A 70016-nucleotide genomic window follows, 5' to 3' on the forward strand; every position below is an offset into this window, starting at 1 on the left:
CAACCGGTTAGAAATGCCATAATTGTAACTTATTATTGCTTGTACTGGTAACATGTCTTGTAAGGTTTTACTCCATTCAATTTCGAATTTTTAGTCATTTTGAGAATTTTTAAAATTTTTCCATTTTTATATTTTAATAATATAAAACTCATGCATTTTAATCTAATCTTTATCTATATAATTAGACAACAGAATTAGTAGGCGAATAGCCAAATTCCTACCAAGGAAACACAAACAAATAAAATACCTAGGGTGTTCCTGAATCATATTCGACTTTTATATTAGTTGTATTTATTCGAATTCGATCTAAAAATTATAAATATAGATTCAATTTGCACACTAATAAAATCGGATTGTTATAAAAAATTTTACTGTTTTGTTCCAACCAGATATTCCATACAATTACAAAAAAGCCTATCAGCCACTTCTTTTGCTGAGACTTACAACTTGGTACTCCAATCCAACTCTCAAAAAACTCTTTAACAGTCCCCGACATAGTCCAGTCTCTACCAGCACATGTTAGTCCAGTCTTGATATTTTTTTAATAAAAATAAATTTTTAAAAATATTTTTATGTTTTGCAGATATATCGATGTGTAAATTGGATCAAATCTAAATTTAAAAATTGTGGATATTAGATTCGATCCAATCCGATAATTTTAGTACGAATCGAATCGAAATTTTGCCCATATCAAATTTAATCCGATCCACGTCCACCCCTAAAATACCCTTAACTAATTTTTTGAGAAAGTTATTTCACTGTGTAATAACTTAGTGTGCCTACTATACATTGCTACCCCTGACTAGGCTTAATTAGTAGTAGTATTTGGTATGGTATATGGATGGATTGATGGATATATATGAAGGTGTGACAGAAGTATAGTGTTATTATAAGTCACCCAAAGTAAATAATTGATCATATATAATTCATAAGGGTATAACCAAGCACAAGAAATAGTAAAGAGATGGAGAAAAAAGAAACCGCAGCAGCATCTCCTATGGGAATGGGAGGAGTATCTAGCAGGGACGAAGAGGTAGCATGCAACTCCACCACCATGCGTGCTTCTGAGACCTGCCTCCGTCTTCTTTCCGTTCCTCTATGCATCTCTGCATTACTCCTTATGCTTAAAAACTCTCAACAAAATGAATATGGATCCGTCGCCTACACTGATATTGCAGCTTTCAGGTACACACTTACAGCATCACAAAAAAATAATAATACTAGAATTCGCGCGCCTAAAAAATATACGAAGAAAACACTTACATATATCATAATTGTTGAGATCTGAATGTGTTGTATTTTGCAGGTATTTGGTGAATGTGAATGGCATATGTGCAGGTTACTCACTGCTTTCAGCACTATTCATTGCTGCTATGCCTCGCCATTATTCCACTATATCTCGTGCTTGGACTTTCTTCTTCCTTGACCAGGTAGGTCCACTTTTTGCTTTTGTTCTTGTTCCTGTGATTATGTTATACAAATGAATTATGTTTTGAATTAAACAGGTGGTAACATACATGATTGTGGTGGGTGGAGCCATGTCAACAGAGGTGCTGTACCTGGCCGAGTATGGAGGCGCTGCAACAACATGGAGCTCTGCATGTGGCTCTTTTGGTAGATTCTGTCACAAGCTCACGGCATCCATAGCCATCACATATGCTTCTCTAGGGTGCTATGTGTTGCTGTCACTCATGTCTTCCTACAAGCTATTCACCAACTATGATGCACCACCTATAAGAAGCCCCATTACTGCCATTCACATTGTGGCTTTCCATGCCTCGCCCAATTAATTTAATTCATGTGTTCGTTATTTCATGTAGTATCGAGTATGTGCCAGTCAATAAGCAAATAACTTGTCACATATCCAACTCTTCCTAGGAATAAATAACAATAAAAAGTTATTATCAAATCTTATATAACTCTATTCTTGATTAATTCGATATGGTTCAAACATTCAATTTGTCCTAAAATTCATATTCATACCAATAGTAGTGCAAACTAAGGGAAGACTTTTTCACCTTATATTAAAAAAAAAAAACTATCAGAGAAGGAAATTGTCTGCACCTCATTTCAGACATCCATGCCAATACATTGACTGCTATCTGTGAGCACCATACCGAGTTGGATCAAGCTGAATGAGAAGATTTTCTGAATTTTTTTTATCTTTTTGGAGAAAAATAAAAATTTTATGGAAAAAAAAAGGAGTTGCGGGCTTATGGGCTTTGTTTCTGTTCCGTCCTGAATGCGCTGAGATCTGTAACTTTCAGTCGAGCACCTGGATCCTTGATCGAGCTATACGTCGTCCAGGTACAAATATGTGGTTTTAACCTCGACCTTCTGAAATACAGCGGCGAGAGCACCTGCACAAAGCACTCCGACGCTCAAGTAAGTATGTGAATTATAAGAGATGATAATAATAAAATCAGAGTGAGTTATGTGACCTGAGCCTTTATGAATTAGAGGGATTAATTTTATAGACGTCTTGCGTTAGTGGTGGACCTCGTAGGTTCCGATTTCTCTGGTGAGTGCAGTTATCAGTATCTTTGGCTTGTATAAAGTCGTGTTTGAGTAGTGTAGTCTGTTTGAGGATAACGGTTTTAGAAGATAACGTTTGCCTTATGATTAGTGACATGTGCTGTTTTGTTTGTTTCCGTTCTTTGAGGTCGGTTCGTGAATGAGTTTGTTTGCCGATTATTATGGGGTACACGTCATAGCCCCCAAGATCGTCTAGTGTTTTTGTATAGAACGGTAGGCGAGCTTTAATGATGTTTTTGACTTTCATACATGGCTAAATGTTGTTTTGTTGAAAAATTTTGAAAAAGTGTTAAATGGTTTTACCTTCGTGTCTTCGCAAGTTGTGTCGCCTTTATTGTATTTTATTGCCTCTTGGGGTTTTCGACGTTTTTTAGTGGGTGTGAATTAACTTACCCACTACAATAGTGGGCTTGCAATAATAGTTATCTTCTCTATTTTGGAAATTACGCTTCATTGCTTCCTCTTCTCACCGTTTTATTCTCGCCATGTCTCGAAAGGTTAGTGTTTCTTCTATTTTCTTTTACTGTTGCTGTTCGTTTCCTTTTCATGGCGGGAGAAAAGTTAAAAGAGAAATTGAAAGCTGTTGAGATTAGGAAAGATGATCCATATCACTGGGTCCATGATGACGTTAGAACCCGTTCTTCTTCTTTTATCAGTGTCGAGTCCCTTTCTGAGTTGAGGAGTTTGGACTTTGTTAGGGGTGGTTCTGGTGTTGTCGTTGAGTTTCAACCCTGTTCCAGTAGTGATAGGGTTTGTGAGAGAAGGGGTGATTGGGAGTATTTTTACATGTATACTCCGTGTATGATTGAGCTTGGTGTGAAGTTTCCCTTTTCTTCTTTTGAGTGTGACGTCCTTACTCAACTCAACTGTGCGTCGTCGCAGTTGCACCCAAATTCCTAGGCGTTCCTCCGTGCCTTCCAATGTTTGATGGATTTCCTTGTTTATTGTCGTTGTTCTTCTCGCTTTTTCAGGCGAAGGGTGTTCGTAAGGGTTTGTGGGTCTGTCTTAGCAGTTTTCCGGATCGGTCTCTTTTTCTTCTTTACAAGTCTTCTTTTAAGAATTTTAAGTCTCTCTTTGTTAAGGTTCGTTCAGCTGAGTCTGAGTATCCCTTTTATTTAGATGATGAGCTTAGTGAGAAATTTCTCCTATACTAGTGTTCTGAGCCGAGCCAAATCCTTGAGGCCTCCGAACGAAGTGAGGAGGAGGAGTTTGTGATGGACTTTCTTTTTGAGAGTGTTGCTGCTGGGGAGTGTATGTCTATTCCTGATATTTTGCGTTTATATGATTTGGGTGATAGTGAGGGTTTGAAGGTGTACATAGGTAATGTTTTTGGTTGTATGTTGTTTGTGTTGGTTTTTGTTGAGTTTTCTGATATTGATGGTTTCTTGTAGGTGGCCGAATTCTTTTGTTGGATCCCAACAAGTTGCAGTCTTTTTTAAATAAGAAGAAAGAAAAGGGGGTTGGTGGCTCTGGTGATCGAAAGGATGCTGGAGAGTAAGCTTTCTCTTCTGTTGCCCATCCCACGTCTTCGTTCAAGAGGAAAAGGGATGATGTGTCCTTGGAGGTTATCTCCGAGGGTGGTCAGGAGGCTGTGGGTGGTGGGGAGCTTGCTTTTGATCGGCAGAAGAAGCTTCATGGCTTTATTGCTGGATCTAGTTCTCATTCCTTTTGGAGCGAGCAATTCAACTTTGTCGAGCTCTCTGATAGGGCGTCGCAGTATCCTGGTGATATGCTTATGACTCGTCGAATTGGTATGGAGACGCTTGGGAAGTTCGTTTAGGTAGTTTTTGCTTTTGCTTTAGTCCCCTTTGCTTTTCTCAATCTTGTTTTTCACCTCGGGAGAGTGTTTGTAGGTTGTTGCTTCTCGTTTACTCTGCATTGGCCGTACTGTCGAGCTTATTGGCGCCGAGTAGCAGAGGCTAGTGGACAAAGTTGTTGATTTGGAGAAGTCGTATAAAGCAAGAATCGCCAAATTGGAGAAATCAGTGAAAGAGAAAGAGGATGTTGCTGTTAGTGCTGTTGCTAGGGCAAAGAAATCTGAGGAGGATGTGGTCCGCTTGAGGGATCAGATTCGTCTGTTGCAGGCCGAGGTGAAGGAAAATGATGTTGCTAAAGGTGAACTCACAGCCCGAGTCCATGAGTTGGAAGAAAATGGAATGGAGATGTTTTCTTACGGATTTGAGCGTGCTGTGAGCCGAATTGCTTTGCTGGCGCCGGAGTTTAATAAGGATCGGCTTGACATGACCAAGATAGTGGTCGGTGGTAAATTAGTTATAGATAGAACTGTAGAGGAATATGGCGAGAATGTCCCTCTCTCTTAGTTGTAATTTGATGCTTTTCTGTTTTGTGATTTGTTTTAAAACTTGTGTTTAGTTACTTGTAGTTGTTTGACTTGGCCGGTTTGACTTTGAACTTGTTGAATATTGCCGACCATTGCGTGGTCGGTTAGACTTTTATGTTAATATTGTTTGCTTTTGGAATTTGTATGTGAATTAAGATAGTAGTCGTAGCTTTCGTGTTTTGTTTATGTTGAGGAATTGTATGAGACAAAAAAAAATGATTGTTAAATATTTGAATTTTTGATATTGAGATTTGGTTTACTGTGCGTCCGGCCTCGTTAAAACCCACCTTAGGCAAAACCCTCTTTTTGGGAAAAAAGCTCTAAGGGAGGAAAAAGAGTGCCTTCATGCGCTAATTGTACAAGTTAAGATGTATACATCTTTAAAGAGGAAACGTTCCAATTTCCTGGGATTGGATTGCCTTGCAGTGTTTGAAGTTGGTAAGCCCCCATTCTGACTACTTTTGCTACTCAGAACGGTCCTTCCCAATTTGTGGCGAGCTTTCCGTGCGAAGGAGGTCGTCTAGCTTCCTCTGTTTGTCTGAGCACTAGGTCGCCTTCCATGAAGGTTCTCGGCACTACTCTCTTATTGTGCTTCCTTTCTGCCAGTTGTTTCTGGGCTCTTTGTCTGATGGCGGCAATTTCCCTATCTTCTTCGGCTAGGTCAAGCTCGGCTTTTCTGGCGCTTATGTTATGTTGTTCGCTGTATAGCTCGGCTCTTAATGTCGGCACCCCGATTTCCACGGGATTAATGCTTCTGAGCCATAGACTAACTTGAAGGGTGTTTCACCCGTGGTGTTATGTACTGTGGTGTTATAGCTCCACAATATTTCCGGGATTAGCTCGGCCCATTCTCCCTTTGCATTATCGAGCTTTCTCTTTATTGCCTGCAATATAACTCGGTTAGCAGCTTCGGCCTGCCTATTAGTTTGTGGGTGTTCAACCGAGCTAAAATGATGCTGTATATTAAAATTTTTTAGAAACGAACCAAGCTTATTGTCTGTGAATTGTCTACCATTGTCTGATATTATTTCCTTTGGTATTCCAAATCGGCATATTATGTTTTTCCATATAAAAGATCGTACCTTTTCGGCTATTATCCTTGCTAAGGGTTGTGCTTCTATCCATTTTGAGAAGTAGTCTATTGATACTAAAAGGAATTTTACCTGTCCTGGCGCTATTGGAAATGGGCCGAGGATATCGAGCCCCTATCTGTGGAAAGGCCAGGGACAAGACTTCCGTGCCATGTATTTATTGGACTTCACGTTGTTTCTGGCTTGTGTCCGATCTTTTTAGGCTTGCATTATAGCATTGCCAAGCTTGTTGGCTGTCAGAATATATTGTCGCTATTTTTCCACCTTGTGCCTGAAATTTAACACATAGATGATAAGTAGATATGACTGCTCTAAACATGTTCAGAGCAAGTCTTGCGAGAATAAAGTTATAAGGACTAGGGCAGTCAACTATTGGGTACTGTATGTCTAAGGTTCTTGATAACGGGTCATCTCCCATCGTGGTCCTTAGCCATATATAACCCTTGATCGGCATTCTTTCTCCAGAGAATCCTACTAATTCTCCGGATGAGGGTTGCATTAGTTTCTCAGATAGATTTATTTTTGAAAAAGTAGAGTAAAAGAGGACATCTGCACTACTACCTGGGTCCAAAAGGACTTTTCTTACCAAAAGGTCGCCTATTTGGATAGAGATTACCACCGGATCATTTGAGTGAGGGGCGGCCGAGCATATGTCAGTTTGGTTGAAAGTGATTTCTAGGTCCTGTGTATCTTTGTTGTTTGGTGGCGTTGTTCCTTCGATTGCTAGCATTGCGCGGTAGGTTCGCTTCCGTGAACAGGTATGATCGGCTTGATACTGCTGGCAAGAATCGAGAAAGTGCAACTACCCTTCCTGCTAATTGTTGTACCTCTTTCATCGTTTTAGGGCTTGCCATGTTGAGTATTGCTTCGCATTTTTCAGGGTTTGCTTCAATTCCTCGTGAAGTTAGCATAAATCCGAGGAATTTGCCTCCTTGAACTCTAAAGGCACATTTTTCCGGGTTGAGTCTCATATTGTATGATCGGATCTGTTCGAATATTTCCTTGAGGTCGTCGCAGTGTGACCGCTCTTGGGTGGTCTTGGCTACCATATCGTCAACATAAATTTCTACGTTCCGACCTATTTGGTGCCAGAATACTTTGTCCATCAGTCGTTGGTAGGTTGCACCTGCATTCTTTAGACCAAATGGCATAACTCTATAACAGAAATTACCATGCTCAGTTATAAATGCTGTCTTGCTTTGGTCTTCTGGATGCGTGAGGATCTGGTTGTAGCCAGAGTATGCATCCATGAAGCTCAAGCTTTTGAAACCTGACCCATTGTCTACGAGTTTATCGATGCATGGAAAAGGGTAAGCATCTTTAGGGCATGCTTTATTTAAATCTGTAAAGTCGACGCACATGTGCCATTTACCTGAATTTTTTCTTACCATTACCACGTTTGAGAGCCACGTGGTGAAGCGGATTTCTTTGATAAAGTTGGCTCTAAGGAGCTTCTCTGTCTCTTCTAAGGTTGCCCTTGATTTTTTCGCCCCGAGATTTCTCTTCTTCTGAGCTATAGGTCGGCTTGTCTTGTTAGTGGCCAGTTTGTGGCAGATTATGTCTGGGCTTATGCCGGGCATGTCTGCCGGGGTCCAAGCGAATAAATCAGCATTGGTTTGTGATAATCTTATCAGCTTCGACCTTTGTTGTCCCTGTAGTGCTTGACCGATGTATGTTACCTGTTCTGGTGTGTGGGTCAGTTGAATCTTCTGGAGCTCATCTGCTGGTTGAGGTCTTTCTTGGGTGTCCCCTCGAGGATCAAGCTCGGCCAGGGACAAGACTTCCGTGCCATGTATTTATTGGACTTCATGTTGTTTCTGGCTTGTGTCCGATCTTTTTAGGCTTGCATTATAGCATTGCCAAGCTTGTTGGCTGTCAGAATATATTGTCGCTATTTTTCCACCTTGTGCCTGAAATTTAACACATAGATGATAAGTAGATATGACTGCTCTAAACATGTTCAGAGCAGGTCTTCCGAGAATAAAGTTATAAGGACTAGGGCAGTCAACTATTGGGTACTGTATGTCTAAGGTTCTTGATAACGGGTCATCTCCCATCGTGGTCCTTAGCCATATATAACCCTTGATCGGCATTCTTTCTCCAGAGAATCCTACTAATTCTCCGGATGAGGGTTGCATTAGTTTCTCAGATAGATTTATTTTTGAAAAAGTAGAGTAAAAGAGGACATCTGCACTACTACCTGGGTCCAAAAGGACTTTTCTTACCAAAAGGTCGCCTATTTGGATAGAGATTACCACCGGATCGTTTGAGTGAGGGGCGGCCGAGCATATGTCAGTTTGGTTGAAAGTGATTTCTAGGTCCTGTGTATCTTTGTTGTTTGGTGGCGTTGTTCCTTCGATTGCTAGCATTGCGCGGTAGCTTCGCTTCCGTGCCGAGGTTGTTTCGCCTCCTCCCGCGAATCCCTCGGATATGCAGTTTATAACCCCTTTAGGTGGGTTGTTGTTTGACCATTTGTTGGTATCTTTGCTTGCCGAGGTTTGCTGGCGTTCCTCTTTGTTCCTGTCGCTCTCTTTGTACTTCCGTCCTTCGATGTACTTATCTAGGAGGCCCTGCCGAGCTAATCTTTCTAGGAGATCTTTGGCTATCACGCACTCGTCGGTTGTGTGACTATATTTTTGGTGGAAGGCACAGTGTTTGCTTTTGTCGACGAATCGCTGATCTTGGTAGCTCCCAGCTCTTGCTGGTGGTTTTATAATCCTGGCGTTGAGTATCTCTTTGATTATCTTTTCCCTATTCGTATTAAATCTGGTGTAGTTGTCGAATTTTGGGGTGAGCTTGAATAGTTTGCCGAGGTCTTTAGTGCTCCCCGATCTGGGTGTTCTGTCGTCTTCCCTTCTTGGTCTTCTTTCGGTTTTGTCGGCCTCACGAAGTTCTTTAATCTCCATTTGTCCTGCTGCTCTTTTCCAGAATTCTTCTTTGATTTTGTAACCGCGATTATTTCTCTGAACTTTCCGGGTCAGAGACCGGCTTTGAGGGCATGTAGGTGGACAGGGTTGAGATAAGGTATTTCCATGGTGGCATCTGTGAATCTAGTCATATAATCCTTCAAGCTTTCTTGTGGACCCTGACGGATGGTGCTGAGATAGTCTGATCCGTGTACATAGATTCGTGCCGCTGCAAAGTAGTCGATGAAAGACCTTGCTAGTTCCTCAAAAGAAGCGATTGATCCTACATGTAATTTTGAAAACCAAAGCAAAGCAGCTCCGTCAAGGTAAGTAGGGAAAGCTTTGTAAAGTGCAGGATCGTTATTAGGTCCGTTAAAAACATCATAGATTAAAATTTTTTAATGTGAGCGCGGGGGTCACCAATCCCCTTGTATAGTTCAAGAGAGGAAGGGAGTGTGAAATGCTTCGGCATTTGATAATTCGTGATCTCCTCAGAGAATGGGTTGTCCAAGGTCAGCTTCTCCTTGGGGGGGGGGGGTTGACACCTATTAGATCGGTGCCACCTTGGGTTGAGCCTTTGGAATTGCCCTCCTCTCGTTTGCTGTTCTGGGTTGATAGCTCTGCTAGCCTCTTGACTTCCGCTTGCAGCTCAGCCATCTGGGTCATGAACTCCATTGTCAGCCATGTCAGAGGGTTGACAAACCTTGCGTAAAAGAAGAAAATAAAGTGTAATGTGGAAATAGAGTGGGGTTAGATATCGGGCCTCACGGTGGGCGCCAAATGTTCCGTCCTGAATGCGCCGAGGTCTGTAGCTTTCAGTCGAGCACCTGGATCCTTGATCGAGCTATACGTCGTCCAGGTACAAATATGTGGTTTTAACCTCGTCCTTCTGAAACACGGCGACGGGAGCACCTGTACAAAGCACTCCGACGCTCAAGTAAGTATGTGAGTTATAAGAGATGATAATAATAAAATCAGAGTGAGTTATGTGACCTGAGCCTTTATGAATTAGAAGAATTAGTTTTATAGACGTCTTGCGTTAGTGGTAAATCTCGTAGGTTCCGATTCCTCTGGTGAGTACAGTTATCAGTATTTTTGTTTTGTATAGAGTCGTGTTTGAGTAGTGTAGTCTGTTTGAGGATAACAGTTTTATAAGATAACGTTGACCTTATGATTAGTGACATGTGCTGTTTTGTTTGTTTCCGTTTTTTGAGGTCGGTTCGTGAATGAGTTTGTTTGCTGATTATCATAGGGTACACGTCCGTTTCTATTATGTATAGATGTGAATTCAAGTGCGGAATGTTGCACTAGTTTGTGAGAAACCCTAGTAAGGGGAAGGCGATGAGAATGAGCGATAAGTGGGTGGAATTGGTAGGTTGTTCGAGCGCAAGGCTTCCGGGGGATTTGGTACTGGAAATCCTGTGGTGTGTTCCAGCGACGGGTCTGGTTCGTTTAAAGAGTGTGTGCAGATCATGGAGAACCCTAATCTCCAGCCCCGAATTCGCCAGAGAGCACCTTGAGCGCTCTACTGCGGCTCTGCTAGCCTCGGACGCACGAATAGCCTATGCAGGCCAGTTCTCCCACCTAAGAAGAATTGGATTTTTGCCCTTACACTCTCTGTTCCATAACCCATCATCGCCTGCTGCTAAAGTGGTTAGCAGCTACGATATTGTTGGTTCCTGCCATGGCTTGTTGTGTTTGTTCGATACGGTTTCCAAATCTCGTGTTATGTTGTGGAACCCCTGTACGGGGTCACATCGAAATGGCTGAAAACGAGTGCACCTATCATGTCGTGTGGCTTTGGCTATGATGACGTCAATGGCAAGTACAAGTTTCTTGCGGTTGTGAAGACTAAATACGGTCACCTTGTGAGCAATTGGAGATCGCTCATTAATTCACAGCGTCACTGAGCTGAAGGGGGTATTTGTGAGCGGCACTTTTAACTGGTTGGTTTCTCTGCCTTGGGCGTCCGTAATATTTTACCTTGATTTGCGCAGGGAAACTTATCGTGAGTTGTCTCTTCCAGAGAGGGATCCGGATGATAATATCACAATAATACCCGTCATTGGTGTCTTGAGGAACTGCCTCTCTCTTTGCTTCGACCACAAGAAAACTCATTGGGCTGTGTGGCTTAGGAATAACCAATCTTGGACTCAATTCGCCATGATCCCCCACCACCCCGAAATTACTAATCGTTTTGGAGTTGCATCTTTACGGATCCTCTACGTCTCCGACGATGATGTTCTTGTTCTCGAGAAAGGCCAAAACCCCGGGTTATTTCTGTATTACTTAAAAGATGGGAGGGTAGCTTTTCCTATGATTCATAGCTTCAGCGATGACTCCGTAGGAATGCCTATGTCTGAGCAAATAGGTCCAAGGACTTTACTTGTTTATTATCCAAGCTTGCTTTCACCCATTCATCTTTAGGCGACTAGGCTTTCTTCTTTATATTGTTGTTTTATTCAAATGTAAGCAAAGTAATAAATTCAAGCCGTATTCCCTTTTATCTCTTGCTTTCTCTTTTTATTCTTTGCTTTTTACCGCTTTCGACGTCTTTGTTTACTCACTCTAGTTGCGCTATGGGACTTGCCCTTTTTCTCAGTAATTTTTATGAGCATTATACTGCAAACAGTTCTGTAAAATCATCTTATAGAAAGTTATTCATTGGTCTATCTCACAACTGTTATTCATAGGGCTGGAACTCACTCAACCTACTCATTAATGGCTCGGTAAGCTGAGCTGGTGAGCCGAGCTTAAGCTTAGAATTAAGCTCATAAATTAAATGAGTCGAGCTTAAACATTAAATGAATCGAGCTTAAACTTGAATAAATTCAGCTCATTAGTTCGTGAGCTAGCTCAATTCAGCTCATTAGCTTGTGAGTTGGCTCAATTTTATATATATATATATATATATAATCTTAATTATTTATAATTTTATATTTATTTTTATATATAATTTTAATGAAGGACATAAATAAAAAATTTATAATTTATTGATAAATAGACTATATAAAATTGATATTTTTAAATGTTCTTTAAAATATATAAGTTATAATTTATTGATATAGAATTATAGATTATATTTCTATTATTTGAGCCAACTCGTGAGCTCGGATTTAAGAAATAGGCTCAATTGTTAATGAGTCGAGTTGTGAACCAAACTTAATTTTCGTAAGCCGATCTATCTCAACTCGCCTCATTTCCAGCCCTAATTATTCAATAGGAGGAGAAAATCACAGTAAGACAACTTAGAATTTTGAAAGTCTCTCACACACACAAATATCAAAACCAGGAAATCATCACTGCTTAATAAGGTAGCAATCATCTCGAAACTTCAGCACACCATAGCAATTATGTTTAAGACAATATATAAATGATAATTATATAAATGATGAATCACCAAAAATATACCGAAATAATTTTATTCTGACAAAAAGCACTCGAATTTTATTATCGGCAAAAATGCCCTCATATAATTTAAAAACGTGATAAAAGTGCCAACATTAAATATGTATTCTCAAAAGAAAATTTAGAGATTGAATTTTGATGCAGTTTTTTGTAAGTATGATCAGAAAAATGAGATATTTTTATTCTTAATATTTGGTGATTTTTTGCTAACTATATACTTATTTCAATTTTCTAATCATACTTGTAAAAAATCGCATCAAAATTCAAACTCAAAAACATTTTTTGAGAAATATATGTTTAATATGAAATATTTTTTATGTGTTTTAAAATTATTCAGGCGTATTTTTGAAAGTTTACCCTCGTATAAAAGCAATGAGAAGTACTGAAAGCACCAAGGTACCTCTGCGTTAGCAAGTCTTAGAAAATCTTCACACTCTGTTCAGGTTTGACGATCGAACTTAGCGAAGCATCTCGAACTTGAAATCATTAAGAAATTTATACAAATCCTATGTTTGATTATGTCATGGTGTTGGATGCTAAAAAGTCTTCACTTACATAAAAATATATACAATCAAAAGTACATGACTGCACATCAAGATTTCAAAACTGATAAATGTCTCTTTTTATTAGATATTCTCTTAAGGCAACTAATAAATCAACCTCAATCGTCATAAGCAACAGATATATCATGCCAAGAATTGGCATTATAAATTCTCAATTCATGATCCTAATAGAACTTTGAACTCTCAGGTAGAATCTAAACAAGATGTTATGCTCATGGTCAAAGGTAAAATAATTGAGCTACATACAAATTGATTCATCAATACAGCAAGTAAACAATATTTGATACACCATATGACCATATATTCTTCTTTTGAAAGCGGCAAAGTGTGTATCATACCAACTTGGTGCCAAGTTATGTGTTCTATTGACTGCCACTTACAGCATTTTCTTTCCTAAAAGCTCGAAGTTGCTCCTTAAACTTTTTGCTCTCTTCAAAGTTGGCCTTTCGCTTCAGAGCTTTCTGTTAGAACACATCCATAATCATCAGAAACCATGGGAAAACAAGATTTAAAAAAAGGGGTCAGCTTCTTTATATATATATATATATGAATGAAATGCTCACTTCTTGTCTAAAACAGCGATCCAACTTTATTTTCAAATCTGTACATTCACCAAAGAATTTTCCAACAGGGTGTTCCACATGACACTTCTGGAACAGCTCAATAATCTGCACAAAAATATGATTTCTAAAACAGTTAATTATCACAACAGAGCCTAAAATATGGTTCCTGGCAACACACAAAACATAAATTTTCTCTTGCTCTCCTAGCAGGTAAGAATTTACTACATTACATATTAAGCAACCGAAGTCTTGTGTTTAGGAACAAAAGTCCTACAACCAACTAGCTATTATCCATGTCATCGGAAAATTAACACAAATCAAATCATAGCAACAGCCATACTAGTAATACATACAACACAATATCTTAAACACACGACCAAAAATAACAACTGATTAGCAAATAAACTCACTTCAGCGCACATTGGGTGCTTGTGTAACGTTAAGGGAGGATGCATCTTCCCACAAACAAATCAATCAGAAGCACCAACCAACCCTGCAATGCAGAAACCCCACTGTTATATTCCGTCCTACTGAAGGAGTACTATAAACAGAAAATTGGCACCAACCCAAATAAAACCAATCGGAAAAGAGTAAAACTTTGAAATTTGTAACTACCAAAGATTAGAATATAACGAGAACCAACAAAGATGGAAATCTGGAATAGACCGAAGTGAAATTCAACATGTATATATATCTGGGAATTTCGAAACCTAAGTATAGCTGAAAACTATAATTTAAGGAGTGATGCGAAAAATTGGACTTACGAAATCCGAATCGGTGAGTTGGAAGACTCAAATCAGAGTTTGGAGGGGGGTGCCGTGTGTTTTTATGTGTTGATGAACGAAGATCATCTTGTGTTGATCACTTTTTATTATTTCTTTTTCACCGCGGCATTTGTAATATTTATATTGTAATCCAGTTACAGGTCATGGATTTGTTTAATCTAAAAGATGTTGTCTATTTACTAAAAAAATTAAAAAATAATATTTATTTTAAAAGATAGAATAATAAATAATTTTTAAAAAATTAAAATTTATTACAAAAGATAAGTTAGGCAAAATTTAGGTATTAATTCATAAGCATCATAAAATTAACCTTAATAGAATTAGGAGGAATGTCAGAAAACACAAGAATTTATTGTTTTTTATTATTATTTTTAGATATTAATTTTTTTTAATTTAGTAATATAATAATATATTTTAATTTATATTTTTTATAATTGATGGTAAAAAAATAAATTATAACAATTTTTTAGTATTTTTCTTATAGGAAGTTAAAAATTTATTTTTGAGTTAAATATTTTTATTTTCATTAATGTGATAATATATTTGTTATATTACGTTTTTTGTAAAATTTTATTATACGATAGAATAAAGAGTAATTATTTAAATCAGTGTCAAAAATTTTAAAAGTAAATATTTTAGTTTTCAAAAAAATTAATAAAGAGATGTTTTTAATGTTTGTCTCTGTCAGACATAATAATTTTTTGTCAATTTTTCGACCTTTTTTTTTTCTCTTCCTCCTCCTTTCTTTTTATTTTCCTTTCATAGTTAGACCCGGCCGCACCACAACTACCACCTCATTTTCTCTCACTATTCGCCTCTTCTACTGTAAAATCTCATATTTGGCACCGTCATCATCGCAACTCCTCCATAACACACAATAAAAACGCCTCTTCTGTCGCCCTCCTCTCTCATTCAATAACAACAGCTCCTTTGATATTCTATGTTCTATCTTTTGTCACCTTAATCACCAATCATGCCACAGCACATTCAGTCCAATGCCTTTTTCTTGCGATTCCGAGATAGCGCTTTGTGACAAGAATCTGTCCAGAATATAGAACCATAGCGTAGGCGAAGCTGTCGCATGGAGAGAACATGGGGTGTGTAAACGCCACGTGAAGTCGCGGAGGCTGAGGCGAAAGGTAGCAAAGGAAGGGGAATGGTGGTCGCTAGGAAAGAGCCAAGGTAGCAAAGGAAGGGAAATGGTGATCGCTAGGAAAGAGCCTATGCCAAAGAGGGATCCGCCAAAGACGTAGAGGTAGTGCCGGGAGGGGCTGTCGCAAAGTTACAGAGACGGTAAACCTAAGCGTTGTAGGACATGGGTGAAAGAGGGCACCATGTGTGGTTCTTTGGGTTTAAGAAAAAGAAGGTAGCGATGGATAGGTCTTGCAAGAAGATGCAAAGGAAGTGGTTGCGGCGGTAGTGGAAGAGAGTAGAGAAAAAGATATTGTGGAGAGGAAACGGCTCCAGCCTCCATGAGAGTTGAAGAAATGTTGCGTTTTGCTCCAACGTGTTTCACCACTGATCAATGATTGTTTTGTTCTTCTTACATGCGTGAACCTTTAATTGTCACGTGTGCGAGTTAACTTGCCAATTCAATAATTTCTGTTAGCGAGTCATGCTGAAAATTGGACTAGGGATTGATTTAGCTGATAACGACAACCGTTAGAGATCCATGTATGTATTAATATTTTTAGAGACTAAAATGTCCGTTTTTATCATTTATATTCATGAATGTTCAGAACACTAACAAATCCACTTACAAAAAATAAAACGGACTTTATATCCATAAAAAATAGATTTCGAGAGACAAAAACTACTCAAATCTTAAATATTTTTTCAAAATTCCTAAATTTTCCTTTCTAATTTAATTTATCACACTCCAAATCTCAACCCTTAACCCTTCACCATTATACTAATTTACAACTTTTTGCCACCACCATTCAAATCTTTTTTGTACGTCCAACACTCAACATCAGCTAACGTCGTCGTTGTTGCCATCGCTGCCGCCACCCTCCACTACCGCCATTGCTGCCACCACCCTCTACTACTGCCGCCGTGTTATTGATGTACTCTACACTCTCTAGATCCTTCCCTAGTAAACCAATTGCTCTTGTTGCGTTTTGTTATCCTTTTAGCGTTGTGTTGCTTAGGCATTTTCTAACCAAACGACAAAGAATAATGGAGGAGGACCTTAAATTCACTTTTTCTCTTTTTCTTGAGTTTTAAGTTTGAATTTTTAATATATGTTTCTAGTTCTCCTATAAATTTGCTCGTTAAACTAATAGTCCTTTTAACCAATTTGTAAAATGAACTTGAAGGAGTTTCCTCCATGGCAATGGATTACGAAGCAAATGTCGCAAACAACAAGAGTTATGTTTCATCATTTGGAAAAGTGCATCTCTCTTCTTTTGATTTACCAATGGAAGGTGGATATAAGCACAAAGAAGTGGGATAAAAAAAGAGAGCTGATGGTAGTGGTCATGGTGACGACCGGCGGTAGTGCACTAATATTAATGATAAAGGGTCAGAGAAGTGTTGGTTTAGGAATTAGAATGAGATAGAATAAGTTACAAAGATACTTACACACTGTTTGGATCAATAGAAAATGCAAGGAAGGAAAATAAATGGAAAACTTTATTTTTCATTGATTGGATAACAATGAAAATTGGAAGAAAAGAAAAAATAGTAGCGTGGGATCACCCCAAATTTTTCTCTCAAACTTATCATGAAAATTCTAAAATGAAAGTCAAATTACTAATTTATCCATAGTGTTAAAAAAGTAAAAGAAAAATGAAGAGTATTAATGTAATTTCACTTTGTTATGATTTTTTTATTTTTTTTCACTCATTTTCTCTTCATTCAAACAATATAAAAAAAGTCAATTTTTTTCTTATTTTCTTTCCTTTTATTTTCTTTCCTCCTATTTTCTTTTTTTTCATTTTCCATCTTTCATCTAAACAATGTGTTAAAAAATTTTGGATAATTTTATCAATTGAAGTGAAATTTTATGAATATAAAATTAATTTTGTTTTTCTATAGATAAATTTGTTAGATTTTGAATATTTATGATAAAAATGATAATTTACTCTCTATGATAATATAAACTTTTTAAAATTAGAATTCTTTCATAATATTATGAATTTTATTTATTTATTTAATTTAAAAGTTAATTTAGTAGCTATCAGTCTATTAATCTATTGAAGGTAGTATATTTTGGGATAAAAAATATTATTAGTTTATTAAAATTAGCTATTAAAATTAATTATTATGTATTTATAAATATATATAATTTATTTTTTATATATATTTTATATTAATAATTAATTTTAATAGTTAATTTAGATACTCTTAAACATGATTGTTCCTGGAATTGTGGTAAGATATGTTAAGGTTAGTAACTGTAGGCGAAACAAGTGATGTTCATTATCCATGCTAGTTGGAATTGGTTGCTGCTGCTGTTCTTACATTGTGATTGTCCAACTAGGTTTAGAGCAAGATGGATCATCTAACTATTTCATGTTGGTGTGATTCAATCTATTCTTAATATATAAAACTAGGTACATAGGTTTACTCACATTACTTCTAAGTTATTTCTCTTCTTCTACTAACGCTATGTCAGTACCAACGCTTACTTGGCAAAATTTTAGAATCCACCACTCAAATATTGCCAAATCAACTTTTATTTTTACATAAAAAAACACAAAAAAACAACTAAAAAATACAATAAAAACCAACAAATTAACTTTTTCTAAATCAATACTTATTTCTAAAACAACAAAAACATAAATTAACATTTACTCCAACAAAATGCTCTCAAAACCAAAGAGCTTATTACCTTTCTCAAATCCTCACCCTCTTAGCACCTCTCCCTACCAAGATCCTATTTCCTCCATCCTCTTCCAGTCCAATGAACCATTGTTTTTTCCTCAAAACAAATTGTACATCGCGATGTCCATCTCTGACGGAGCCGCATTGCATAAATTGCAGAAACCAGGGCTTGATTATGGGTCTCAGACCAACGTCACCATTCGACGCCGCCAACGTAAGAAATTTGTCTCAAGTATCTTCCTAAAGATTTTCAACTTTGCCGTTTATTCTTCTCATTGTTCAATATCATTTTCAATAACCATATTTATTTGTTATAAATAATAACATTTTAATTGTGAACTCATTGCAAGTACCACAAGTTTATGTATTCCTCTTTTGTAAACGGTTCTGTCTAATGCTCACAACCAAAATTAATGTGCATTTAAAATTATTACTCCTTATATACTATCGATTGCAATATTTCATCATCAAATTATAAATTGTTATTTTACATGTGGAGTACTTCTTCCCTAATTTACATTTACGTGTTCCTCTTTTTTAAATTTTTATTCCACATGTGCAGTATTGCTTCCACAATTTACTTAGAATGGATTATCATTCTTTGACCATGTCTTATTCTCTTTGTTGTAGAAGGATTTGCAGTGGTAATGACAGACCAAAAGAGTTAATACCCAAAATTGCTAGATGAAAATCAATCAATCACTATTTAGTAAAATTTTTAAAAAAATTAAAACAAAAAACTTTTATCTAATATTATTCAATTGAAATATCAAGTACTAATTAAATGCAATAAACATGCATTAAAAGTGTCATAATAATAATAATTATTATAAAAATTTCAGTTACAAATATTCAAATTCTACAACTTATACATATTAAGACTCTTACTATTTTTCATTTCTTAATCTCTTATACTAATTGTCAAAATTTTCTTAAATTTAATATAACATTTTTATATGTTTTTCATTCTCATTCATTTATTTTTTTCATTATTTACAAACAAAAAAACTGCAAAAAAGACAAAGGGTAGCCATTGATGCAAATCAAAAAATGAAAAAAAAAATGCAGTTTTGTATAACTCTAATATAAATAACATATATCTTTTTTTTTAAAAAAATTCAAAATCTATTTATAATATATTCTCTAAAATATTTTTAGTATAACATTTATTAAAATATATTATATAGTATAAATAATCTACCTTTCTGCGCATTGCGCGGGTCTCACTCTAGTTTATTTAAGAGCAAATGAATTCTTCTTCTCGTATTGAATCATGCGATATGTAAGCTATGAAGTTTAGTCATTGATAGATGAGGAAAATCCTAAGCACATTCTTGGAAGGACATCAATATTTACTAGTAGGGATTTATGCTCAAGCACTAAGACGGTTTCAGAAGCTCCAGTTTGTGAAATAACTTTAGTGTTTGTCACTTTCTCTAGTGAAAGTTGCAGTATTGATACATCAAATCTTGGTGCTGTCGTCCGCTCTTTTGATTTGAATAAGTCACAAGAGGGAGTTTTAAGTTGTCTAGTTGCAAGGGAATGTTTTTGTGTGCAAATACAAAAACAGTTGCTTCATTATTATTTTCCCTCCTCTTCAAACGGAAATGCAGAACGTTTACCTGTACCCCCACTAATGTAGTAGTACTGGAAGTCGGTTTCTCAGGCTATTAGTGGAGTCCCTTGATCATCATTTTTTTAGAGTTTGAGGATGACGAAGAAAGTTAGCATAGGAATCATATCACCATATAATCCTCAAGTGGAAGAAACCCAGTAGAAAAATAACCAGGACAGTTTGACTTCTGAACGTGATTTTTCTGTTAGTGTTCGTTCTATTGGTGGCTTTCAAGGTGGCGAATAAGATATAGTGATAATAATAATCTCCGCTGTGAGATCTAATGAAAATGGATAAGTAGATTTCCTTTCCAAAACACGAAAAGCAAATGTGGCACTAACCTGGGCTAGGTATATATGTTATTTATAATGTGATACTTATGCAGCTTCCAAGAGTTGAGAACATGCATAAATTGAATAAAAATTTAGATAATTGTAGAAATAATACGATAAAATTGTAAAATTACAATCTCTCAAAATACAGAGACATATTTAATACTCTTTTACATATTATAAAAATTACAACTTATTTTCAATGCATGATTAGGTAACAACTTTTGCAACTAAGTTGGCTTACCCAATTTTAATATGAATCTATGTATAGGCACTGTCTCTCGAGTCTAGATAATAGAGAATTCACCAACTTTAATGAGTAGTGGCTCCATATAGAGAAAACTAATCCTGAATGCTAAGGAAAGGGGGTGGTTTCGTGATGTTCAAGATCGTAGTATCAAAAATTCAAAATCGAACTGATAATTAAATCAGTCAAAAATTAATAATTATATAAAATTTAATTTAATTATCTTATTTTTATAATAAATATATTTTTTAGTTTTATTTTGTATTAAATTAATTATTATTTTTAAATTTTAACAATGTATCAATTTATGTTTATTATACTCTTTAAGTATTTATAGAAAAATAATAATAATCATAGAAATAGAAAATATATTATAATTAATAAATATAATTTACTTTTATTTATGTAATACATTTAATAAAAAAATATCATGTATAAAAAAATCTTTTTTTTTAGTTTAACCTAATTTTACTAGGCGTGATCAAATTGGTTTTAACCGGTTTTAGTTGAATTTAACTGAATTAATTACTTGATCAGTTCAAATAATAGCCCAACTCAAGTTGATGATCGAATTTTCGATTCGACCGATTGGGTCAGATCGATTTTGATAACTATGCTCAAGATGATAATAAATTGGCTCAGGCCATTGAGGATGCCTTGAGATTGAACTACTTGACCAACCTGAGTCACCATTCAGGAAACTCGGTCTATGGAACAAGCCAGAGACTGCGGCTACAACCTCCAGAGTAGGCGGGAGCCTAGCCATAAGTTTCAATTTGATCATTAATAAATCAAAAAACCAAAATTAAAAATGAAATATTAGTTAAACATGCACACGCTTGCAAAAGAATAATCATAGCATTCGGGAGCTATTTTATGTAATTGTATATCAGAGGTTCTTTCAGGGGTAGGCCATGGAAACCAAGGTGGTGATGAATGGAAATTCAGAGTTCACTTGTTCAGGTTGTGGTCTTGACTCTCCAAATTTTTAGGTTATGGAATGGAATACCTAAGCAGGTGCCGCATTGCCCACAGGTCAGCTAAGTAAGCTGCAACCAGTGACAGTGATAACTGATAACAGTATGGCTAAAGACCCTGTAAAACCCCCATTTATGCCAATTCCCCGGAAAGGCAATTCCTCAGAGGATAACTATTATATTTTCAATTTGTGCAGAAAAGGTTCAAATAAGAAAAAATAAATTAGTGGTTAGTATGGTAGAGGGTTAAATAATAAGAGAATGACACCATTCAAGATTAAAATCTATACCATTAGATTACCTTAATGCATGACAAACCAAGTTCAATCAAGTGCATCATAGCATTGTCCTCAATTATGTATGCCAATATACAAAATATGTAAGATTTTTTAAGTAGGTGAGAATCAAAGCATTCCCATTTTCAGGATGATATAGTCATATTAGTGTTTATACAAAATATAAATCTTTATGAAATTCAACATGTTTGATCATTAAGTAATGTATAATGTCACATGATAGAACATTTGAATTGATAGTATGAAGAATGTACACACTATACAGAAATCATTCTTCGAACAACTAAATCCCTTCCATCTATATATTAAAGCAGTTTTGCAAAAATGGTCCATTACTACGATCTCAACAGCATAACATGCAAATTAGTGCTCTTTCGGCCCTACTCTGCCTAGTCTATTCCTCTTGGTAGAAAAATAACAGATTCTATACGCATACAAGGTCACTCTGACAAGTCTTACACTTATTCTAATGCTGAAATGAACTTCTGAATTTTGGTTTGTGCTCGTTCCTTCTCTTCTGGTCCATCAAGATCACCAATATTATCATGATATTCCTGAACCATGCAATGGAATTTTCAATAGATTACAGCCTCAGCTATCTCATTTGAAGAATAATAGAGTTGTAGGGGTAATTTAAGGGATTATAGTATTCAAGCACATCATGAACAGAGATACTAAGCATGCTCACCTTTTTGGAAAAGGGAACATAACTAAATTGCCAAAAGAACAGTGAAACTATGACATCTTAAGTACACTACAAAGACTCTTGAATCAAAACTTATTCTTAAAGGGAACACAAAAATATCATTTGGTTTTTAAAGTCACTAAATAAGAGATGCCTCAAAACATAAAAAGACATAAATGACAAGATATTAAAAGCTGATTTTATGCTTGGGCATAGGAACCCATTAATGTATGGTCACTATAGAAACCAAAACTTTTTTCAATAATAATAATAATAATAATAATAATAATAATAATAGTAATAACATAAAACAACTTCAAAATCAACATTTTAAAACATTATCAATAGAGGATAAATACCTGAAGTATATCCTTGAGATGGTTCTTACTAAGTTTGTTTTGCTTCAGTAGTAGTTCAATTCTTCCTCTCATTTGTGGATGCCTGACCAGAAAGTATTTGATAGAGACAAGTCAGTTGAAAACATACATACCAGAGCACATTAATATCCACTAATAAATTTAGGTGAAAAGACTTACTCCGAGCACCAAATATGACCCAGAATGACAGCAATCAACTGCAGAATCACACAATCCTCTTGGTAAATTATTGCTACAGTTGTATGAGTACAAATAACAATCTCCAACCATGCTTGATATGAAGCCATAAGAAGACACTACTGCTTTATTAAGCAGTTGTGTAATGTGTATAAGTTGAAAAGACACCAAAATCTAGTGCTAAAATTCTACTGCTAAGTCTTTTATAAGGATATTAAGTGTATAAAAGTGAAACAAAATTTTACCTGAAGAGTATAAAGTCCAGCTTCCAGTTTACGATTGTATTTCTCGTCCTCGTCCATCTATGAAACATAGGAAATAGGAATATTAAACTTCTAACCGAAACGGTTTCTTCAATACAGTATCCAGAAGTAGAGTAAACCAGTAACTACCTCCAAGTCATCAAGCTCAACTTCATTCAACCGTTCAGATTCTGCTTTGACTCTATCTGAATATCTGATGGGAAAAATAAAGCCAGGATGCTCAAATGAAAATATAAATTATTAAGACGACCAGCACAACTGTTACAGCTGTATATTGAAAAGTTGTGTACTAACCAAGCCTGATTACTAGCAGCATAAAACAATGGGCATAAAGTTTGATAATCATGAAGTTGACAAACAGAAGAGGACATGTCCACCCTACCTCATGTATAGTTCCATTAGCCTGTCTATCTTCTCACACTCATTTTCAACAAATTTACTTAACAATCTTTCTCTCCTAGAACCCCTTAAGATCCCACCTAGCAAAAAATAGAGAGTATTGAAAGTTCAATATCACAAAAGGCAAAGTCCAGTATACATATAACATGCATGTATGAAATTAACTGTTCTACTAAAAATGTAAAAATTTAATGTCTATTTAATATGCAAAATTGCAAATAACATGGAACAGACTACAATACTAAGGCAACAATGCGGGAGTGGGACATTCAACAATTAACAACTAGGCCTTATCTCATTCGGTAAGACTGGGAACTTCTACACGAGTCAATCAATGCAATTGAGGAAGATTAAAAATTAAACTGTCGATTAAACAATTGATCTGATAACACTCTCCTTTTTGACATTGATCATGTCAAGGAAAAATGCATAATGCACAGGCATTGCAAAACAACAGGACAATGGTATAATTTGACCATTACAGATTTCAAAACCTCAGATAAATTACATGCAAAATGGAAAAGCTATTCACTCCTATATCAAACATCCTAAGTGAACTCCATAGAAATCTCACTTGCCTGCTTACCAAATAATGAAGAAATCAGTGACACAATGCGCTCCTCCAATTCCTCTTGGTACCTTTCTTTCTTGTTCTTTTTATTGACAGGAATCTGAACAACAAAGCACACAACCTGAATTTCAGTCCCATGGACCCCATATTTTACCCATAAGGTAAGCGCAAGAAAGTCAAGTACTAATAAAGTCACAAATTAAAAATGCTATGGTTCTGCAAACAATCAACAGTGGGGAAGGCAATGTAGCACTTGCCTTACCCATAAAAGCTGCAAACGCCGTTTTCAACCCCAAGACATCCACAAACCGTTCACAAGCTGGAGGGTACTTGGTCATTGCAAAATCAAGCGCCCTTATGGCCGACCCATAAGCCAGTTTCTTCTGTTTCATGATGATGATCATCAACTCCACTCCTTCAGCCTTAACAAAACGCTCCTTGTTCTCCAATGGCATCAACAGGCAGCACAAGCAGTCAAACAGATTCTCCAGCATCTCCTCTTCATCAGAGCTCTTGGGGTCCCTGCTCTTGTACATTGCCACCGCCTGCAGCACCACATCCACCCCATTCATTTGCCCCAGCCTCTTTTGGTTTGCCGTGCTGCTCTGCAGCAGAATCGCCAGAATCTCCGATGCATACTGCTTATTCCCATCGAATTCCCTAACCTTACAACATAAACAGCCGTTGGAGTTGGCTACAGAGTCGGTTACAGTGTCAATTACGGAGCTCGTATTAATTTAATTTCACTGTAATAATCATACCTTAATCTTCCCGAGCAGCCACTTCATCAGCTTCGTCTTCTCGCAAACTAACTCTGCCACTGCCGGCTTCACTTCGATCAGATTCTCTATCGTTGCGAGCGTCGCGTAAACTGCGGCAGAGTCGTCGGGATCAGAATCGTTGAGCCGGTGGAGATTCTGCACCAGGAGCTCGAGAACACTGTTCTCTATCAAAGCATCAACTAAAACCTTAGCCGGTTCATCGTTGTCGTCGAGGACATCCTCGTCAGTGAGGTCCTGGAGGAGCTGAACGACGTCGATGGCGATGTCAGTGTTGTCGTGGTTGAGGAGGTCGACGATGGAGGGGACGACGTTGAGTGCGACAAGGTCAGGGTAGAGCTCAGGGGCTCCGGCGAGGATCTTCAGTTTCTGGAGCTCCTCGTGGAGGTCCAGTTCCGAATCGGCGAATCGGTCTGGTTGATTCGAGTACTTGAGACGGGCCTCGATGTTCTCCTTGAGGCGGCGCTCGAAGGCGAGGACAAGCTTCTTTAGGGTTCGGAGGTCGAGGGCTTCCACGGCGTTCTGCGATTTCTCTATTGCTTCGAGAAGGGAGAGATCGACGTTGTTGTCAGCGACAGTGCCGTTGGACGTTAACGCGGGTGGTGGTTGTGGCGGTGAAATGGCGTCATCGTACTTGCGTTTGGAGGAGTGGTTGCGCGTGTTTGCTAGCTCCATTGTTGTTTACGGAGCTGAGGTATGGGACTGTGAACTGAAAAGGTGAAAAACTGAAAACCCTAACCTTATGCAAGTAATGGTCTAAGCTTGGTTTACAAACAATTCGGGGAGGAAAAAAATTAAAACGTGAACGGCAGGATTCGAACCTGCGCGGGCAGAGCCCACATGATTTCTAGTCATGCCCGATAACCACTCCGGCACGTCCACGTTGTTGTTTGATTGAAAGAAACATATTTATTATGTTATATTAGAAACTCTAATGATTTCTGATAATTAATTTTAATATGGCCAGAGACAAGAAGATGCGGGTGCAAATTCAGATAAGCCCAGAGATTTCGAATCAGTTTTACATGTGGGTGATATCCACACCGTTTACTCGATCTGTTGATATCCATTTGTCCCACACAATCTTATTAGATTAAGTTTACAGAAAAGAGTCCCTTCTTAATTTATAAACCTCAATTTGTTTACTTCACTTAATTAAACATAATATAAATTATTTTTATTTTTTGACATTTTTGAAATGATCCATTTGTCAATTTAATACTTTAAAAACATTTTTAACATTTTTAGTTTTGCTGCCACCGCTAGCTAAAAACGTGGACCCTTGAAATTATCGGCCAAATGGTGCGTTCTATCAGTTTCGAGTCGAGTTTCAACTCAAGCATATATAAAAGCAGCACATACAAAGCATGACACACTCCAAATTCCAAAGCTTGAAGCTTTACTCAAAATATTATATACTGTCTGGTCTGTAGCGCTTACCTGATTAGCAGGCATGGCTTCCAAACGGGTTCTGCTGCTTTGTGGTGACTACATGGAAGACTATGAAGTAAGCTTCTTATCATCGTCATCTTCCTTCACTCACTCGCTTGTCATTCTCAGTTCTTTATGAATGCAGGCCATGGTCCCCTTCCAAGCGCTGCAAGCCTATGGTCTAACCGTCGACGCCGTTTGCCCTGGCAAGAAAGCCGGAGATGTTTGCCGGACCGCAGTTCACCAGCTCTCCGGTCACCAGGTCTCTCTCTATCTCTCTTGCTATTTATGTTCTTGCGTCCTGTTTCACTTCAAAAATATGTGATTCGGGTTTCTGTTTGGATTTGATTTGGGATTCAACTCTTATGATTAGAATTTATTGCTGATGATTAAGGTTCTAGTTTTAATTGATTGCCTATTCAGCTGCCGTGTTTAGGAGAGGCGAAGAGATGAGTTTATAAGAATGAGATTGCAGCTTAGAATACCCGCAATGGAAAGGGGTTTTTTTGCATGTGAAGATTCTGTACAGTATTTTGAAAATGGATTTCATATTCTTTATGTTTAGATGCAAAGAGGTTTTGTTTATGAATCCAATTATTGAGCTTTGCATGTAGAGTTTTCATGTTGTTGAGGGTGTTACATATTGGCTGGTTTCAGACTTATTCTGAGACACGTGGTCACAATTTCGCCCTCAATGCAACATTTGCTGAAATTGATGCTGCAAACTATGACGGGCTGCTGTTACCGGGTGGAAGAGCGCCAGAGTATCTTGCTCATGATCCTCTTGTTGTGGCACTGGTGATCAAGTTTTTCAGTTCTGGAAAAGCACTTGCTTCCATTTGCCACGGACAGTTGATTCTGGCGGCTGCAGGTGTAGCTAAAGATCGCAAGTGCACCGCTTTCCCTCCTGTTAAACCGGCATTGGTTGCCTCTGGTGCTCATTGGGTTGAACCAGACACCATGGCAGCAACAGTGGTGGATGGTAATCTCATTACTGCTGCCACGTATGAAGGGCACCCTGAATTTATTCAGCACTTTGTGAAGGCACTAGGAGGCAACATAAGTGGCTCCAACAAAAAAATCCTCTTTCTTTGTGGGGTACGTTCAAATTATTTTCAGGCACACAACTGATAGGGACTTAGTACTAAGGGTTTTAGGTCTTCATGTTTCATAGAGTAAACATTTCATCTTTATTCGTAATATTGATGAAGATATGTTTTAACAATTCTAAATTTCTAATTGCAGGATTACATGGAGGATTATGAGGTGACTGTTCCTTTTCAGTCACTTCAGGCATTAGGGTGCCAAGTTGATGCAGTTTGCCCCAAAAAGAAGACCGGTGAAACTTGCCCAACAGCTATTCATGATTTTGAAGGTGATCAAACTTACAGTGAGAAGCCAGGACATGATTTTGCTTTGAATGCAACCTATGACGATGTGAATGCTTCAAGCTATGATGCTCTAGTCATTCCTGGAGGTCGTGCACCTGAGTATTTGGCACTGAATGAATCTGTCATTGCATTAGTGAAGCATTTTATGGAAAGCAAGAAGCCAGTTGCATCCATCTGCCATGGCCAACAGATTTTAGCTGCTGCAGATGTGCTCAAGGTACTTTTAGATCATGTTTGATATATTTCACATTTGTTTCTCAATGAGCACTGAAGTTGAGCTGTGTAGGCGAAACTTGTGCAGTGTCTACATTGATTTTATTTTCTCAAATTAGCATGATGTAAACTGTTCACATTAATTTGTTGACGCTTAAACACAATTAAATTTGGGAAGATATACTTTCTGCAACTTGTGTGAGTAGGTCTTTGTGAGTGCTTAATGGCATGTATATTGATTTTTAGCAATTCACAATCATGGCACAGCTTGGTTGCACTTCATTTCTGTGTGCTTTTCTCCTTTTTGTGAAAGTCACAACTACGGTTCTCTTTAGTGGATGAGCTACTTCTGAATTTGTTCTCATTGGAGGCAGGACTGGATACACTGATCAATCAGTCACTATGGTTGCGTTTGGAAGGGAGACTGAGACTAAGAGACTCAGACTGAATGAAGTCTCTGTATTCTGTTTGGTATAAAATGTACTGAGTCATCAGTATTATGTTTAAATTAAAATAAATATGGAGATTGGAGGATAGATTTAGAATTTGAAAGGTTAAATTAAGATATTTTTGAAAAAAAAATATTATTAAAGTTTCAGTCTTTGTCTCAAAAATTTCAGTCCCCGGTGTCTCCACTTTCTGAAGGTACTGAAGGGACTGAAATTTTGGAGATGGAGACTTTCAGTCTATGGCCACTAAACACAATACTGAGTCTCAGTCCTCAAGTCTCAACTCAGTCCCCCTAACCAAATGGTACCTAATGTACCATAAAGAAATTAGATGTTAAATAGTAAATACATAGGGCACTGAACAGATATGTTAACCCAAACAAAGTCTGAGGAAATTGCTTCTTTTGGCTAGTCTCTTGTGATCTACCAATTAACAAATTGACAAAATCTTTGCTCTCTAGATGCACAAGTAATGGCCTTCTTGGAATGTATTCTACTTCTGCAGAACTTCCACAAAAAAAAAGGAAGAAAAAATAACCATTGCTATTATTTTCAAATTTTGCTGGTTAATTTAACCCTGTCTTTATGTGATGCCATTGTATATATTGGGTGCATGCCACAAGTTAACAATGAGGGTTTCTGTTAATGCGACAGGGAAGGAGATGCACTGCATATCCGGCAGTGAAGCTGAATGTGGTGCTGGGAGGAGCAATATGGCTGGAGCCTAACCCCATAAGCCGCTGCTTCACCGATGGAAATCTGGTTACCGGGGCAGCATGGCCAGGCCACCCTGAGTTCATTGCTAAGTTGATGGCACTACTTGGTATTCATGTCACTTTCTAAAGTGATGTGATGGCCAGGCCACCCTGAGTTCATTGCTAAGTTGATGGCACTACTTGGTATTCATGTCACTTTCTAAAGTGATGTGATCTTTGAAGCTTTGCATATGCACTTCTTGTGTATTAAGGTATTGTATATGATGTGACTTATATGAGGGACTTGTACAAGGCTGGCTGAGAATGAGATCTCGTGTATCTGAATAAAAGTCTATCTTTTATTATGTGTAGATTTTATTAATATATCCTTGAGCAGGATATCTCCATTGACAACCATGCAACGATTTCCTGCTACATCTTTCAGTACCAACGTGTCTTGTTTTGCAACGATTGTTTCACATGTAAACTAACAGTTTTACCATTTTCTAAATGGGGGATGCTTCCATAAAGACGCAGAAAACGTCTTTTTTTAAAGATATTTTTTAATAATTAAAATTTAACACATATAATAATTTAAATTATGTTATTTTTATCAAAATTAGGTCAGAAAAATTAATTTGATAAATGAATAGTGAATCAAATTTTGAATATGTCTAAATTAATATTATTTTTTATAAAAAATTACTACAATACCCCTATTATATAAAATGATTAAAATACTCTTATTATATATATTAATTTTGAAAATCCTAAATTCTAGCCCTTTTTCTCTATTGTTATAAGGTTAGAATTTAAAGTTTTTAAAATTAATATATATATATATATATATATATATATATATATATAATAGAGATATTTTAGTTGTGTTTTATAATAGGGATATTATAGTAATTTTTTATAAAAAATATTAATTTACACCAATTCAAAATTTAATTTATTAATTTTTGTGCTAAACTGATTTGTCCACTCTAATTTTAATAAAAATAATATAATTTAACTGATTATATGTGTTAAATTTTAATTTTTAAAAAACATCTTTAGAAAAAGACGTTTTTAACATCTTTATTTAAGTGGCTCCCTTTCTAAATATGACAAATATTTCAATGTGGATAATGTGACCTCAACAATTAGATGGAAATTTTAACAATTTCCAACAATAATGAAATGTCATTTTACCCTACTCATTTTAAAAATGAGAAATACTCTATAGTGAATACATTTTTTTCTAGAGAAATGACATTTATATCATCATTCTTGGTGTATTTTTTCCCATCTATCACTTTAGAGAAAATAAAATAAAATTGTTATGAAATTCCAATTTTGCGAATGTCAGTTTTTCAAAAAGTGATATGCATAACAAAAATGTATAAAAAATTGTGTAAATATAATAAAATATAATATAATATTAAGAGAAAAAATTATAAACAGTCCTGACAATAACATCAAAAGACAAGAAGGCTTTTAGAAAAAAAAATAAAAGTCCCTCTGTTAATAATTTCTCTCTAAAGCTAACTGATCATGAATACATGGCATGTTAAGTTAATGATATGTCAGTTAAATGCCAACTTAGATGGGCGGATTAATGGACCATCCAACCCAACCCCTAACATATGTATTAAAAAGAGAAGATTCAACCCTAATGACACAAAAGTCATCTTTCACTCTCTGGAATTACAGAAAATCCTAATCCTCTCCCTCCAAAAATTCGTTGATGACGTTTTACTTGGAGGAAGAAGTTGGTTCCGACGGAGCTATTGACAGAGTTTTGATGGCCCCGTAACGGAAGAACTGTCTGTTGAGATAAGTTTCTTTACTCACTCTCTCTGCCATTGTATGTATATGATCAAGTTGAATATATTTTTATTCACATTTTCTGCCATTGAATATGCTTTGAAACCTATAATTTGGAATATAGTTTATATTTAAATTTTGCATGATGGACTAAATTTACTACTTGGAGGCTTGTCAATATATATATATATATATATATATATATATATATATATATATATATGCATTTTATTCTACTGCAATGCAATATTGCATTTTATCCATAAGTTTGCTTATTCTTTATTATTCATAAGTGTTCCTACCCTGACCCAACGTTATGGCCCAGGTCCAAATACGCCAAAAGGCCCAATCCAAAGATTGGCCTTCGTTATTCACCGACCTCTTCAAAAGAGGTCGGACTCAACACAGACTTCTTTCCAAAGAAGTCGGGCTCAAGAGATAGCTGGCAGATAACACTTATTCAAATAAGTAACTGCCCCTGAAATCTCTCAACCCACTTCTAGAAGGCATATCTCAACAATCCCTAGATAAAGGGACGGTTATCCACCTAAAAAGGTGGCACTACTCCAACGGTGGTTATTGGATCACCACTATAAATATCCTGACACTCCTCAGGTATCTCGAAGTTTCAATACATTCTAAACCTGCTTAACCCCATGCTGACTTAGGCATCGGAGTGTCTTTGCAGGTACCACCCCCATCTCTTGGAACACACAACTCGGAGGCGGCTCCCAGACGTAAACCAAGTCGGAGACCACACTCCTCCAGCGCTTGGGCCTCAAACAAGTCCAATCACCGTCCGGTTCTAGGTAAGCCCCGGAACATTGGCGCCGTTGCCGGGGACCTGGAGCTCAACTCTTGATAATGGCGGATGATCAATAACATAGTCAGACAACCACTCGACATGAATAAGATGCAAGCATGTTAAAAAGAAGCTGGAATACAATTTCTATGGATACCAGAAATCCCGTAAAAACTTCTCCCAATGGCAGAGGATATCAAATAGGGATGATGATTCTACTTCTACAGTTAAATTGGATTAAAAGAGAAGAAAGCACCATCCCAAGGCCATTGTAGAAAGCAAACCAAGAGGAACTCGAAAGCCAATTGAATAAAAGAATTTTCAATTCAGAAAATTCAATTGGCAAAAGAAGTTACTTGAAAAAAAAAATGAACTCGAAAGCCAATTGAATAAAAGAATTTTTAATTCAGAAAATTCAATTGGCAAAAGAAGTTACGTGAAGAAAAAAAAAAGAGGAAAGGGAACGTGACTAATCCCAACTTCTTCGTGAAATAGGATGGACAATGACATCTGTGCCAACTTACAATCTCGGAAAAATCCATGATACCCACTCATGAAATGGAACAGTTGCATGTTCCAAATACACAGCATCAGCCAATTTGAACGCAACCCAATCCGACAACGGAGTGATGAATCCAGTTTTTTCTTCAGTGGATTCACCTGTCAATTACAACAGTGAATAACACAAAGAATTCTCATGGTACACCTTTCGTTGGTTGCTCACAAATTACATCACTGCCAATGAATATGGAAAGAAATATTCCTGTGGTAGAATTTGATGTTGTTTGCACACCAATAGAGATGGATGTCTTCCAGGAAGAAAATTGGAATCCGATCCAAAGAAAAAAGAAAGTCGGGGTGACAAAGGCCCAGTCTTCATTGGAGGGAATGATGGTCAGACTTTTATTCAAAGGTCGGATGAGCCGGAAGCTCACAAAGAAAATCCGACCTCTTTTAGAGAGCTCATGAAGAAAAGTCCGACCTCTTTTAAAGGTTAGACTTTACAACAAGGTCGGATGAGCTGGGAGCTCACAAAGAAAATCCGACCTCTTTTAGATCCCACGAAGAAAGTCCGACCTCTTTTAAAGGTTAGACTTTACAACAAGGTCAGATGAGCTGGGAGCTCACAAAGAAAATCCGACCTCTTTTAGATCCCACGAAGAAAGTCCGACCTCTTTTAAAGGTTAGACTCTACAATGAGGTCTAAAACCTCATTGCTCAGAAGAATCCGACCTCTTTAGATCCGACAAGGAAAAAATCCGACCTCGTTTTGGAGTCTGTAAAAAATCCAACCTCTTTCACGATCAACTCTACAATGAGGTCAAAAACCTCGAAGAATATCAGAAAGAGATTCCGACTTCTTTTAAAGATCAGAGTCTACAATGAGGTCGAAAACCTCCAAGCTTAGAAAGAAAGTCCGACCTCTTTCCAAGCTTAGAAAGAAAAATCCGACCTCTTCTAAAGATCCAAGCTTATGAAGATAATTTGACCTCCTCTGAGGATTCAAGTCTACAAATAAAAATCCGACTTCCTTTAAGAGCTTACAAAGAAAAGTCCGACTTCTTTCTTGAGGTACAACTTCGAGAACCAGATCCCAAGCGTAAATGGCCATGAGAAGGTCATACGAAGAAATTTCTCAACTGACAACCTCGTCTTGATCCAAAATGACATCGGACCAAAAGCGGACGAAGAAAAGCCAACATCAAAATGAAAAGATCCAACAAAGTCACTTAAGACTTGAAAAAGAACTACTACAACATACTCGACTTACTCGAAAACAATCTACCTAGATTGTGCCATGTTTACAACAAAAGGGATACTACAGCTAGAAAGCGCACCTTACTCCTTAATGCACACTTTTTCTAACTTAAAGTGATGAGATCCAAAGTGGCGTAAGAAGTTATAAATGCAAATCGTGGTCCGACCTCATTAAGCCACTTGTACTAAATCAAACTGGCAAAGGGCAAAGCCTAAAACGAATTGCACAAATAACTTAAGGACAACGTGATCATAATCAAACATCAACACAAAGAGGATGTAAACCCGACGTCACAACAATTTGTTTAAAACAAATTGAGAAAGGATGGCGATTTATAAGAATGCCTCCTCAAGCCAAGAGATAAGTATCCGACCTTACTAAGTTTACACAACAAGTATAAAACAAGTTATTCGACCTCCCAAAGAGAGTCCAAAATAACTTGTAAAAGTCATATAGCAACAAATAGTAAGATTCAAGAATGGCATGACTGAATACTCGAGTCCGACTTTATGAAGCTCGACCTCGAGTAGGGGCATTGGCTTATCATGAAAGCTAAGTCCAAAATTATTAAAAACTAAAGACAACATTCTACAATGATACTAGAGCACGAAAGAAGAACGTGACCCTCTTTCAGAAACCTGAGAGCAAACTCAGATAAGGAAAGAGCTCTTGAGACAAAGGATGGCTACGAGATTCGCCGCAAAAGACCTCATATTGATAAGAAAAAATATCAGGCTACTGAGTTCGGGCAAATGAAAGCTGACAACAAAAAGGATAGGACCCTACAAGATTATTGAGATCTTAGGAAAAGGTTAGTACAAGGTGACCGACTTAAACAGCACCGAACTACCAAGGTCGTGGTATGCTTGTAACATGAAAAGGTACCATAGCTAAAAGCGAACTCTACTCCCTGATGTACTCTTTTTCCAACTTCATGATTTTTTCCAAAAAATTAAAGGATTTTTTCTGAAGAAGGGTTTTTAACGAGGCATCATAGTAGAGACTAAGGGATCATAGATAGTGAAAAACCCTTAGTAGTAGTAAAAGTACCTTCACAAATAAATAAAGATCTTTTATCTCTTATAAATCCCTTCTCATTTTTCTTTCTTTCTACGAAACGCGCCGACTTAAACTCGACAAAGCGTGAAAATTCCATGAACCGACCTAGATGGTCGTCAGGATAAAACGACGAGGTACAAGTCGGTGTAAAGAGGTTATAAAAGTCGATCGTAATAAACTCGGAAATTATCTGACTTACAAGTCGAAAAAATCGAGAAAAAAGGAAACGCATCGCAAAAATAACCTAAATCATAAGAGCTCAATAAATCAAAAATTGAGTATAAGGAATACCAAAAAGAGATCAGGAAACCTATTAAAAGCACTAAGGCAAAAGGTTGTCCCGAGTTGTTAAGGAAAACTTAACTTAAAGAAAGGGACAGTCAGCCAAGAAAAAGGTTTTTCAAAACAAAGATCAAAAAGGTTTTTTCTAAGATTACTGAAATCTTAGAAAAGGGCTACTACAAAGTGTCTAACTTCGAGGGTGAAAAACTACCCAGGTTGCAACACACCTCCAACATAAGGAGATAAAACAATTCCTTATGAAAATTGATTTTCTACAATTAACACACACCAATTGAAGCTCGATAAACCGCGAAAATCACGAGCCGATCATATAGAAATCGCCTGGATGAAGCGACGAGGAACCAATTGGTGGAAAGAAGTTACATATGCGAATTGGAAAGAAAACACCTCGAAACAGCTCGGGCCAAACAGGTTGAAAAAGTTGTGTTTAGAACAAGTCGCAAAAGTAACTTAACTAAATATGCCCCTTGAGGCATAAATACGATCTAACAACTCGATCCACACGGATAACAAATGGATCGTACAAAATCTCAAGCCCACAATCTCATCTCTACAAGTTCTAAAAATAAACGACCTAGTCGTATAAAATGGAACACTTTCATAAAAACAAGTTGTTCCAAAAAAAACTCGTTCTAGCATTCACAACAACATAAGGATAACTTGGATTAAACGAGTTATGCCAGTCAACCATATTTTCAACGAAATTGTGTTAAGCACAAGTCGTGTCTATCTAAAAGCAAAGCTTTAAAAGTGATTTGTATCAAAATGAATCACTCCAACCAAACGACTCGTATAGAAAGGAGTTAAAAAGGAAGGATTGTAAACGTTTTTGAACAAAATCGAAACGTAAAAACTATCCTCCAAAACAACTTGGATAAAACAAGTTGTATCATACACAAGGACGACAACCTTGTAAAAACTAGAAAGGGGAGGGAATAAGCATATAATCCCTTCACCTAAGGCGCCAATTTATGCTCGACAAAGCGCAAAAATCACGAGCTGGCCTTTTCAATGGTCGCTCGGATAAAGCGACGAGGTATAAATTGGTGTCCAATGGTTATAATACGGCTTGATGATTTAAAACAACTCAAGCCCATGAGTTGAACAAAATCGAGTAAAAAATAACCATATGATCTAAGTAATTTGTAAATTGCGCAAAACAACTTGATATATAACGAGTTGTGCTTCAAAAAAGTGACTTGTATAAAAAACAAGTCATCTAGAAAACTCAGAATGAATGAGTTCAACAAAAAAAGGCTTCATTCGAAAATCCTTTCTGCTTGATTGCTTGAGTCCGACTTCATAAAGCTCGACCACGAGCAGGGGCATAATGGATAAAGCAACGAAGTCCGATGGTTATAAAGATGATCTGATAGTTTAAAAGGACTCAAAATAAACAATTTGTACTTGAAACAAGTTGTGAAGTCCTAAAAAACAGCTCGAATTTAAATGAGTTGTATGAAATTAGATCAAGAAATAGCCACGTTTTAATTAAACGATTTGAAATGAAACAAATCGTAAGACCTTAAAACTACTCACATCGAACGAGCTAGATGAGGTTATACTAAAAAATAATTACGAGTTTTGAAATAAACGATTTGTATCAAAACAAGTCGTAAGAAATCAGAATAAGTTTCAGAAAGGTGATTTGTATTAAAACAAGTCATGTATCCTCAAAACAACTCGAATTGAACGAGTTGTACGAAACCAGGACAAGAAATATTCTTTGGTTAAGCACGATGTGCTAAAACCAGTCATACAAAGCCTACAAGCCTTAAATAACTCGGAAAGAACGAGTTGTACCAATCAGTCTTAGAAAAAAGACCTGGCCAAAAACAAGTCGTTTAAAGAGGAAAAAGTATTTATAGCACGCTAGGGGCATAAGGGTAAATTGACGCAATCATTAAAGAAACGCGCTGTTACCAATATAACTGCTCCCACGTGTAAATGCAAAAACCCCAACGGACGCGACGTTTGATTAGACTTGGCGATTAAGAAATTTAAAATCACGTCGGCTACAGACCCAAGTTCGATACTCGAATCCAACTCATAAGCAAAAGAGATTGGACTCGAGTAGGGGCACTGTTCCTACCCTGACCCAACGCTATGGCCCAGGTCCAAATACGCCAAAAGGCCCAATCCAAAGATTGGCCTTCGTTATTCACCGACCTCTTCAAAAGAGGTCGGACTCAACACAGACTTCTTTCCAAAGAAGTCGGGCTCAAGAGATAGCTGGCAGATAACACTTATTCAAATAAGTAACTGCCCTGAAATCTCTCAACCCACTTCTAGAAGGCATATCTCAACAATCCCTAGATAAAGGGACGGTTATCCACCTAAAAAGGTGGCACTACTCCAACGGTGGTTATTGGATCACCACTATAAATATCCTGACACTCCTCAGGTATCTCGAAGTTTCAATACATTCTAAACCTGCTTAACCCCATGCTGACTTAGGCATCGGAGTGTCTTTGCAGGTACCACCCCCATCTCTTGGAACACACAACTCGGAGGCGGCTCCTAGACGTAAACCAAGTCGGAGACCACACTCCTCTAGCGCTTGGGCCTCAAACAAGTCCAATCACCGTCCGGTTCTAGGTAAGCCCCGGAACAATAAGCTTATTGTGTTTGTTTTGAACCTTACTTGCAGTTTAATATTATGTTTATTCCACCACACATTAGCACACACAAAAAGTTCATTGGTCATAGATTTTTATTAACTTATTCATAGTTTTATTTAAATTTTTGCAAGAGTTTAAACAAGTATACTTTGAAATTATTTGGTATGAATTAATCTACCTAAATTTTAGATAAGTTGATATATAATTCACATTGACCTGTTTAGTTAGACATGACTATCAATCATTAAAATTATTAAATAATCTACATTATTTTCAAATATATTTATCTATTAACTATTGTTATTGCTGCTAAATTTGTCTTTTGTTAGTGTGCAGATGTCTAACTTTACAACAATACCTGTGTTTAACCATGGTGGGAGGCTTGGGAAGAATAGTAATGGGGTGTTGCAGTACTTGGATGGAAAGGTACATAAATTTTCTCCAATAGACTTAGATTTAGTGAACTTTTTTTATTTAGAAGAACTACTAAAGAGTTTAGGCTATGCTGATTATGCTGCAATGTATTGGTTAGAACCCACAGTTCGAAATTTAAAATCTGGACTTCATGTGATTAAGGGAGATTCTGAGATAAATGATTTGAGAAACAATTTATTGGTGAATGACTGTCTGGATTTTAATTTATATTTTGAACACCTAATTGGTGAGCATTGCTATGTTAACGAGGATTTAGGTCAAACTGCCGGTCAAGTTAATGATTCTTCTTCCTCATCCTCATCTGATGAAGATGACGGGAGTTCCGAGGATGAGGTATACAATCCTCCTTCAGATGCATACCATGAGAGTAGTGACATTGATAGTAACGAAGACAGAATGAAACTGAGGACGTTTACTAAAAAGAAGACTGTTGATGGAAAAGATGATTGTGATAATGGGAAGGGTGATGCTGACGGGAAGGCTGTTGGAAATGTGAACATGGACAAGAAGGTCAATTCAAGAAAGTATGTTGGGAAGAGAAAGAAATATGCTAGTCCCAACTTTAGTCTTAGTGGATGGGGTAATGTTGGAGTTGGTTCAGGGGGCAATATAGGTGGACAACATATTGGGCTTAGTGGTTCTAAGGCCCAACCTAATTCTAGACAAGATAAAAATAAATCAAGTCACACTAAGGGTATTGAGTCCATTATAGAAGAGGTTGATTCTGAAGAAGAGAAGGAATATGTTTATGAGAGTGAAGCATTTGTCTTCTCTATTTCATCAGAGGGAGGTAATAAACACAAATGGTCAAAGCACAAAATCGGTTATGGCTATGGAGAAGTGTACTTTGAGTTGAGTATGGAGTTTGACACAATAGCTAAGTTCAAGGAGTGCTTGAAGGATTACTTTGTCTATGAAAGAAAGGAATGTCAATATATTAGGAACGAACCAGAACGAATTAGGGCAACGAGTGCTGAAGAAGGATGTCCGTGGTTAATCTATACCTCATATAATTCTAGAGATTGTTGCTATTAGATCAAAACTTTTGAAAATAACCATACGTGTGGGAGAGATTTTGGTTCTAATCTGGCCGACCGCAAGTGGGTTGCAAGCAAGCTGGTTAAGGTTTTAAAAACTTGGCCGGACTTGACATTAAAAGAGGCTAAGGTTCACATGGTTGAAGAGTATAATGTGCAACTGCATGATAAGATTATCACAAGAGCTTTGAAGGCTACAAGGAAACAAGTAATTGGAAAAGAAGGAGAACAATACGGTAAAATACAAGACAACTTAAGTGAGCTATTAAGGAACAACCCAGGTTCCACTGCAATGATGTGGACAATACCTCAACCAGAGAGTCTGGCATTGTTTGATAGGCTTTACATCTCACTTGAGGCTTGCAAACTTGGGTTCAAGGCTGGTTGCAGGCGGTTGATTGGCCTTGATGGATGCTTTCTAAAAGGATATTATGGTGGATAACTCCTATCTGGAATAGAACAAGATGAAAACAATCATTTCTTGATTATATCTTATGCAGTGGTGGACAATGAAAACACTGAGACATAGAAGTGATTTTTAATAAGGTTGAAAGAAGACTTGGGTGATGTTTGCAATGAAGAACTGAATTTCATCTCGGACCAACAAAAAGTAAGCATTCTATAACATGCTAAAGAGTATTATTAGTGAACTTTATTAGTGAACTTTATTTATGATGATTATGATGTTCTGAATTCTGTTATAATGTGTTTTAAATTCTATTATCAGAGTATGATTCGTGAAGTTTATTTATAATGTTTATGGTTTTGCTAAATTCTGTTATAAGAGTTTATTAGTGTTTATTTAAATTGTGTTTTATAAGAGTATGATTAGTGAAGTTTAGTTATGATGTTATGGTTTTACGAAGTTCTGTTATAGGACTTTATTAGTAAAGTTTATTTATGATGTTTATGGTGTTGCTGAATTCTGTTATAGGAGTTTATTAGTGAATTATTAGTGGATGTTGTGAGGAGTTGAGATGCTATATTATGCGAAAAATTGCCAATAACAAAAGAAAACTAGCTAAATACAATGGTAAATTGGCTCCTGTGCAACAGATTAAGCTAGAACAGATTATTATGTCTAAAAGCAACAAGTGAAATGTAGTATGGAGTGAAAATAATGACAAAGCTATCTATGAAATTCAAAGAAATTCCCACAAGTTTGGTGTAAATCTCAAAGAGCACACTTGCACATGCAATATGTGGCAGCTCACAAGTAATTCATGTATGCTATACTATCATTAGTTATATCAACTATATCTATACTTATTTATTATGGTCTTTGATTTATTAAAAATGTATGTAGAATTTTCATGCAAGTATGCAGTTGATGCAATTTCTAGATTGAAAAACATGAGATACAAATCAGAAGACTGTCGATAAGTCACTTACAATGGATGTTGTCCAAGCAGCATACTCCTATATCATCTAACCAGTAAACAGTGAGAAATATTGGATCACCACAGATTGTCAAAAAATTTTCCCTCCCCCATTCATACGTCCAGCTGACCAGCCAAAACTTATGAGGATGAAAGTTTCTATTGAAATGGTGATTGGCAATGAAGTTAGAAGATCGTGCTAAGTAACTTGTAGTAAGTGTGGAAAGAAAGTTCATTATCACAAGACTTGCAAAGGTGCACCTAAGAATCCAAATTAGCAGTCAAAGACAAAAAGGATAAAGAAGGCAAGCAAGACTCAATCTGAAATTTCCGTTGGAGTGGCAACAAACAAGCAAGGACAACAACATAATTTGATAGTTGCATTTGTTATTTTTTTATTGTGTTAATTTTGCTAGGTCTGTTATGTGTTGTTGATTATAAATTGCTAAATTTATATATTATATTTGCATCATCATTTTCATGCAAAGACAAAAAAAAAAGATGCCAAAAGTGAGAGCCTCGCTTAATGTAGATTCTGTTGAAAAGATTGATTTATCTCAATTTGCATCCCATAATGAAGGACCTGTGAGTATGTTGTTGTATTTGGTGACTTTAGTGTTGTTCATTTTTTGTGCTAAAATAGTTATTTTATCTTGTGCAGACTACTCAGAAAATTTTTGAACTTTCTATTGGGTTCCGAATAAAGCAAACTATTGTGAAGCCTCGAATATCACCCACTTAAAATCATCTAGAGCTACTTGGAGCAGTTACCTCAAGAACATCCGGCAACTTATTTACCTTCATGTCAACACCTAGTTTTAGACCTCCAACTCACACTTGAAGAGATTCATTAATGGATTGCAAGCACCAAGTGAAGATTCATATATGTATTTTTTTGGTCTATAAGTCAAGAGTCATATGTATCTTATGAATTCAATTAATTATCTTTTAGTTCATTAATATTTGTAAACTTATTTGCTGGTATATAAGTTAGACAACCAGCATTTTAAAGACATATTATTTTGCTATTGCACAAACAATCATACTTTGGTACTAAGTTTATTATAACAGATTATGGAACTGTTTTGGATTGTGCTTATAATTGCATCTTTACTATCATATAGCACATATAAAAATCATATTGTAGAGACTTTTTTTAGATTAATGAAACATATATTTCAAATTTAGCTTATAATTATTGTATATCCATATTTTTATATATTCATCCATCAAAATATATGATTACATGTTTGTAGTATAATCTAATTTCTTTCAATACAATATCATTTCAGATTAAAATATAGCAAATTCATTAACATAAAATATAATCTTACACAGGTTTAGTTACATTTTAAAAGCATTACAAAACAACATAATTATCACAAAATGTCACAACTAAGATTATAACAATTACTTAAAATATGTCCTAAAGACTAAAGTAATTATGATACCAATTATACCCAAAATTATAAGTCTGAAACATTTGAAGTAATATCTACCACCTTGAGATTCAATTTCGTTTTGATTTTTCAAATTCAATTCCATCTCTAACTCCTTCATTCTATGTTCTACCTCCTTCAATCTCCTTTCCATTAAAATAGCATTCTTAAAAGTAATATCTTCGTTAATATTTTCTTAAACTAATATATTTAGCCACTTGAAATACTTGCAATGTGGGATGGATGCCTGAAAAATTAAAAATTTCAATTATAAAATAGTACAAAAATTATATAGAATTTTCAAGCTTAAAAAATATAAAAAAAATAAACTTCATACAAAAATTATAAATTAATACTTACATTGTAATTAAGGCATCTCAAAAAGAAACTATTTGGATTAAGTTTTGTGCAAGATTGGAAGAGAATCGCATAGGTGCTATAGTAACATTTTGAAGACATGAATTTCTTCTTTCTTGGCTGCCCAACACTTCCAGAAGAAAAGGTGCAACTCCTATTCTCTTCGCCAGACGCCAACACTATAACCACGCAAAGTGCGACTTCTAGTTTCTGAAGAATGATCTCCATAGGGGTGTGCATGGCCCGGTCCGGTCCGAAGATCTGGCCCGGTCCCGAACACTTTAGGGGCTAATTTGGTGTGATTTCATCGGGTCTAGGGTCGCGTAAGGGTCTCAAAAATAGACCCGTTCATTATTTTGGGTCGGGTCCGGGCAATGGCTCGGGTCACCCGAAGTGCCCGGTGACCCGGTCGTCATACACAATTAATATTTTGTGTTCTTAGTGATGGATGATGGCTATTCTTATGTGGAGTTTAAGTATTGTAAACCTTAATATTTTGTATTATTAGTTATTCTAAAACTATAAGTTAATGTTTTATATTTAAAATGCATAAGATTTTAGACTAATGCATAATATTATGTTATTTGTATTGATTTAAATATTTGGTGTTATTAGATAATATTAGTATTGATTATGGTTATGCTTTAATTTTAGAGAAGAGTTGGTTCTTGTTATATTTTTCTAAGTGAATTTTACTATGTCAAATAATGGTTAGAGTCTTAAAAATTTGGATATTTTCACATGTTAGCTTTTTAGAAGGTATCAAGGTAATGAAAATGTTAATGGCTCAATTTTCACCCGATTTTTACCCGGTATAATTGTGGCCCGAAAGTGTATAGGTTTCATCGGGTTTAGGGTCGGATTCGGGTCTAACAAATAGGCCCGGTATATATTTCGGGTCGGGTCTGAATCACATCAAACCCGATTTCACCCTGCCCATGCACACCCCTAGATCTCCATGGCTCATGGTGGTAGCATAGGTAGAGTTCTACACAAGTAGGAAGGAGGAAGAAGCACTCAGGGTTGCTCATGTTCTGCGCAAATAGAATGTTCTGCGCAAATAGAATACGGAGTTATATTTTTAAAAATTGTCAGGAATCGGGTTGAGTGATTTATTAATATGCCACTGACACTTAATGGACACATCACCATCTTAACGTGTTACGTATTTACGCTCCGTTAACTATGGAAATAAATTATCGATATAGGGGTTAACTTGTCTCACATAAAAAATTACCAGAGGCCAAAAAGTGGTTTATTTTTTTTAAGGATCTCATTGTCCTTTAAAAAAATTGTCAATGACCGAATTGGATATTCACTCTAATATTAATTTTGTAATTAAAAAAATAGTATATATTTTTTTTTCGTCACAAAAAATAATAAAATTTTATTTTATGAATAAATATGCAAATTGGTCCAAAGAATTTTAAATTAAATATTTTGGATCTCAATAAATTTTTTTTTTTCTAAAAATTCTTACAAGTTACTATGGTTAGCGTCTCCCCTCGCTTTTAATCAATTATATGCATATTGAACAAATGAAATTTTAATAAATTTATCGTAAGATAATTAGATCCTTAAAAATTATAATCTAAGACAAATTATTTTTTTTTAACGATTCAAAAATCATTCTGTAGAATAAAAATTTGTTGGTGGCGATAGGCCAAAGACTAACAGGCCAAATATTTAGTTGTGAAATATAAATTTGTTTAAAATTAAGTTGAGTATTTATTTATTATTTATTTATTGCCCATCAATTTATAGTAGGAAATCATTAACAACTAACAAGCCCACCAACCACAGCTCCACTTTCCGCCTCAACATTGTCATACCATCACCCCGATAGCCTCGTGGCTTTTCATGAAAATAAAAAATAAACAAAAAAATGAAAAAATAAACGAGAAAAAAAAATCTCAAGTCTCAACACGAATTAGAAAATCCCATATCTATATAAATGTTTTGTTTTGTTAGATAAAGATTGGGCACTGGAGATAGTGGGCCAGAATAATTAAATGGGGGTTGATAGAGTGGGCTATGTACGTTGAGTAGAGTGGGCTTCAAGAGTAGGTAATCTCTTCTCGATGAATGGATAGATGAGTGACACGTAAGCATTTCTTCTTACCACTTCCCTTCCAACACGCTTCTCTCTCTCCTCTTCTCTCCTCTCCTGTTCCTTCATTCCCTTCTTTGCCCTAATCAACCATCTCAATTCTCAGATCTCTTCCCTCCATTTCCAGTAAGCTTTCTCTCTCTCTGTCTTTTTTATCTCTCTAACTTCTTGGCTGAGTTTTCTTTGCGCTCCTAAATGCTTACTTTAATTTCTCGTTAGTTCTTTCTAAATTGCCCTTATTCGCTTCTTGTTTGTTTTCTTCAACTGTTGCTCCTCTTATTATGATCTATAATATAAGATAATCTATTTTTTATTTATTTGTTAGTCTTTTCTGTTGGGAAAAATTATGTATTTTGGATTTTAGCTTTCTTTATTGGGGTTTCCTTTTTGGACTATGCTAGTGCTGTTGCAACATTGATGTTTAATAGTCCCAAGTTATTCTTACTTACCCTTCCCTGTTGAAGTGATACTATTTTAGGGTTAAGCTGGGAGTTTTTTATATTAAATCGTTGCTGCTTTCTGTGATGTAGAGAAAATAAATTGACTCTATTTTGGGGTTTTGCATACTGGATTTGATGTGCATGGTAAGATGTTTGAAGAGTCATGTGAATATGCAGTGTTTTCTATTGAATAGCTGAACCCGAAACGCCTTTTATCCGCCTCGAAGCCTCCACAACTTGTAATCAACCTACATACTTATGTGCTTTAGATATCAGCGAAACTTACTTTTAGGAGCCATAGGTTTTATGAGTTTTCTTCCTAGAAAGTTTTGTTGATGTCACACTTGAAATGGGCCATGATTTATTCTGGAACTCTGATCTGATGTAGACTTTCACAAAGTCTTGGTTGATACAAGGGTATATGCTTGTAAATATTGATAAGGTACATACTGCTTCCAGTTGTTGAATTGGAATGATTCTTTTAAGTATTTAAATCGCTGAGAATTTATGCTTCAATTTTTTTGTTGAAAGGGGTATCTTCTTATGAAAGCAAAAGAATATGCATGTGGTTTTCTTTATTTTAATTTATGTTTATTCTTAAATTATTGATTACTTGTCTACACCTGAGGTTTTGTTGATGTGGTGTTTTTTTGGTGTAGTATGTGATCCTTTGGTAGATTTTGTTGATAATTTTATTGTGAATATCAATACAACAACAACAAAGCCTTATCCCACTGGATGGGTCCTGCAAACACATGAATAGAAGCTTCTCTGATTTATCAGAGCCAGGTTTCAATGAAGGCTTCTTGGTTGCCCTGGCTCACTTTGGAGCTATGCAAATTGCAAACATGCTTTTGAGAACCACTGGCACACACCCACAGAAAAAATATGTTTCCTAGAATGCTGTCATTAGCTGCTTGAGTTAGGGTTGGCTTACTGATTAATCTTTAGTTTCTCTCTCATATAATTATGAAATTCTCTTTACCTTTTCTCCTTTGAGTTAAAAGATAAGAACCTGGAGCATAGACAGTCATTCTTAGATTTTAGAAGTTCATTCTAATAATGCCATGGACCCTTACAGGTGCATCCCATCTTAGCTTTTTGACGTCACAAATTGTAGATACTTTGATACTCAATATGGAGCTGAGTACTATTAAAGATGCATTTGATCGTGTCACAAAGAAGCAAAAGTTATCTAGTGCCAAGACTCAGGAAATGCTTGATCAAATCAGACAGGAAATTGAGAGTGCTTTAGACAAGATGCAGTCAGCCAATAACTCGGACCCTGAGCACAATTATAAAGCTGTCCTCAATGAGCTCAAGGCCAATTTGCTTAAAATTGCTCCCCTTAGCCAAATGGAAGGCACACAAAAAGAGCTAAATGTAGCACTCAGCAAGTATGGGAAGCTACTTGAGAAATATTTCAATCCTGATATATCAAAGGCTTATAGAAATATTGATGTTGATATACATACGTTAAACCAAATAATTGCCAACCATTTTTATCGCCAGGAACTTTTTGATATTGGTGATCATTTTGTGAGTGTGGTTGGAGAACCAGAATCTGCTTCCACTATGAAAGCTCCATTCCTAGAAATGTATCAAATACTTGAAGCCATTAAGAACCAGAACCTGGAGCCAGCCCTAAACTGGGCTTCAATGAACTCTGACAAACTTGCTCAAAGTGGATCCGATATTGTGTTGAAGCTTCACTCTATGCAATTTGTGAAAATACTTCAAAATGGAACTAGAGATGAAGCTCTTCATTATGCCCGAACTCACCTGTCTCCTTTTGCTTCCAGTCACATGGCTGAAATCCAGAAGCTCATGGCCTGTCTCCTGTGGACCGGAAAACTTGATCGGTCTCCATACCATGCATTATTATCTGGATCTAACTGGGACAAGTTGGCCGAGGATCTTAAACGGGAGTTCTGCAATCTCTTGGGGCAGTCGTACAACAGTCCATTGAGTGTGACTGTAGCAGCAGGGGTTCAGGTTTTGCCGCCTCTCCTTAAATTTATGAATGTCATGGCAGGGAAGAAGCAGGAATGGCAGACAATGAACCAGTTGCCTGTGCCAGTTGAGTTGGACCGGGAATTCCAGTTCCATTCTATTTTTGTTTGTCCTGTCTCAAAGGAACAAGCAACCGAGGATAATCCGCCAATGTTGATGTCCTGCGGCCATGTCCTTTGTAAGCAGTCTATCTTGAAGATGTCGAAGAATCACACAAAGATGTTTAAGTGCCCTTACTGTCCCTTTGATATTGATGCTGTACAATGCAGGCAGCTATATTTCTGATGTTGAATAATTTGTATGAAACTCTCTTGTACAACTGAATCCACGTGTTGTTGAATAGTTCCGTTCAAGCATGGGCATTGGCATGCCAGTGTTTGGTGACTGCAAAATGCCATGCCAAATTGTGATGTCTGTATGTCTGTATGTCGAATAACATTTGTTGTAAATAGAAATTCTTTCAAGTTGGTTATGTCCTGCAAGTTCTTAATTTGAAGTCACCTCTCTCATATGGTAAAGCATTGATACCCATAAATTTGACTTTCCTATGGTTGGACGGTCATTTTATATCTGTGTTCAATAAATTACCATAACGGGAAAATCTCACACACACCAGATAGGTGATTTGTGCTTGATATACGTTAATTATTTTTACCAAATCCACTCAAGAAAGTAGTGGATTAAGCCTAATAATTTTGAGCAACTTGTGAGGGATAACAGAATTGAAGTTTATCTTTCTGTTAATCTGTCTTTTACTTTAATATAATATATGTCAGCTAAAGTTTACAAAATATTTTTCCTCTGTTAGGCGTTAAAATATCCTTTTTGCAATGATTGATGAGGCCAATGCAATACAGATGGAGCATGATCTTGAAAATAATGTTGAAATCCACGTCAAAGAATAGCATACATAGCTTACTCATACGCTAATTTTATGTTTAAAACAAGACAGCTATCCAACGTTCTCAACATTTTCGTTGATGCAAATTCAGTCTAACTTCTGTGGTTCACTAACAGGCTGGCTGGGCTAGATTAGTTTTCGAAATGTAAGTTGAATTCCAAGTTGACTAGTTAATTGACCTGAATAATATAATTTGTACGGACAGCACATCTATCTATGCTTAGATAGAAGAAGTATAAGCTAAGAGTGCACCTTTATTGGGATTTACATGATAGAAAATACTCCTTTGAGATGCACAAATGAAAGTAAATGCAACAACTCAGGAGGGCCATTTTATAGCGTAAACAGAATTAAAGAACTTTATAGAGCTATGAGTGGTTCCAACTTTAATTTAGTGTGCCCATGATATAATAGGATCCTCATCTCAATTAATTCAAACATGTAATACTGTTGTCAATTCTTTAATATCTTATTTTCTTTTCTTTTCCCTTTTGATTCTTTATAAGATTTTCCGAGTACTATAATAGTTTATGAGTAATGCGAAACAAGAATGATGATGGGATGTTGAACAGTTCGGAGACAAGGAAGCGAAGATTATGTTATAGTGCTAAGAAAATAATATCTAAAATTATTTATATCTTATAATATTTATTATTTTAGTAATAATTAATAAATATTAAATAAAATAATTTTAAATTATTTGAATTAATTTTTTATATGTCGCAAATATTATCGTTATAATAATATAAGAGTATATACCCATTTTGGTCCTTAAAGAATTTTAGATTGAACACTTTAGTTTCCAACTAAATTAATTACTTGATTGGTCCCTAACAATTAACTCCGTCAGTCACTTAGGTTCTTTACTCCGTTAATTCTAACGGAGGACAAAATAGTCCCTGACAACTCTAACAGGGGACAGAATGGTCTCTGATCTCCTCTGTTCGAAAACGATACTGATCTCTCCTAATTTCCATCATATATCGTATAACACTAACAGTCTAACACTACAACTTCAAATTACACAATGCACACTCTATAAATTTAATGTTCACAAGAAAAAAAAATCCTCAACTTGTTCTCAACCAATTCACTCAAGAAACTAATGACTATGTCTCTCAACTAGTTGTTGTCTTCGATGGATCTCATGAATCTAGACAGCAAGTCTGATTTGTTAATACTCGTCGTCGTTGTTGCCATCTTCCTCCTCCTCTGCCCTAACATCTCCATAACTACATTGTCCACCACTCCGATCGCTTCCTTCAACTTCTTCTCCGAATCAATGTTCAGTAATCGCTTCAGTTTTCATATGAGCGGCAACAGCGACATTGTTCGTTGTAATAGCTTGGATGCGAAGTCGAAGCTGTCTACCAACTTGGACTCTGAAAAAGAAGGAATGAAGTACTCGGTGTCTATTTCAAATGAGAATTTGCATATGATGTCGAAGGAGAATCTTCTCATGACGTCTTAATGTCCAACAATCTATATTGCTTACCGGATAGTGGAGAAAGGCATGCCCTTAGAGTAGTTGTGGAACTTGGTCTTGAGGATGTCGTGGATGCTGTTGGGGTTGGAGGTGATATTATCAAAGACGTGGAAGTGGATGCTTTTGGTGGGTGAAGTGCAGAGGAGGTGGATGTACTAGTCACAAAGATTTAGGAAGTGTGTGGTCCATGACATGTTGAGGTAGGTGCGACACGTGTGACAATTACACCATGACTTAATCTTGGAGCTAAAGATGAAGAAGGAAAAGATGAAAAAGAAGACTGTGAAGGTGAAGAAGGAGAGTATGAATGTTAGGGTTATGCGAGATATGATACAAATTGGAGAAGAACGGTATTATTTTCGAATAAAGAGGTCAGGGATCATTTTATCCTTTATTAGAGTTGTCAGGGATCATTTTGTCCCATATTAAAGATTTTAGGAATCATTTTGTCTTCTATTAGAGTTGACGGAGTCAAAAACCTAAGTGACTGATGGAATTAATTATTAGAGACCAATCGAGTAATTAATTTTAATTAAAAATTAAAATGTCTTATTTAAAAATTTTTAAAAACCAAAATGGATATATACTCAGTAATATAATTATATGACATGAGGTGGGACTTTGATTTGAGATAAGGATGCTGGTGTTGATATTCGTTTTTTTTTTAAAAAAAAAAGCAAAAGAAAAAGTAAATACCTTTTGAAATACAATGATTAGCACCATATTAACTTATTTAAGAATCCAAGGGACCAATAACTATAGATGTGGGTGTCTAGTATTTACAAGAGTGTCCCTTAGATAAAGATATTAAAAATATTTTTTTTAAATATTTTTTAAAAATTAAAATTTAATACATATAATCAATTAAATTATATTATTTTTATTAAAATTAGATCGGACAAATCAGTTTAGCAAAAAATTAATATAAATTTTAAACCGGTATAAATTAATATTTTTTTATAAAAATTTACTATAATATTTTTATTATAAAATACAAATAAAATATTTTTATTATATATATATATATATTAATTTTAAAAACTTTAAATTTTAACCCTATAACGACAGAGAAGAAGATGACTAGATTAGAATTTTCAAAATTAATATATATATAATAAAAGTATTTTAGTCATTTTATATAATAAGGATATTATAGTCATTTAAAAAATAATATTAATTTAAGCCGATTCAAAATTTGATTCATTATTTTTTCGATCAAATTAATTTGTTTGACCTAATTTTGACAAAAATAACATAAATTAAATAATTATATATATTAAATTTTAATTATTAAAAAATATCTTTAAAAAAAGACGTTTTATACGTTTTCATGGAACATCTCCCTTTACAAGATATACCTAAACACAGTACATCTAAGCGAAAAAAGTCAAGCGTTTTTTTACTATCTTAATATTATTTTTATTTTGTCTTTTTAATATTACTAGTTCTAATACTAATGAAAAAGTTCTCAATTTATAAGATTATCCTAGAACCAAAACATGAGTTAAACTGTTTTTCTTTTTATTCCAAAAAAGTTATTGTAAATAAAGATCATGTTAATATATCAAAATTAGTTATTGGTGTAGAATACATATTAAAATATAAAATATACATTAAAAATAAATTAAATTATAATATATCTATAAAAAATATATAATAATTAATTGTAATGTACACATAATATTTTTATGTAGATAATTTGTTAAATCTTGTTAGCATATGTTTTAAGAATATATTTAAAAAATATTATAAAAAAATAATTTACAAAAAGTAATTAATTTTTTTTCAATTTTCAATTTATTGAATACATTAAAAATAAATAATATATTACTATTAAACTATACCTTTAACATTTTGTTTGGTTTAAAAGAATTTAGAAGAAAAGAAAATGAAAGAGAAGAAAATGGATGAAAAAATTAATTTTTCATTATTTGGATAAAAAAATTAATGAAAAATATAAAAGTACATGTAGGGTCATATTAAAATTTTCTCTCCAAAATTGAGAAGAAAATTTAGATTGGAGTAAAAAAATTAGTAAAATTACAAATTTGTCATTATAATATTGATATATTATAATTTGTAAAAGGTATTAATGTAATTTCATTTAGGTATGATTTTCTCTTTTTTATTTTTCCTTCGATCTAAACAAAAAGAAATTTCTTTCTACTTTCTTTCTTTCTATTTTCTCTTCATTCAAACAACTAAAAAAAAAATAATTTTTTCTTCTATTTTTTTCCCCATTTTCTTTCCATCTATTTTTCATTTTGGATCCAAACAAAGTATAAAATACAAGATAACTAAATCCTAATTTGATATATCATTTTTTACTTTTACTTGCTTCCATAGTTCCATACTTCCATTATTGTCTGTTTTGCTTTGCCTGAGATCCGTGTCACAAGTCGGATCCCAAAATTTTCCCATCAACATATATCTTACTGTCAAAAACTCCGTTGGTGACAGAAAGCAAAACAAAGAGAACGCGTTATCGGCATTGATGATTTGTCGCATAATGTAGTACCCTTTTGCTCCTTTTCTTTGTAAAGGGTCCACACGTGACACCGTCAAAACTTGATGACCAGATAAGATAAGTACTTCCAATAAAGGTAAATATACCAATGAAATACAATTTGCCACAAAATCCACATACTCAATAGAAGGAAAATGATTAAACGAATGGAAGGGACATACTTGGTGGCATGCATGCATCTTATCTTCATACATAACCTTGTATTTTCGTTTATGAAAGATAAAAAAAGAAATGAATCCCTTCTCGTTAGTGGAGGATGTACGTTCTACTTTAATTTCCATAATTCCATCACATATAGTTTTAGTTGCTTGCCATAATTTTGTATTTTTATCAAGTAATTCTGTAATTGTTAGGCACGAAGGAAGCAAATAAAACCGCACTATACTGCACTAGCTTATAGTGCTTTAAGCCACAAAACATGGATATAGCACTAAGAAAAATCGAGATGACAAGATCTTCACATCTGTACTTTCAGTATACGATACAGATTCGGTTTCAAACAAAATCTCAAATTCAATGGTCTTAGATAAGAAAAATAATTTAAAAAATTCCTATGCCAAATTTCTTAAAAGGAAAACAACATCAATTCTGAATTGTTCACTCCGTAAAGTGCCAAAGTACTTGACATTATTCTTTGTCCGTATGTGAAACGAGACACACCACCTTGCTTTGAACCCACCAGACACAAACAAAAGAACTTAATGGCTCATCGTGCAGACGTACGAAATTGCTAAAGCAAATTATATCATTCTCCTTCTTCAGAGATCAGACCCAAACGGCAGTTGCAATTTCACGATAGCGAAAATACATAACATGAAAACAATGGCTACAAAACTTTAACCTAAAATCGAATAGTAGTCTCATTTCTACAATGATTTCTGACCCCCTTCTATATAGAAAAAAAAGGGTCACCAAAAAAAAAAAGGGCTAGCCGTTTGCTACTACTTATCCATATTATTATGTTGTGGCTCTTGCTCCATCTCCACCACCGTGACTACAACTATACCATTTATTTATTTATTTACATACAAAAACTATATATAACTTCTATATTATATTTTTTTCCGAAAAAAATGAAAATTACATTTAAAATCTGGCATTCTCAAATCCGTGCAGGTCACTGACTCTATTCATGGACTTTCTCATCTTAGCCAATTTTGCAAGTCGCTCTGCGGCTCGCCAAGCTGACATTGGCGTAAATGGCTCCAGCTTCTCTTCCAAGCAATTGTTTGCACACGACTTTTGACTCTGAATTTGGCGCTTCAGCTGGCTTTGTTCAGCTTCAAGCCATTGCAGGAACTCATTGTCTTTGGCGCAATTTGAATCACGGCTTGGCTGAATCAGCAGGTCTCGAGCTGATGAGAGCAAGCGAACGGCTCCAGCCAAATCATTTTTAGCCGACAATTGTCTCGAGTCGGCTACAGCTCGACTGCTGATGTGGAGGCTTCTCAGCCGTTCTATTGTTGTATCCGAAGATCCAACGGCATGGGGACGCGGAACACTGACGGCACGCTCCTTTGAATGAACAAGCTCTTGGGTGAAGGGGTCGCGGTGTGAGCAACGTACGGAAATGATGTGGTGGTAGGTCCCACGGGCGATGGTTCCGGCTGGGACTCTAAACTCCACCACTAACTCCCTCTCCTCTTCGGCGTGGAGATCTCCAATGACGACGGAATCCGGTGAGAGAACGAGAACACCCGCAGAAACAGAATACACGGCAGCAATCTCCGTTGGCGATGAACGCGACGACACTCTCAATTCGAGTTTAAGGTCCTGAGCTGCCAAATTCAACACATTCCCTACTCGCTGAGCCAGCGCGCTATCCTGCCAACACGCGCAGTTGCGATCTGCTATTTCAAGATGAGAGAAACTCGTGACAGATAACGGGCGGTCCTCACTATCGTTCGAGATGAGCACGATCTTTCCAACGGGATTCTTCTCCCTCCGGTCTTCCAGAACCTTTGCGGCCTTCTTCAGGGCGTCGTTCCTCGCCGGAGCTCGGCCGCGGCTCCGCTCTACTGCAGCAAGAGCGTCCACGACTCGGCGCGCGGCCCTCTGGCCCTTTCCGGCCATCCTCCGCAATGGAAACAGCCGCTTGGATCCGCCGGAGAACGCCACGACAGAGAGACGGTCGGTGGAGCCGAGCGACGATATCACGACTCGCATCGCACGCTTGAGCGCTCGAAGGTCCTCGGCGGACGAGACCCCGCCGACGTCGATCACCGCTACCAGATCAATCGGCTGACGAGGTGCCGCCGAATCACACGCCGGAGCCTTCACCTTGAGAACAGCGACGTAGGTATCATAGCTTCTGTTAGAAGCAACAATAGCAGCTTCCGGTGACAAGCACACTTCAACCGTTCTTCTGGTTTTCAACGGCGAAGATGGGGACACGTGGAAGCCTGGAAAATGCGTTGATACTTGATTTTCTTCGTCTTCGTTTTCTTCTCCGGATTCAGGTATGGGGACGAAGGCCGAAACAGAGGTTGGAGAGGCAAGTGGCTCGTCGTCGTTGTAGAGCTTAACGGACGGCGTCGTTTTGGCGTGTTGGTTGTGGTGCGGCGGGGTGTTTTTATCTGCTACGGTAAGCTGCTTCCAGGTGGCACTGCATACGGGGCACGTGAGGAGCTGGCGCATCCTCACGTGAGCAGCGATGCATGGGAAGTGAAAGGTGTGAGAGCATTCCGCTGTGAAAATTGCGGTTCCTTGTCCAGCTTTGACCCCCTGCGTACATATTCCACATCGGTTCTGAAAAATAACAACAGAACGTTAGAATTATACTAAAAGAGTAATAAATAATGAAGCGTGATTCTGGTGTGTTATTAAATTGGTACCTTGGAAAGGCGTAAGGTGGATTTGAGAAGGTATGAGAAAGTTGAGGGAGTAAGTGTAACAGTGGTGTTGTTGGTCAATTGGAGTTGACTGGGGCTGTTGGGAAGGGAGCAAGTAGTTCGGCATTCAAGTTTGGGGCTGTAAGAATCTGAGTTTGGAGTTGATGGGTTGGAATAAAAAGTGAGGTTGGGATCGTGCTTGTGGGTTAATGCATTGGCTTTGGGCATGGATGTGCAAAACGTCTTTCTCCACCCTGTTACCATTCTTCTTCAGACTCAGCTGGATGACTAGACTCACACAACACTTTTCTTCTTTTATCTCCCTATTTTTCTTTTCTTTTTCTCTTCTCTATGCCTTCCTATACTTCCCTACCGTCCTCTATTTATATAATAATATTCAATGTTTAGATGCCAAAAAAATAAAAAAAAATTGTGTGAATCCTACTTAAAATTTTTTTTCATCCATTACAATTTATGAAAACAAAAAAAGAATAATTATCTTTTGTATATTTATAATATTACCCATAGTTATATTATTATTAATAGTTATCAATTTTAGTTTAATACTTTTAATATATTATTATAATAGATATTCATATTTAAATATTATATATATTAGATAAATATTTAAATCAAATATATAAAATTATAATATTTTAAATAATAATAAAATACAATAAAATATAAATAAATAACAATAATTATATTTTTATTTTATTATAAGAATATTAATGTAATTTTATATCATAATGATTTTTTCAATTTTTTTCATTCAAACAAAAAAAATTTTCTTTTTATTCATTTTCTCTTTGTTACGGTGGGTAACCGGAGATTAATAGAATGGATGACGTTGGTTGGCCCAATTGTCTGCAGAGGGTGGCTTTCGAGTAGGTTCGTTCACTGGAGCCTCCTTCCGACTTGTGTACGTGAGTAAATGGGGGGTGGTACCTGCAAAGACACTCCGATGCCTAAGTTAGCAAGGGTGTTAGCAGGTCTAGAGAGTATTGGGCTTAGAGATACCTGAGGGGTGTCAGCGTATTTATAGTGGTGAGCCAATAACCACCGTTGGAGTAGTGCCGTATCTTTTGGGTGTTAACCGTCCCTTTATCTTAGGGAGGTTAAGATATGGCTTAATGAAGCGGTTAAAGAGATTTTAGGAGCGGTCACTCATTTGAATGAGTGTTTATCTGCCAGCTAATCTCATGTCCGACTTCTTTAGAGTATGTCGTAGTCAACACCGACTTCTTATATGAAAGTCGGTGCTTAGCTAGGCTTAATTCTTCGGTTTAGGCCTTTTATTTGAACCTGGGCCTTTATCATTGGGCTAGGGTATGAACAGTGCCCCTACTTGAGCCCAAGATCTCTTTAGGGCTTGGGTTCAAGTATTTAACTCGAGTTCGTAGCCGACTTTCTTGGAGGAAACACGGGTTTTTAAACCGACGTGATTTTCGCGACCTTTTGTTTCTGACAGTTACGTCTATTCAAGCGTCGTGTCCGTTAGGGATGCATTTAGGGATTGATGGCTTTGGTAACGGTGCACTCTCATTAATGATTGCTCCGTTTTTACCATTATGCCCCTTAGCATGTTTATAAATACTTTCCCTCTCTTTCATTTTTCCGTTTCTGCAATCTTTCAAATTTCTTCTTTCTTTGTTCTTCATTCATTCGTACTGCGTTCTCGTGCTCCGGAGACTTCTGCTTCTTCCAACCTTCATTTTTGGAAAGAGGTTAGTTTCTTTTTTCTTTTTCGCACTTTTCGTATGACTTTACTTTGTAGAAAAATAGGTTTGTGGACTTTTGCTTGGTTCCTTTTCTCCTCTCTAGAGACCTTTGTTTTTGATTTTTTCTTTTCTTTTTCCCTTTGTAGGTTTCCTCATTTTTCCTTAGAGAAAGAAAATGGCCTCCGTAGATTGGGTTGATGTTACTGTTCTAGGGGAGGAGCCGTTGGTTGATGCGGAGTTTATTACTCATCTTCGCACCCACCACCGGCTCTGTACTTCGGATGAGGATGAGCCTAAGTACGAATTGCTTGTCCCTGGTTCAGAGGACCGAGTTTGTCATGGGAGAGCCAACGGAACGGCTCCCCATTTCTTCTTTATGAGTGCATGATCACCCGTCTGGGCGTCTTTCTACCCTTTTCAGATTTTGAGGTGTCTGTTTTGCAGCATTGTCGGGTTGCCCCTACCCAACTTCACCCCAACTCCTGGGGTTTCTTGAAAATTTATCAATTTATTAGCCATGCTCTGGATTTCCCGACCTCTCTGAAAATCTTTTTCCATCTTTTTCATATGACCAAGCCTTTTAGCGGGCTGAACAATAAACAACAATGGGTTTCCTTCCGAGCCATACAAGGTCGGAGGATTTTTACCCTTTCTGATGAATCTTTTCATGACTTTAAAAATTTCTTTTTCAAAGTGCAAGCTGTAGAGGGTCATCACCCCTCTTTTCTGGATGATAATTCTTCTCCTCGCTTTCCCTTATACTGGCTGGAGGCCTCCCCTTGTGAGAAATATGGTCTGGATGACCTGGATGAAGTAGAGGCTGCCGTTGTGGGGTTCCTCCGAGAAGTGTGGGGGAGGGCCCCATATTTGGATACTAAAAAGTTTCTCCAAGGGTCTCCGGCCTTTATCCAATCACAGCTAGGTAGTTTTCTCTTGTCTGTTAGATTCCCGACTTGTTAACTGATCATTCCGACTTGTTTGATTCTTTAGCTATTGTTTTCTTTTTCAGAAATGGCAAAGACAAATGCTCAAGAATCTTTCCAGAGGGTCCAGGAGGCTAAAGCTAAGTCTCGCGCTCGGGCTGGTGGTGCCAGGGTTATCTCTCCTCCTCCTCCTCCTCGAAACGTTGGGACTCTTTCCAATCCCATGGTGATTTCTTCTTCAGCTCCCTCTCAGCCGCCCCCCGTCGTCCGACCTTCCCCTGATCCTAAGAAGCACAAGACCTTAGAGTCTGGTTCTTCTGGTGAGGTTAAGGCGGATGCTCTTGCGTTCGTCCGAAAGAATATCTATCCTCATGCTCGTATAGGCATGGATGATATGTCTGTTCGGAGCCACCTTACCACTATGATCGAGGAGAGTCTCAAAGCGGCGGGGGTCTGTGGCAAGCTCTTGGATATTTTTGAGAAGGCTCCTCTCAGCTCTTTAGGGATAACCTCGAGGGTCAAGGAGCTGGAAGGAAGGCTTCGTGCATATCAAGAGCATGAGGGAGAGTTGAGGAAGGAAATTGCCAAGCTGAGGGAGGAAAGAGATACCCTCCGGGAGAAAGGGAAGGTTTTGCAGGCCCAATGCAACATGGAGATGGATCTGAGGAAAACAGCACAGGCCAGCTATCAAAGCTTATTCAAAGATCTTGTGTCTGTGAAGACTGAGCTGTTGAATTCTCGGAAAGCATATGATGAGTTGGAGGACTCTATTGCTGATGGCGCCGAGGAGTCTTGGAGGATCTTTCTGGAGCAGGTCAGAGTTATTGCTCCCGACTTGGATCTTTCTCCTTTACATCCTGACAAAGTTGTTATTGATGGTGCCATTGTAGATCCTCCTGCCCCCGTAATCGTTTCTGAGTCAGAGTTGAAGACTCGGGGGCAGAGGATTATTGAGTCTCCTCCTCGTTCTAAAGACGCTCCGAGTTCTTCAGTAGTTCCTCCGATCTCTTCATCTCCCATGGATGCTTCTGATGGCGCTCCTCCTGACTCCGGTGGTGGTGATCCGTCTACTCTTCTTCCTAAAAAATGATCTGTGGCTATTTGGGGGTCCGGCCTGTGGGTCTCCCGTTTTTAAACTCTTTATTTATTTATTTATTTTTGGTGGTGTTGGTTGAACAATTTCTTCTGGCCTTCCCAGGCTGTAAACAAAATATTTAAAAAATACCCTTTTTGATAAGGGTTTTTAAGTTAACAAAATGGATACCCTTTTTGGATAAGGGTTTAGATTACCTTATGCGTGTATGCTTTTTGGTTTTTTGAAGTCTCCTTGATCTTTTCTTGAAAACCTTTCCTTTCGGCTTGTTTGTTTTTCTGAGCTTTTTGTTTAAGGACTTTTGGGACAGCCTTTAAACTTTTTCCTAGGTTTTCCAATCTCTTTTTGTTATCTCCTATACTCGACTTTATTTTAGCGAGTTCTTATGACTTAGGTTATTTTTGCGATGTGTTTTTCTTCTACTCGGTTCTTGGCTCCGTTCTACGGGTCGGAGTATTTCCGAGCTTTTCTACTCGGGTTCTCATTTCGACTTATGAGTCGGATTGTTCCCGAGTTTTTACGATCAACTCATATAACCTCTTTACACCGACTTGTACCTCGTCGTTTTATCCTGACGATCATCTAGGTCGGTTCATGGGATTTTCACGTTTTGTCGAGCTTAAGTCGGCGCGTTTCGTAGAAAGACTTAGAAAAAACAAGATAGATTTTATAAGAGATATTGTAGATGAAAAAGATCTTTATTTATTGGGGAGGTACCTTCTTGCTACTAAGGATTTTCATAGCCTATTTTCCCTTAGCCTCTACTATGATGCCTCGTTAAAAACCCTTCTCCAGAAAAAAACCCTTTAATTTTGGGAAAAAATCATGAAGTTGGGAAAAGAGTACATCAGGGAGTAGAGTTCGCTTTTAACTGTAGTACCTTTTCATATTACAAGCATGCCACGACCTTGGTAATTTAGTGCCGTTCATGTCGGTTACTTTATGATAACCTTTTCCTAAAACTTCATTGACTTTGTATGGTCCCTTCCATTTTGCGGCGAGCTTTCCTTCTCCTGATTTGTTGACTCCAATGTCGTTTCTGATTAAGACCAAGTCATCTGGGGCAAATGTTCTTCGAATGACTTTTTTGTTGTACCTTGTAGCCATCCTTTGTTTCAATGCTGCTTCTCTTATCCGGGCATCTTCTCGGACTTCGGGGAGGAAGTCGAGCTCCTCTTTGTGTCCCCGTATGTTTCCGACCTCATCATGGAGAATTACCCTTGGGCTTTGCTCATTGATTTCTATTGGTATCATGGCTTCTACGCCATAAACTAGTCGAAAAGGTGTTTCTCCTGTGGCGGACTGGGGGGTTGTCCTATAAGCCCATAGCACCTGAGGGAGCTCTTCAGCCCAAGCTCCTTTTGCTTCCTGCAATCTCTTTTTTAGCCCTGCCAATATGACTTTGTTGGCTGCCTCGGCTTGCCCATTGGCTTGTGGGTGCTCCACCGAGGTGAACTGATGATTGATTTTCATACTGGCTACTAAGCTTCTGAAGGTAGCGTCGGTGAATTGGGTTCCATTATCTGTAGTAATGGAATAAGGTATCCCATATCTTGTGATGATATTTTTGTAGAGGAACCTACGACTTCTTTGAGCGGTGATGGTGGCCAATGGTTCTGCTTCTATCCACTTTGTGAAGTAATCTATCCCCACGATCAGGTATTTGACTTGTCCTGGCGCTTGGGGAAAAGGACCTAACAAATCCTTTCCCCATTTTGCAAAAGGCCATGGAGAAGTGATACTGATGAGCTCTTCTGGTGGAGCTACGTGGAAATTTGCATGCATCTGACATGGTTGACACTTTTTCACAAATTCTGTGGCATCTTTCTGCAAGGTCGGCCAGTAGAATCCAGCTCGGATTACTTTCCTGGTTAGTGACCTTGCTCCGAGATGGTTTCCACAGATCCCACTATGTACTTCCTCCAATACCTCGGCGGTTCTTGAGGTCGGTACGCATTTTAACAACGGTGTCGATATCCCCCTTCTGTAGAGGATATTTCTCACCAAGGTGTAGTGTTGTGCTTCCCTTTGGATCCTTTTAGCTTCTTTTTCCTCTTTAGATAGGACGTCGAATTTCATGTATTCGACTAGGGGGTTCATCCATCCGAGGTCTAGACCGACTACCTCAAGTACCTCTTGTTTGTCTTCTATTTTTGCTACTGAGGGTTCCTGGACGGTTTCTTGAATCAGGCTTCTGTTGTTCCCTCCTGATTTGGTACTTGCTAACTTGGATAGGGCATCTGCTCTGCTGTTTAAGTCCCGAGTTATGTGTTTAACCTCGGTTTCTGCGAAATGCCCGAGGTGTTCCAGAGTTTTGTCCAAGTACCTCTTCATGTTTGGGTCCTTTGCCTGATATTTTCCACTTATCTGGGAGGTCACCACCTGTGAGTCGCTGTATATCATCACCTTTGTAGCACCGACTTCTTCTGCCAACTTTAGTCCGGCGATCGAGGCTTCATATTCTGCCTGATTATTTGAAGCCGAAAATCCAAATTTTAAGGAAACCTCTATCTGGGTTCCTCTTTCATCTACCAATATTATGCCTGCGCCGCTTCCCGTTTTGTTGGAGGATCCGTCTACATAGAGTTCCCATGTAGTCGGTTTTTCCTCTTGATCCCCTGCGTATTCTGCCACGAAGTCGGCGAGGCACTGGGCTTTAATTGCTGTCCGAGTTTCATATCTCAAATCGAACTCGGAGAGCTCTATTGCCCATTGAACCATTCTCCCTGCAACATCCGTCTTTTGGAGGATTTGCTTCATGGGTTGGTTCGTACGGACTCTTATTGTGTGAGCTTGAAAGTAAGGTCGAAGCCTTCGTGAGGCTATTACTAAGGAGTAGGCAAACTTTTCTAGTTTGTGGTACCTTAGTTCAGGGCCTTGTAGAACTTTACTGATAAAGTAGACTGGATGTTGTCCGACCTCGTCTTCTTTTATCAGGGCTGACGAGACAGCCCTGTTTGCTACGGATAAGTACAGAACGAGGTCTTTCCCTGGTACTGGTCGGGTTAGGATAGGAGGTTGGCTTAAAAACTTTTTGAACTCCTGGAACGCCTCCTCACATTCAGGAGTCCATTTGAACTGGCATCCCTTTCTTAATAAGGAAAATAGTGGAAGGGATTTTAGCGCCGATCCCGCCAGAAATCTAGAGAGGGCTGCAAGTCGGCCATTGAGCTGCTGGACTTCTGTCAAACAAGTCGGACTTTTCATTTCTAGGATGGCTCTACACTTATCGGGATTGGCTTCAATCCCTCTTTGTGTTAGCATAAACCCTAGAAACTTTCCTGCCTCCACCGCGAAGGCGCACTTTGCGGGATTTAGTCTCATCCCATGCAGCCTTATGGTGTCAAAGACTTGTGAGAGGTCGGACAAGAGGTCGACTTCCTTCTTGGTTTTTACTAGCATGTCGTCGACGTATACTTCCATTAGGCTCCCCAGGTGAGGGGAAAACACTTTATTCATTAGCCTTTGATATGTGGCTCCTGCATTCTTCAATCCGAATGGCATGACCACGTAGCAAAAGTTAGCTCTGGGTGTGATGAATGATGTTTTCTCCTGGTCTGGCTCATACATCGGGATTTGATTATATCCCGAGTAGGCGTCCATGAATGATAAGTATTGGTACCCCGAGCTGGAATCCACTAGGGTATCAATACTTCGTAGGCGATAAGGGTCCTTGGGACATACCTTATTTAGGTCGGTATAGTCGACACACATTCTCCATTTGCCATTCTGTTTTTTGACTAGCACTACATTGGATAGCCATGTTGGGTACTTGACCTCTCTAATAAAGCCGGCTTCCAGGAGCACCTGTACTTGCTCTTCTACTATTAGGGCTCATTCTGGGCCGAGCTTGCGTCTTCTTTGTTGTACGGGTCGGGACCCTAGATAAACCGAGAGCTTATGGGACATGAGCTTGGGGTCAATCCCAGGCATGTCAGAGGCCTTCCAGGCGAAGAGGTCGGAATTATCTCTTAGGAGTTTAGCCAACTCTTGTTTTAGAGTTTCCCCTAGGTTGGCTCTTATATAAGTGTTTTTCCCTTCCTCTTTACCGACCTGTATCTCCTCGGTTTTTCTTCCTGGTTGTGGTCGCAGCTCTTCTCTGGCTCTTGTACCGCCGAGCTCTATTGTGTGAACTTCTCTGTTCTTTCCTCTCAGATTTAGGCTTTCATTGTAGCATTTCCTTGCCAATTTTTGGTCTCCCCGTACCGTTGCTATCCCCGCTGAGGTCGGGAATTTCATGCAGAGGTGGGGAGTGGATACCACAGCTCCGAGCCGATTAAGGGTAGCTCTGCCGATTAAAGCATTATATGCTGACCCACGTCAACGACTATGAAGTCTATGCTCAGAGTATTTGATTTTTCCCTTTTTCCAAAAGTGGTGTGAAGGGGCAAAAATCCTAGTGGTTTTATTGGCGTGTCCCCTAATCCGTATAGGGTGTCGGGATAGGCCCTTAACTCTTTCTCATCTAACCCTAGCTTGTCGAAAGCAGGCTTGAAGAGAATGTCTGCCGAGCTTCCTTGGTCTACTAGGGTTCTGTGGAGATGGGCATTTGCTAGGATCATAGTTATTACCACTGGATCATCGTGTCCAGGGATTATTCCTTGCCCATCCTCTTTTGTGAATGAAATGGTGGGAAGGTCGGGTGTCTCCTCCCCGACCTGGTAGACTCTTTTGAGATGTCTTTTGCAAGAGGATTTGGTAAGTCCCCCTCCCGCAAACCCTCCTGAGATCATATGGATATGCCTCTCTGAGATCATCTCGCTTTCTCTTTCCATGACTATCCGACATTTCTATGAGATATCTATCAAGCCGACCTTCTCTAGCCAGCTTTTCTATCACATTCTTGAGGTCGTAGCAGTCGTTTGTGGAGTGACCATATATTTTATGGTACTCGCAGTAATCGCTGCGGCTCCCCCCTTTTTTTATTTTTAATGGGTCTAGGGGGTGGCAGTCTTTCAGTGTTACAAATCTCTTTGTATACATCCACTATAGAAACTTTCAGGGGAGTATAAGAGTGATATTTCCTTGGCCTCTCGAGACCGAGTTCTTCCTTTTTCTTGGTCTCCCTTTCCCTCTCTTTTGTTGAGGGAGGGGCCCCAGGTCGCCAGCTCAGGTCTCTCAATTTGGCATTTTCCTCCATATTGATGTACTTTTCAGCTCTTTCTTGTACATCACTTAGAGAAATGGGATGTCTTTTAGATATGGACTGTGAGAAGGGACCTTCTCTGAGTCCATTGACTAACCCCATTATGACGGCCTCTGTGGGCAGGTCTTGAATCTCCAAACATGCTTTGTTGAACCTTTCCATATAGGCCCGTAAAGGTTCTCCGACCTCCTGTTTTATTCCCAGGAGGCTCGGTGCATGTTTCACTTTGTCTTTCTGGATTGAGAACCTCATCAAAAACTTCCTTGAGAGGTCTTCAAAGCTAGTAACCGACCTCAGGGGGAGGCTGTCGAACCACTTCATCGCTGCTTTTGATAGAGTGGTCGGAAAAGCTTTGCATCGCGTAGCGTCGGAAGCATCGGCTAGGTACATCCGACTTTTGAAGTTACTCAGGTGATGCTTTGGATCCGTGGTTCCATTGTAGAGGTCCATATCAGGGCTTTTAAAGTTCCTCGGAACTTTTGCTCTCATTATATCCTCGCTGAAAGGATCCTCCCCACCTAAAGGCAGTTCTTCTTGTTCATCACGGGAGTTACGACCTTTGAGGGAGGATTCTAACTTTAAGAGTTTTCTTTCCAACTCTTTTCGTCGTTCCATCTCCTCTTTTAGGCTCTTTTCCGTTTCCTTTTGCCGCTCCCGCTCTTGTTCTAACTGTTTCAGGCGGCTGTGGACTAACCCCATGAGTTCAGTTACGTGGGATGGTCCTCCTTTTTCTGACTCGCGCCCTTCCGAGGAGTTCACCTTCGGGTTTTTTTACCCCGGAGGTGCCTTCTCTATGCTGATTATCAACTTCCTGGTGGAGGGCGAGGTCCACATCGTTATTGCTTGTGTCCAGATTCTCTTGCTCAGAATCTGTCTCCACATGGCCTTCTTCGGGGAATCTGTCCGCCATCGATGGATGATCTCTCGGGTCCCCGGCAACGGCGCCAATGTTACGGTGGGTAACCGGAGATTAATAGAATGGATGACGTTGGTTGGCCCAATTGTCTGCAGAGGGTGGCTTTCGAGTAGGTTCGTTCGCTGGAGCCTCCTTCCGACTTGTGTACGTGAGTAAATGGGGGGTGGTACCTGCAAAGACACTCCGATGCCTAAGTTAGCAAGGGTATTAGTAGGTCTAGAGAGTATTGGGCTTAGAGATACCTGAGGAGTGTCAGCGTATTTATAGTGGTGAGCCAATAACCACCGTTGGAGTAGTGCCGTATCTTTTGGGTGTTAACCGTCCCTTTATCTTAGGGAGGTTAAGATATGGCTTAATGAAGCGGTTAAAGAGATTTTAGGAGCGGTCACTCATTTGAATGAGTGTTTATCTGCCAGCTAATCTCATGTCCGACTTCTTTAGAGTAAGTCGTAGTCAACACCGACTTCTTATATGAAGGTCGGTGCTTAGCTAGGCTTAATTCTTCGATTTAGGCCTTTTATTTGGACCTGGACCTTTATCATTGGGTTAGAATATAAACACTCTTCATCTAAACTACACATAAATAACTTCACTTTTTCTTTTATTTTCTCTCTTCTTATTTTCTTTTCTCCTATTTTTTTTTTCTATATACAAACAAAATCGCATCCCACTTCATAATATCCTTATTTTCCGCTTATCACTACTATAGAAAATTAACAAAATATTACGTAATCTAGTTAAGCTGAATCAGTTTATAATATAATTCGTTTTCAAAGATCGGTTGAACTTTTAATTGAACTAAGAAAACAATCAATATTGATTAGTAAAATTAAAATTAATTTAAAGGAAATTTATTTTATTTTATTTTTTTATTTGGGTAGCATGCATATGAACTACCACTGTATAAGTTAAAATGACACGCATTGATTAGTGAAAGCTCAGTGTTATGGTTTCAACTTTCATGACTTCATCCCATTACAAAAGTTTCTCTAATAATAAAGAATAACAAATAAACCAGTTGAATTAAAACGATTTGTTAACAAAAATTTTAAAAAGTACTCAATTAAGGTTTTCAAGAGGAACAAAGAAAAAAGAAAAAAGAAATCGGAGTATATTCAAATATAAACAAATACAGTAAAAATTGTCAAAAAAAAAACATTAAAAATTTGAATTTTTTATATTTTTAATAATTTTTTTAATTTAAAAAAAAAGACAAATAAGTCTCAGATCTTTTGTCCTGCAAACATTTTTGTCTCTGATCATCTGCAAATATTTTGAAATTCTTGACTTTCATAAAACTTGGACGGATAAGTCCCTCCGTCCAAATATTTCTGTTAGACTCAACGAACAAGTCTGACGTGGTTCCGTTCTGATGACCTGGCATCACATGTGCACACGTAGACTAATGAGTGAAAGGGTAATTTCAAAAAGGAAAAGTCTAGGGGACCAGCAGATTTATTAAAATCTGGCCAGCACTTAGCCAGCAAAATAAAAATGAGTGATTCTCCACCATTAGATAAAATCTCACACCATTAAATATACTATTGATGGCTACAACTCGCAAAATCTGCTGTCCCCCTAGCACTCCTCTTTCAAAAATTGGAAAAATAAATCCCTCAACCTAAAAATTCCGTCGTTTCGCGTTTGGCCCTAATCGTTAAATTGATTGCGTTTTTGTAGACTGGTGGTGAGGAACTCTACCTGCATGAACAATGGCTACTAATGGAGCATCATCAACCTCGAGAAGCGCCAGTGGAGTAAGACAAGAAAATTTAGCTTCAAGCTCAGTTCCTTGTGTTGTGCACGTCGGAGACCTAAACAATGGCATCACCCCGAGGTTCTTCTGTGTAGTTTATGCAATAATGTATATGTCGAGGACGATTAACAACTCGAACAGAATCTTTTTGGTTTGCCCATTTTATAAGGTAAGATAAAAAATTTGGGCATTTTGTTCTGAAATGGTTTTAGATAGTACATAATTTTAGAAATTTTAACAAAAAAACAACCGCATTGCAAGTTTTTTGTTTGGGTCGATGAGCATCTTGTTAGAATTGGAAGCAATGGTTGCATCTCTGATAAAAAAATATTGTGGGTGAAAAAGAGGTTGAAGTTGTTGAAGAGGAAAAGGAATTGGATCATAGGATGGCTATTCTGGAGGAGAAGGTTAATGTTTTAGAGAAGAAAAAAATCCATTAGCTTGTTGTATCGGTATAATTGTATGTACTGTTTTTGTTGCTTTTTATGTATGTAATGCTTGAGAAATGAATTCTAGAAATTAGAATAGAAAAATGGGTTGATCTAGGTTTTTGTTGTGTATTGAAACATGTCATTTTAGGGCTGCGCATGGATCGGATAATATCCGCATATCTGCGGTAATTATCCGCATCTGATCCGAATTTTGCAGATATTATCCGATCCGCAGAGCCATCGGATCGGATCCGATCCGCACTATGGTAGGATCGGATTGCGGATTTAGCAGTGATATCCGCGGATTTGATCCGCAAATCTGCATATCCGCATATCATATATAAATAGAATAGTTTAAGAAAATAAACTCTAATGTGATATGAATTTTAGTGTGTTGTTTTATGAATTTAATGATATCTTGTTTTTTATTTTTTATGTTATACTTCGACTTAGAATAATTAAACTTAAATCTTGTGTTTTTTTTTTTGTTATTCAAGAGAACTTTTATTGATAATATTTTAGAATTTAATATGCTTAAATAGGTGAAAAATAAATTTTTTTGTAAAAACATCCAAATGAAATTTGAAAACTTTTTTTTAATTAACGGATATATTTGATATCCAATCCGATCCGGCCTGAAAATTTGCGGATATCATATCCGATCCGATCCGTGTACAGCCCTATGCCATTTAGTCAATTTATTTTTCCTGTTATCCAAATGCAATTCAAATTATGATATCAGTATATTGTTGAAGTTATATTTTCAATATCTAAAGAAACATTGAAATGTTGAAGAAAGTAGGCTTAAAAATTGCATACATAAACACATAACATAGATTGAAAATTATATAATCATGTTTTTTATCGTCAAATTTTCTAAAAGCCGCCCAAAAAGAACAAATCTTTTAAAGTGTATAGTTTTATGAAGCTTAACAACACAAAAATAAATTTCAAACACCTAACAAGTTTGTCACTGCTGATAAAATTCTAAGAGCTTCCCAAAAAAAACAAGTCTCCTAAAATGTATAGTTTTATAAAGTTCAACATCACAAAAGTAAGCACTTCTTATTTTGAATGTGGAAATAAGAGTGGTGTTGGACTCATATGTGGGAAATACATGTGCTTCACAGCCATGTGGTGCCAGTGGAACAGAACTCGAATCATGCGAGATCTCCATCAGTAAACAGACAGTCTGAGTTGCGTTTGATATTCCATTTCATAAAAAAATTGACAACAACAAACAACTCAGAAGGTACGTTTTCTAACTTCTGAAATTCATATTTTTCCGACCACAAGTTGGACCATGCGATTTCTTAAGCAAAATTTTAAAATCAAACAACTCGCATGGTCCGATTTATGTACTCTGAGTTTTTTCAAATTTTTTAATACAAATTGGACCCTCCAAGTTGTGTACTCTGAATTTTTCACTTTTTAAACACAAATCAGAGAGTCTGATTTGTGTACTCTCATAATTTTAAAAAACATAAAAAATTACCATATTAAAGTATATCACTCATTTTGCTTCCATATCAAAATTTTTTAGCCAAAAGTAAGCCTCAAATACATAACAATTTTGTCACAATTAAACACGAAACGACGTAGTTTTTAGGTTGAGGGACTTTTTTGTCTAATTTTCGAAACTACCCTTCCACTCATCAATTCACGTGTGCACCCGTGACGCCAGGTCATCAGAACGGGAGCCACGTCAGACTTTTCTGTTGGGTCTGACGGAGATATTTTGAAGGAGGGACCTGCGTCCAAGTTTTATGAAGGTCGGAGATTTAAAAGTATTTTCAAATGGTTAAAGACAAAAATATCTGCAAGGCAAAAGATCAAAAACTTATTTGTTTTTCTTTTCTCTTTAATTTATAATCTTAATATGTGTACTTAGAGTACAAATTAAATAAATCTATAATTAATATATTAAACCATTCTTTGATTTCGTTATGTCAAGTTTACAATAAATTTAAAAACTAAAATACAATATCTTGAAAAAAAGGTACTAATATAAATCTTGTTTAACAAAATTCTTATACTAATGGTATATAAATCTGTCTTAATAATTATTTGCGATTAGCTTTAAATTTAACTAAATGGCTGGCTACCCTTCGATTTAGAATTAGTTTAGGATAAATTGATTTATATAAAATACAACATCTTATTAAATCAGTTTAATATAAATTAAATTATAATAAAATATTATTTTTTACTAAATTAATTTAATTTAAAACAATTTATATGATAAGAGTAAATCAATTTAGCTGAAAATAATTTACCATAAATATATACTAAATTAGTTTAAATTGGATTAATTTTTATAAAAATAATTTAAAAACAAAAATAAAAACAGGATAATTGAATAATATTAAATATCAAACAATTTAAAATAGTGATTTACCTTAATTAACCAATTACCCATTATAAAGTTTAGAAACACGTGCCCTAATGTGAGTAGTGCTATATTGGAGGTAAGAGTCAAAAGGAGACCAGTGCATTGGTATTAACATGGCAACTGTAAAGTCAGGGTTAATTAAGTAGCCAAGAAAAGCGTAACCTTTCACAAAGAAAAGCGTCACCTAATGGAAAAAAGTAAATTAGAAGATTTAAGAGAAAAAATAATTAAGTTATCAAAATTAATAGATCAAAAATTAATGATTTTAACTAATGTCAACTGTAATGACACCAAATTCTTAAAATCAATACAAAATGATTTTTCTCAAAATCTTTATTTTACTATAAGTTTTATTGAAGGACTTCAAAAACCTGAAAAAACTTATTTTTCACACGGAATTTCTAAAAAATGTTACCATAAAAATGATTCCCCACATCTATATCATATTTTTAACCCACAATTAAATTCTATAGTAGATATGCTTGAAGAAATATTAATATCCATAAAATCTCAAAGAAATAAGGAAAAAGAGAATCCCAAGGAAGAAAAATTTCAAAACATAATTAACATAACAGATTTAAAAGTAAAACCACCACTAAAATTATGAATATTGAAGAAAAATTAGAAGAAGTTACAATGCTTTTTAAATAATTAAAAATGGCTCAAGAAAATAATATTATGGAACATGGTTTTCAAATAGAGGAAGAATTAGTAAATTCTGAAAATATAGAAAATGAAGAACACATTCTAGATTATTCAAGTGACGAAGAACCAGCTATTCCAATACAAGTAAAGAATGAAGCTGGAACATCTAAGGATAATCAATCTCAATTTAAATGGGAAACAGGTTTTGATAATTATGCTTTTAAAAAAGGGTTTATAAATAAAGATTCAAAATATGCAAAAATACCATCAAAATACGTTCCTAAAATCCAGGAAATGGAAGGCGAAAGAATGCTCGATTTAGACTGCAAAAAGAACGAAAAAGAAATTTTCGAAAACTGGTTGAATTCCTTCTTATTAGAAGCCTTTACTAATCCAAAACTTGGTGAATTGTCTGGAAGGGACATTTGGAATTACATAGGATTTCATACTAAAGGAACTATAAGAGATTATATGACATCAATAGAAAACCAAATAATAGAAGAATTAGAAACAAAAACAACAGCTTATGATAAGATATTCTATATAATGATGATTCTATATAAAGAATTTTTTGGAAAAAATATTATAGATCATAGACAAGAAGTCTATAATAAAGAATATCAAGAAGCAAAAAACCATTTAGCTAATATTCAGATATATGATTTATGTAATGTGGAGTCCTATATATGTGAATATAGAATACATTATTACAAATTAAAAGAAGAAGATAAAAATCATTATCTTAGTATGTACATAACAAAACTT

At 36.9% G+C, this 70016-nt stretch overlaps 8 protein-coding genes and 1 non-coding gene across 12 annotated transcripts; 4 read left to right on the forward strand and 5 right to left on the reverse strand.

The window, feature by feature from the left end:
• The first annotated feature begins 457 nt into the window (after positions 1–457).
• On the forward strand, positions 458–1914 carry LOC112771447 (CASP-like protein 2A2). Its single transcript, XM_025816205.3, has 3 exons — positions 458–1185; positions 1307–1430; positions 1506–1914. The coding sequence occupies exons 1-3, from the start codon at positions 965–967 to the stop codon at positions 1788–1790; spliced, it is 630 nt and encodes a 209-aa protein (XP_025671990.1). The 5' UTR covers positions 458–964; the 3' UTR covers positions 1791–1914.
• Positions 1915–7763: 5849 nt separating this feature from the next.
• Positions 7764–8873, reverse strand: LOC112782806 (uncharacterized). Its single transcript, XM_025825412.1, has one exon. The coding sequence runs from the start codon at positions 8871–8873 to the stop codon at positions 7764–7766; it is 1110 nt and encodes a 369-aa protein (XP_025681197.1).
• A 1341-nt stretch (positions 8874–10214) lies between these two features.
• Positions 10215–10643, forward strand: LOC112791695 (probable F-box protein At5g47300). Its single transcript, XM_072232077.1, has one exon. The coding sequence runs from the start codon at positions 10215–10217 to the stop codon at positions 10641–10643; it is 429 nt and encodes a 142-aa protein (XP_072088178.1).
• A 2236-nt stretch (positions 10644–12879) lies between these two features.
• Positions 12880–14328, reverse strand: LOC112791696 (uncharacterized). Its single transcript, XM_025834625.3, has 4 exons — positions 14172–14328; positions 13818–13900; positions 13408–13512; positions 12880–13305 (listed from the first exon to the last, which is right to left on the reverse strand). Exons 2-4 carry the CDS (start codon positions 13860–13862, stop codon positions 13207–13209), a joined length of 249 nt encoding a protein of 82 aa, XP_025690410.1. The 5' UTR covers positions 13863–13900; positions 14172–14328; the 3' UTR covers positions 12880–13206.
• A 7328-nt stretch (positions 14329–21656) lies between these two features.
• On the reverse strand, positions 21657–25499 carry LOC112791697 (uncharacterized). Of its 2 annotated transcripts, none has more exons than XR_011880376.1 (9): positions 24721–25499; positions 24217–24624; positions 23975–24059; positions 23372–23468; positions 23119–23182; positions 22972–23028; positions 22709–22848; positions 22532–22613; positions 21657–22041 (listed from the first exon to the last, which is right to left on the reverse strand). XR_011880376.1 is itself a non-coding variant. In XM_025834626.3 (9 exons), exons 1-9 carry the CDS (start codon positions 25411–25413, stop codon positions 21949–21951), a joined length of 1617 nt encoding a protein of 538 aa, XP_025690411.1. In that variant the 5' UTR covers positions 25414–25499; the 3' UTR covers positions 21657–21948. The 2 variants fall into 2 exon arrangements, 1 of the variants encoding a protein (XP_025690411.1); XM_025834626.3 differs by having other exon boundaries at positions 22709–22746.
• A 39-nt stretch (positions 25500–25538) lies between these two features.
• On the reverse strand, positions 25539–25620 carry TRNAS-AGA (transfer RNA serine (anticodon AGA)). The gene has a single exon. It is a non-coding gene; the product is annotated as a tRNA-Ser (tRNA).
• Positions 25621–25719: 99 nt separating this feature from the next.
• Positions 25720–29334, forward strand: LOC112791698 (protein DJ-1 homolog D). The gene is made up of 5 exons (XM_025834628.3): positions 25720–26245; positions 26315–26431; positions 26827–27267; positions 27415–27777; positions 28877–29334. Exons 1-5 carry the CDS (start codon positions 26192–26194, stop codon positions 29063–29065), a joined length of 1164 nt encoding a protein of 387 aa, XP_025690413.1. The 5' UTR covers positions 25720–26191; the 3' UTR covers positions 29066–29334.
• Positions 29335–43767: 14433 nt separating this feature from the next.
• On the forward strand, positions 43768–46955 carry LOC112791700 (protein RMD5 homolog). Of its 3 annotated transcripts, none has more exons than XM_025834632.3 (3): positions 43923–44156; positions 44561–44912; positions 45552–46955. In XM_025834632.3, exon 3 carries the CDS (start codon positions 45608–45610, stop codon positions 46766–46768), a length of 1161 nt encoding a protein of 386 aa, XP_025690417.1. In that variant the 5' UTR covers positions 43923–44156; positions 44561–44912; positions 45552–45607; the 3' UTR covers positions 46769–46955. The 3 variants fall into 3 exon arrangements, with proteins under 3 accessions (XP_025690416.1, XP_025690417.1, XP_025690418.1); XM_025834633.3 differs by having other exon boundaries at positions 44008–44156; positions 44859–44912; XM_025834631.3 differs by lacking the exon at positions 44561–44912 and having other exon boundaries at positions 43768–44156.
• Positions 46956–52124: 5169 nt separating this feature from the next.
• LOC112791701 (E3 ubiquitin-protein ligase WAVH1) lies at positions 52125–54732 on the reverse strand. The gene is made up of 2 exons (XM_025834634.3): positions 54232–54732; positions 52125–54145 (listed from the first exon to the last, which is right to left on the reverse strand). Exons 1-2 carry the CDS (start codon positions 54490–54492, stop codon positions 52484–52486), a joined length of 1923 nt encoding a protein of 640 aa, XP_025690419.1. The 5' UTR covers positions 54493–54732; the 3' UTR covers positions 52125–52483.
• Between the last annotated feature and the right edge of the window lie 15284 nt (positions 54733–70016).

The sequence above is a fragment of the Arachis hypogaea genome, chromosome 3 (genome assembly GCF_003086295.3).
Source record: "Arachis hypogaea cultivar Tifrunner chromosome 3, arahy.Tifrunner.gnm2.J5K5, whole genome shotgun sequence".
NCBI lineage: Eukaryota > Viridiplantae > Streptophyta > Magnoliopsida > Fabales > Fabaceae > Arachis > Arachis hypogaea.

Bases quoted from the DNA above. Each gene is read 5' to 3' on its own strand.
- LOC112771447 (XM_025816205.3), top strand. From the start codon at position 965: ATGGAGAAAAAAGAAACCGCAGCAGCATCTCCTATGGGAATGGGAGGA. The intron at 1,186-1,306 runs GTACACACTTAC...TGTATTTTGCAG, and splicing joins ACTGATATTGCAGCTTTCAG to GTATTTGGTGAATGTGAATG. The intron at 1,431-1,505 runs GTAGGTCCACTT...TGAATTAAACAG, and splicing joins CTTTCTTCTTCCTTGACCAG to GTGGTAACATACATGATTGT.
- LOC112782806 (XM_025825412.1), bottom strand. From the start codon at position 8,873: ATGGAGATTAAAGAACTTCGTGAGGCCGACAAAACCGAAAGAAGACCA.
- LOC112791695 (XM_072232077.1), top strand. From the start codon at position 10,215: ATGAGAATGAGCGATAAGTGGGTGGAATTGGTAGGTTGTTCGAGCGCA.
- LOC112791696 (XM_025834625.3), bottom strand. From the start codon at position 13,862: ATGCATCCTCCCTTAACGTTACACAAGCACCCAATGTGCGCTGAA. The intron at 13,513-13,817 runs GTGAGTTTATTT...ATTTTTGTGCAG, and splicing joins AGCACCCAATGTGCGCTGAA to ATTATTGAGCTGTTCCAGAA. The intron at 13,306-13,407 runs GTGAGCATTTCA...GTGTTCTAACAG, and splicing joins ATCGCTGTTTTAGACAAGAA to AAAGCTCTGAAGCGAAAGGC.
- LOC112791697 (XM_025834626.3), bottom strand. From the start codon at position 25,413: ATGGAGCTAGCAAACACGCGCAACCACTCCTCCAAACGCAAGTACGAT. The intron at 23,029-23,118 runs GTAGTTACTGGT...TATGTTTCATAG, and splicing joins TTGAGCTTGATGACTTGGAG to ATGGACGAGGACGAGAAATA. The intron at 22,042-22,531 runs GTATTTATCCTC...TGCATGGTTCAG, and splicing joins ATCTCAAGGATATACTTCAG to GAATATCATGATAATATTGG.
- LOC112791698 (XM_025834628.3), top strand. From the start codon at position 26,192: ATGGCTTCCAAACGGGTTCTGCTGCTTTGTGGTGACTACATGGAAGAC. The intron at 27,268-27,414 runs GTACGTTCAAAT...TTCTAATTGCAG, and splicing joins AAATCCTCTTTCTTTGTGGG to GATTACATGGAGGATTATGA. The intron at 27,778-28,876 runs GTACTTTTAGAT...TTAATGCGACAG, and splicing joins CTGCTGCAGATGTGCTCAAG to GGAAGGAGATGCACTGCATA.
- LOC112791700 (XM_025834631.3), top strand. From the start codon at position 45,608: ATGGAGCTGAGTACTATTAAAGATGCATTTGATCGTGTCACAAAGAAG.
- LOC112791701 (XM_025834634.3), bottom strand. From the start codon at position 54,492: ATGGTAACAGGGTGGAGAAAGACGTTTTGCACATCCATGCCCAAAGCC. The intron at 54,146-54,231 runs GTACCAATTTAA...GTTATTTTTCAG, and splicing joins CCACCTTACGCCTTTCCAAG to AACCGATGTGGAATATGTAC.